At 32.5% G+C, this 72089-nt stretch overlaps 5 protein-coding genes across 9 annotated transcripts in view; 2 read left to right on the top strand and 3 right to left on the bottom strand.

Moving 5' to 3' along the window:
- The window catches only part of LOC148279551 (monocarboxylate transporter 12-like), a gene marked incomplete at its 5' end in the record, with an annotated part of 69718 nt that extends 57224 nt beyond the window's left edge, over positions 1–12494 (top strand). The window contains 5 exons of the mRNA XM_088229751.1: positions 1565–1702; positions 3751–3880; positions 7376–7494; positions 7942–8111; positions 11376–12494. Of these exons, the coding sequence (XP_088085877.1) occupies positions 1565–1702; positions 3751–3880; positions 7376–7494; positions 7942–8111; positions 11376–11648 (830 nt within the window). The remainder of the gene's footprint in view (positions 1–1564; positions 1703–3750; positions 3881–7375; positions 7495–7941; positions 8112–11375) is intronic.
- Positions 12495–21967: 9473 nt separating this feature from the next.
- LOC148279550 (DNA damage-regulated autophagy modulator protein 2) lies at positions 21968–37485 on the top strand. Of its 4 annotated transcripts, none has more exons than XM_088229758.1 (7): positions 21968–22261; positions 22388–22509; positions 26666–26814; positions 29015–29092; positions 30652–30790; positions 32625–32776; positions 33779–37485. In XM_088229758.1, the coding sequence occupies exons 1-7, from the start codon at positions 22191–22193 to the stop codon at positions 33878–33880; spliced, it is 813 nt and encodes a 270-aa protein (XP_088085884.1). In that variant the 5' UTR covers positions 21968–22190; the 3' UTR covers positions 33881–37485. The 4 variants fall into 4 exon arrangements, with proteins under 4 accessions (XP_088085884.1, XP_088085881.1, XP_088085883.1 ...); XM_088229755.1 differs by having other exon boundaries at positions 22236–22261; positions 22388–23548; XM_088229756.1 differs by lacking the exon at positions 21968–22261 and adding an exon at positions 22696–23548.
- A 7618-nt stretch (positions 37486–45103) lies between these two features.
- On the bottom strand, positions 45104–47697 carry LOC148279549 (uncharacterized). The gene has a single exon (XM_088229752.1). It carries the CDS (start codon positions 47547–47549, stop codon positions 45783–45785), a length of 1767 nt encoding a protein of 588 aa, XP_088085878.1. The 5' UTR covers positions 47550–47697; the 3' UTR covers positions 45104–45782.
- Positions 47698–50572: 2875 nt separating this feature from the next.
- On the bottom strand, positions 50573–57453 carry LOC148279548 (transmembrane protein 127-like). 2 transcript variants are annotated; one of them, XR_015822835.1, is made up of 5 exons: positions 57266–57453; positions 56580–56880; positions 54331–54633; positions 52688–53153; positions 50573–52423 (listed from the first exon to the last, which is right to left on the bottom strand). XR_015822835.1 is itself a non-coding variant. In XM_088229753.1 (4 exons), the coding sequence occupies exons 2-4, from the start codon at positions 56860–56862 to the stop codon at positions 52897–52899; spliced, it is 843 nt and encodes a 280-aa protein (XP_088085879.1). In that variant the 5' UTR covers positions 56863–56880; positions 57060–57146; the 3' UTR covers positions 52766–52896. The 2 variants fall into 2 exon arrangements, 1 of the variants encoding a protein (XP_088085879.1); XM_088229753.1 differs by lacking the exons at positions 50573–52423; positions 57266–57453 and adding an exon at positions 57060–57146 and having other exon boundaries at positions 52766–53153.
- Positions 57454–59160: 1707 nt separating this feature from the next.
- On the bottom strand, positions 59161–71408 carry LOC148279547 (ornithine aminotransferase, mitochondrial-like). The gene is made up of 7 exons (XM_088229759.1): positions 71219–71408; positions 66822–67046; positions 65622–65845; positions 63654–63797; positions 62613–62769; positions 61670–61873; positions 59161–59418 (listed from the first exon to the last, which is right to left on the bottom strand). The coding sequence occupies exons 1-7, from the start codon at positions 71370–71372 to the stop codon at positions 59255–59257; spliced, it is 1272 nt and encodes a 423-aa protein (XP_088085885.1). The 5' UTR covers positions 71373–71408; the 3' UTR covers positions 59161–59254.
- Between the last annotated feature and the right edge of the window lie 681 nt (positions 71409–72089).

Here is a 72089-nt window from a genome sequence, read left to right as displayed (position 1 = left end):
ATGCACATACATATACATACACATAAGCTTATACATTATTATAGAGATACATGAGAAAAAAAAATAGTAAATAAAAAACGATATTAAGAAATTTTATACAAATTAATTTATAACCTTTTGAATACTTAACCTATATTTATATAAAGACAGACAAAATATATCAACTTCACAATACTCGTTACCTAGCCGGCGTAGTCTAGGTATTGGTGAATTGTAATAATAATTATGACTGCCAGGAGATTCAAAAAATAACTTTAGCTGCTGAGTATTTCGAACAGGTACTTTTAGGCTGATAACACTAGTTAATTCCGGGACGTCCAATACGCCATTTGCTATTTTATATAAATTTAATAAATCATTTATGATTCTTCTTCTACAAAGAGTTAACATATTTAGTGTACATAATAAATAATGTTTAGAGGAAAAAATTATATGCGTATTCTGCTTTTCATAGAGAAAACTTAATTTTACTTTGTAGATAAAATTGAAGATAAATGTTAACTTTCCATGTAATCGGCCTGGTGTGCATACAATTATATTAGTCTATATGGTGTGTCTAATAATTCTATGCTGGTGTGTATAAATTTGACAACCATAGGTATTCTGCACCACATATCATTAAATTTTAAAGGAAAATAGAACTTTTATGAAGTTACGCAAAAACATAACCCCAATCTACATAATATAGATAGCTACCCCAATAAGTTATTACTATCTACAAGCAAACACTTTCATAATTTCATTTTTTAATCAACTTCCGGCAGCCATAAAAAACTCTACAAGTGCCAATGTATTTAAGAAAAATGTTTGCAATTGGTTGCTACGCATCGATAGGTACGAGGTTGTCAATTTTTTTAAAGTACGAAATTAGCAAAAATTTACAAATCTGCTTTCCTTCCATACTCTTTTACTTTTATTTGCTTTTTATATATATTGATAATTTTTATGTTTTTCTTATTATGTATTTTTGTATAATTTAATTTAGTACGTACTATTATTTGGCATATGATTTATTGCTCCTATTCCTTATATTTCTTACTATAATTGAGTGAATTTCTAGAAAACATAACTCAATTATCATTTCAATTATGCTTTTATATATATACATATATCTCTTCTTTTTCTGTTGATTTAAATCATGCTCTTACTTTGTGTTATTTTTTTTTTAATACTACTATATTTTACTATTATTTTGTTGATTTTAATGATACCACTATTTTGTATATTTGATTATGTGTGATTCTCAATTTGTATAATTTATATTTTAAAAATTATTTCTGATTATCTTTTTTGCATTGTATTCTTTGGAATTTGATAATTTATTGCATTTACCTTTTTTTCTAGATTGTGATTCTATGTCATTATAATTTGTTCTAATTAATTTTACTATGTATTTTTATTGTTATTTATTGTGGCTTGACACGGGCATAGCCTAAAAAGCCTTAATAAGTTCATAAATATTTAATTTTGTAATTTTGAATGAATAAATAAATAAATAAATCAATATGGATTTGTGAACTTACAAAAACAAATGAAGATTATTTAATGATAACTTTTGTTTTAGGCATTTTCTGTGGGGGATACCATTACTCGCTGAAAATGTATACATATGAAAGGGTCAGGTCCAGGAACTTTGCTCGAACGTGGGGCTTTGTACAATGCTCTCAAGCCATTCCTATTGCTATAGGAGTGCCAATATCAGGTTTGAAAAAAATATATTTTAGTCATTATTTTTAATCTCATAATTACCTTTATTTATTTAACGTATATTATATTAGAATTTTAGGGAAGGGAATATGGAAATCTAGTGGCAACACTAGACACTGTGTAAGTAATATAATAAAAACCAGTAACCATATTTCTTCAGTTCTTCAATCTGTTATTTTTTTATGAAATAAATTATTATTTACGCTGATGATGGAACCTACATGCAGGTTTCACCGTGGATTTCTCCCAAAAACAGCCCTTCCAATAGTGAAAACGTATATTTTTTTTTTCAAGAATTAACGGTACAAGTACCTTTTACATTACATACATACATAAGTATTTACAGTGGAGTATATACAGTAACAACTTTTTCAATGCTTACTTAGAAAGAACATAATTAAAATATTGATTCCACACTAAAATGTTTTACAAGTAATTGTTTATAAGCTGGAAATTTCAATAAAAATATGTCACCTAAATCCGAATGTTTATTACCCAGCGCATGTAGACGATTCAGTACTGAATTGCTAGAATATATTGAGACATGATTGTTGCAGTGATAAAGTTGAACTAGCCTAGTCACTCTAACTGGTGCTTTAAAACCAATGAGGGCCAAAATTTCAGGGCTGTCCAATACTGAATTAACGATTTTAAATAGAACTAATAAATCATTAATAGTTCTCCTGTCCCTTAATTTAATCAAATTTAATATATTTAATAAATAATCATAGTTACGAAATTCATTACGTATTCCTAATTTAAAATTAACATATCTCAAAAAACATTATTTTTGGTACGTGTACTTGTACACACACAAATCTGGATTTTCTCCCAAGGGGGAGTAGGTATATATTTTTATTTATATCCCTACAGAGAGGAGGTAGAATTTTTTTCAAATTCAGGATATGAATACATAGATGGCGCTCCAACTCGCTTGTGGATGGTTTCTCGATTCGTAACATATATACAAAAATCAAAAATGTTACCTGTGTGGATATTCGCTAATAAGCGGAATGGGGAATGTTGTAGTACCTACTTAAAGTGGCCACTTAACCCAGCCAATGACAGGTCATAAGCCCTGTAAACGCTCGAATATCCATAATCCTGAATTTGAAAAAAATTCTACCTCATCTCTGTAGGGATATAAATAAAAATATATCTCAAAAACTTATTCTGAATATCTACCGATTATAATTATAATATTTAAAAATGTACACACAGCAAATACTAATTTCAATGATAATTTAATAAAAACGAAACAGTATAAAACAATTAGGAAGTTCAGTGGTTTTTTCATACTTGTTTATTTGTTAATGAACTATAAAACCAAGGTATTTTTTGTTTTATTTATATTTTTATGTATCGTATTATTAGCACTGTGATTTTTTAACGTTTTTAAATTTTGAAATTACTCCACCCGTGACGTCACAAGCTGCGAGTTGGCTTCCCGGAAACCGGAAATCTATCATAATAGTCTATCATCGGTTGATCTTGATGATGATCGGTTGATCTGGGACATGTGACGTAGTTCAAAGTAGTTCATTTTCATTGAAAAAAAATTATCATACATTTTTGCGAATCTTCTCCATGCAATTAAATGATCTAATTTTTACCGCTTGTAAGAAATCATTTTTAATTTCCCGTTGGATTGAACTCCCTCATTGTATCTTTCTCTGATTTTTACATTATTTCATTCAATTTGCTCAACAATCGAACTTTTATAAAAATGCTTTTTTTAAATAAAAATAAATATTAGCGTTCTTATAAATTACCCGAATATTTCAATTTTGGTGACCATTTTCAACGAGTTGTATATATACAGTTATTGAGTTATAACTCAGTGAGCTTAAATTAAAAACATCACAAAAAAGTAAAAGAAAATTATTATGATAATAGTATATAGTACAACAATGGATAAGCTCTTTAAAGTATTATATTTAAATAAATGTATAACTGTGTAAACTTTGTAAAATTATAAGACAATATTTTATACTTACCAAATAACCACATATTTGAGAATTAAATCATATGATTTGATTACAGGATACATCAATGTTGGGTGTGGTGGCAAATCTGGGTATTACTTTAGCTCAACGTGTGTCATTGTCGGAAGCTTGGCTCTATTTTTCATTGATCTTCACCGAAGGAACATTTCACGGCATAAGCATACCAGGTAAGTACTGTCACAGAAAAAAGCACATTATATTCATATTGATAAAAACTGATAGTGAAAATAAATTCTTTAACTACATAATATGAACTTGAAAACAGAAACATTATTTTGATTTTGCACTATACCCAATAACTATACTCTTCAACTGACTTCAATTATTTTTGTGATATTTTTGACAAAAGAAAAATATCATTTTAGCTTTATCAAAGAATGCACTTCAAATTTAGATAAAATATTTTCACTGCTTTTAAATAGTACTACTGCTACCATCGTGCTATTTCCCAGTAGGCAGAGAAGACGGATTGCCACACACGTCTATATCTGCACACATTCTCAGCTTCTTCGACATTCATACATTTTCTCGTACATGCCCTTCGGTTTTGCCTGCTGTTTTCATGACCAGACTTGAGATTTTGGTTTATCTGATCATGCCACATCTTCCTCGGTCGTCCTCGTCCCGCGTTACTATTCATTCTCGCCATGTAATGAGTTAGAAACTAGTTTAAATATATCTTCTCTTCAAGACCGTCGAAATAAATCCGACCTTCTAGTCCTATTTAAAATTCTCAACTCACTCTTTGATGCGCCTGAACTACTGAGCTCAATAAAATTAAATATCCCAACTAGAAACCTCAGACAAAACTAACTCTTTCATACCGATAACCATAGAACTAACTATGGTATTCATTCCCCTATGACCTGAATTCTTAAGTCTGCCAACAAACATACCAGTCTTGATTTTTTTGATTACAAGTTGTCTTCTTTCTAACGATCACTGAATCAAATTAAATTATAAACACCTCTCTTCTGCTTCCACTCCCACAAAGTCTACTATATAGGTACCATTGTGTCTTTCTACTTTTCTTTGTAATATTTTTTAAAGTATAAATATGTCCTTTGAAATGCCCATTGGGCGTATGTATAAATAAATATATATTCCCGTTTTGCCATTATTTCGTCATCCATTTCTTATATATTAGCCCAGGAATATTAGACCAAAAATAACACAAAATGTTTCATCTGATTTTTCAGCTGTTTTTTTTCACATGTATTCTAGATGTGGTATTCAATTATTACTCAAAACTCCCCATCCTTTACCCGATTGCGCATTGAGATATTTCATTACACAGGTGTCCGGTTGTATATTATATACTTAAAAACTTATACACTTAATAACTTTTAAACGCAAATAGCTAGAATAATTTAGAATTTGGCGTTTTAGTAACAAAATTACGGTTTTGTTTATTAGAAAAAAACATCGATTGAAAAAGCGGCGTTGTTTCGCTATCGAGTCGTAATTAAAATATGATTTTTGCTCACTGCGACGGGGGCGCAACGCAAATTCAGTAAAAGTTACAATATTTGCGGGATAAGTTATGTGCCTTGAATAAAATAAATGCGGATTTGAGTTGACAGATAAAAGGTTTTAGAAACAGCAAACAGTCGTCGCCAACGACAAGCTTTTTCTGTATCGTCTGCGTCTGATAAAAAGGTCTAGCGCGGAAGTGATTCGGTGTTGAAAAATCCACAAATATCAACCGCCGATAGCAAAAGCATGCCGCTCTTTCATCCAAAGTATAATAATAATTGGAAAGCGGGGAAGAGGTGGGGAGTTTTTTGTTACAATTAAGTACCTCATCAACACATGTGCAAAAAATTTGCTGGTTATGAAACACTTTGCGTTCCCCAAGGATCAGTTCTAGGACCAATTTTATTTATAATATATATAAACGACATCACAAATATAATAAAACACTGCAAACTGCAATTATTTGCCGATGATACATTAATCTATATAGCGGGAGAAAATTACACAGAGACTTTACAAAAATTAAACGAGGACTTAAACAGAATATCTGAGTGGCTCAAAATTAATAAACTTCAGCTTAATGTTGGAAAAACAAAATACATGGAGTTAGGAAATAAAAAGCCAAACCCAAGGATGAATGTACTTATTGATAATGAAACCATAGAAAAGGTTAATGAAATGAAATATTTGGGGATAATACTTGATTCAAAATTGACATTAAATGCAAATTTTGAACACGTTAATAAAAAAATATCAAAAAAAATATTTTTCCTTAGTAGATTGAGAAATAAATTAAATAAAGATACTGCAGAACTAATTTACAAAACAATCATTCTTCCACATATAGATTACTGCTCAACAATATTATTTTTAGCAAACGAAGGAAATTTAAATAAACTAGAAATTTTACAAAATAAAGCGATGAGAATAGTTCTTAAGAAAAATAAATATAGCAATGTAAAAAAAATGAGAGATGAACTAAAATGGTTATCTGTAAGAAGGAGACTTAAATTTAATATGTTGATATTTATACATAAATTTTTTCACGATAAATTACCAAAATATTTTAAGGATAAAGTTGTCTTAAACAAAAATTGTCATGAATATGCTACTAGACAAAAGGATAAAATAAGACTACCATTATTGAAAAGAGCTGAGTCGCAAAATTGTTTGATGTATAAGGGTTTAAAAATGTATGATGAGATGCCTGAATGTATGAAGAATGAAAAGTGTCTGAAAGAATTTAAAAATAAATGTATAAGTTACTGTAAGGAAATGTAAATATATATAGATGATGTAAATGTACATAATAGTTTATATTAGTTTTAATATAAACTAACTTAAGAAATAAATTTTAAAAAAAATTAAAAAAAAAAAAAAAAATCCTGGGCTATATGGGGAAAATTAGAAAATTTTATTAGTCTTGTTCAGAATTTTAGTAAATACCTTTTAAATTCACAAAAATGATGCGAGATATACTTGAAGTCGATATAGCCATCTCCCTGAACATGATTTTTTCTTTGCTGAGCGGTTTTTTATAAATTCTTCTTCTGGCAGCCTTGATAGCTCCTGAAGTCAGCAGAGTTCGATGATATCCACTTATTTGACGATCTTCACTGAATATTCTTGAAGTGATCAATATGTCAATACACAAATTGGCGACTGATACGTTATAGGGTGTCATTTGTCCCCCGTGTCTTCCCTACTTTATATAACGCTTACAGCGATTCGGTTTTCTTTATCACCCCCCTCCATGTTTTCTTTGCAATGTCCAATGACTGACTAATTATAGCAATATCACATTAAAGGACATTTCCTGAAAATGGTTACAGGTTTACTTTTGCCGAATTCTAAACTCATGTAACAGTATTTATGGCAGAACTACGTAAATGAATAACATTTGTATGGATACCAAATATGATTTGACCAGCCAATTTTCAATTAATTTGCCTTCCTTAATCTTAGATTCCATTAGCACACATTTTATGTACCAGTCTAGAGTAACACGTTGTAAAAATCAAAAAAATGATATCAATAAAGTAGGTATACTGCGTCAAATTATATTTGAAACATAGATCGAAGTATGCAACTTGTTACGAGCAATTAAAATATTGCCATCTTTAATAGTATATTTTTATTATTATTTGTCCATTTTGTATTGGTCGTGATCAATTTATTTTACATAGGAGCAACGGCAGTCAGGCGCTATGTGACTCCAAGAGGTGCCCCCAGAGAAGGGCTTCTTTCTCCAAGGAACCAGAGAGGGAAGGATCTCTTACCAGATCTGCAGCTGCAGCTGCTCTTGGTAATGATGTTTTATCAATATATAAGCAAATACAGTCCATTCAAATATTTAGCAAACTTTTTTTTTGTTTAGGTGTGCACATATAATTAGAATAGTCCTAAAACCGTATACGTGCATCAAACTGAATCCAACTAAACTACCCACAAATTAGTAGTTTTACGCTTTGGCCAATAGGTACTCTTTAGACGTCACTTAGTACGCAACTGCCGATTTAAATTCAATTATCTTTCCTCTACCTCTAGACCATTTGTCTTTTTTACTTTACTACTTTACTTTACTTTACTTTTTTACTTTAACGCTCATTTTTTATAATATATTATCATTCTATGAAGCGTCATCTCTATTTAATTATACCTCAGTGACTGAAGGACGGGGCTATTGAAGGAGTGTATTAGCAATGACGTATGTTTATGTTTTTTTAATATGCAATTCATTACATTTCTGTAGTTCTAGGGGGTGATATGGGCAGTCCCACAGGTGGAGAAGCTCATTCTGCTCCAGAGATGAAAGCTGAGCTAACTTGTATATCCGAAGAAGGACTTGCAGACATGGACTTGCCGGATAATCTACTCGAAGACCTTGACTATATTGGAGACTGCATCACAAGCTGCAACAAGGTGACCTTGTGCATTTTTTATTATACCTCTCAACAAACTCAAAAAGTTAACATTTTCTTTAGAGTAAAATGGTACCTAATAAAAACTTGACAGGCGCCGTGGCGCAGTTGGTTAGATGGCCAACTGTGAAGCTGGCATCACGGGTTCCAAGAAAATCCCAGTTGCACGAAAAAATCTAAGATTTTTTTATCTAGGTGTTGTGGTGTATTTTTCATAACTTCTTATAGTACAACAAAAGGATGTGTTTGTATGTATTTGTATAAGAGTAAGTATAGAGGTGTATTTGTGTGGGAGTAAGTGTTCAGGTGTGTGTCAGTGTAAACATCATTAAAAAGCAAGTAGGAGCGTATCGCAGCCAGACAGAATGAGTATTTATTTATTGAAAAATAAATTAAGGAGCGTGTTAAATATATCACTAGATGAACAAAAAAATATAGTTTGAACAAGAACGGTAGAAGAAAGAGTGTTGAGCATAGTTAGTGCTACGAACTGGCAGATGGAATAAATATTTATTTCGCATAATATTTATTTCGAATAAATATTAATTTTATTATGCGTGTGTTGTTTGCGTTGGTGAAATCTGCGACAAAAGAGTCAAAGTGATGCTTTGAGTAGTAATCATTCAAGCATTTCTGAATAAAAAAATTCTTATTTCTTATTCACAATTTACCTAATTAATATTTGTTTAATTTTTCCTTTCATTCCTGCCAAAAATATATGGGTCGCGCTTTATTCGAGGCTGCGTTATAATAAGACCAATACAGTGTAAATATATTATGATACACATAAAAACTATACGTATTTCAATCTAAAACATCATTCGGAATTTTATTCAATTATGTAACCATATTTTTTATTCTTTTTTATCATCAATACCACTCCCTTATCCACACCAGATGGTGCATAGGGCACTGCTTTGGAACACTAAATGCAGGATATTCCTAGATGAGTACTTTCGACTCGATGGTAACTCTCAGCCGAAAATCTTGAAAAAGATCATTTCGTTCTTCAATTGGAGCGTTTCTTAATTATTTTTGTAACATTTAATGAGATCAGTGTTACGCTTTAGGTTCCGGCTCAGCAACAAAAAAACATTATCAGTAAAAGCACTCTCTCCACATATTTAAAAACCATTTTAATGCAAACCGTAGAACCACCTTAAAACTAATATTTTAATTGCACATTTCCAGGAATGAGGAATTTCGGCGGTTTTTTAATATATTTTTATTTGTTTATAGACTTTTGAAATAATCCAAAAAATATTTTACAATTTTTGTGTATTGTATTATCAGCGCTATGATTATTTCAAGTTTTGTATTTCTGAAATAACTCCGTATGTGACGTCAGAGGTTCTTCTCTGTCAGTTCTTGGTTTGTTTCTCTTCTTCTTCTTTTCCACATCCGCTCTTAAGTGGAGTATGAGGACATCACTAGTTGCCTTCAGGAGACCCTATCGCCAGCCAGCATTTTCGCCTCTTCCCACGTCAATCCAGCGCCTCTTAATTCCGCCGAAAAAATCGAAAGATCGTCATCGACGGCCTTCCGAGACGGCGTGAGCCCGCAGGTTTAAAGAAGAGGCAACTTGGGTTTAGGTTCGCCTGAGGAATGCGCAGCACGTGTCTAAGCCAGGTCCACCGCCGCATCTTCAAGACGCTCGTTATAGGAGGCTGCTGGGTCCGTTCTTGGACTTCAATGTTAGTTGTAAAATCGAACCACCTTATACCTAATATTCTTCTCAACCACTTACTCTCAAAACTCAGAAGTTGGTTTGTTTACGGTAAGCAAACCGGATATCCTTTACAGCTCTCATTTCAATTAGTTGTTTCATATGAACAAGTTACGTCGTTTAAAGTCGTGCGCTTTTATTAAAATATTATTTATTTTTTTGGTACATTTTCTAGAAACTTTGAAGTACAATTTAACTCTTTAATTTTTACCGCGCCCAAGAAAACATTTTTTTTAATCCAATTTCATAAAGAGCTGAAGTTCCTCATTGGGCCCATGACCTCAAGCATGGTTGGCGAACGCACTAACTACTCCACTACGAGGCATGCATATCCCCACTCCATTTTTTATAAAATTAACCTGAGAGTAACCATTAAGTCAAAAACGCTCGTCCAGGGTTTTGGTTCTATTTTATTTTATTTGGGATTTTTACAGCTTTACATAAAAAAATAAGTAGAAATATATTAACAATATTAGAGCCAATTAAAAAAAATCACTGTAAATCTAATAATATATAAGAAAAGAGTTTACGTAATTGTATGTGTGTGACGTTTGTATTCATGTGTGTGTATGTAAATGAAAGAGGGAGAGTGTGCATGTGCGTGTGTGAATGAATGAGGGAGAGGGTGCGTGTGTGTGGGTGCGTGAGTTTTAAAAAATAATAACTTTTAATTATATTGAAAAGGGTACAGGAAAGAGCTTGATAAGAAGTTAAATTATTTAAAAAAATATATATTTATATATACAGGGTGTTCTTTAAACCCCATCACATCCGAAACCACGATGATCAGTATGGGCAAGAAGACATGTTAGCATATTTAAAAAAATATTTAGAACGAAGAAAATTTAAAAAAATAAAATATTTAAAAAAAAAACAAATAGTTGCTTACTTCTGCAGGGGAGAAGCGAGGGGGCGCAGCCGTGCCGTTGACGGTGTATCAGACTCCCCCTCCCTCTTCCTCATTTCTCCCCTGCAGAAGTAAGCAACCATTTGTTTTTTTTTAAATTTTATTTTTTAAGATTTTAGTCGTTCTAAAAAAATATTTTAATGTGCCAATATGTCTTTTTGCTCATACCGATCATCGTGGTTTTGGATGTGAAAGGGTTTGAAGAACACCTGTATATAGTTTATACCTACTTTTGAAATATTTTTTTAAGTATTGTAGTCAAGAAATGTTATAATTGTATTTTTTTAAGGATCGTTAATTTCCAAGTCTTGTTCTGAAAAAAAAGCATTTTATTTTTAAATTTAATTGATACGATACACAATAATGAATAATGTGCAACGATTCCCATACAATACGGTAGGTAACCACAAAATACGATATAATATATATATCAACAATAAAACAAGGTACAAATACGTATTATTTGCACCTACATAATATATAAATAAGAATAACATATAAGTTTGATAGAAATGATTAGAATGATAATAATCAGAACTGTGTTCTGACACGGACTAACACATTAAATATTCATAATCTACAATATTATTGTTTTGTGCAAAATAAATTCTTAAAATATTCCATTTTTCCAGGTGGAAAACTATCTTATGCTCTCTGAATATGAAAACAACCTCATAGCGGAAATGCCAGTCATCCTCGATCGTAAAGGACGCAAGTGGTCTCTGGCTAAGGGCGCAACCAGAACGGTCGGGATCGGTGGGGTGACCCTGACCTCTGAACAGCCACCAGACCCTGACGAATGCCCTGTCTCCACGAACTGCAGCAGAGCAAACAAGTGGAAGGTCACACCACAACACGTCCCCAACAACAGACTCATCACAGTCATCGACGAAGCATCAGTATAAAGACAAGCAATCAAATGTTACGACTTGTCATTCCTTTCCAGGGGTTTAATTTTATTTTACTATAGGTACAAACTATTCCCCATCACAGGTAAAATTTAAGGAAACTCCTGTGGACATTTTTTTTTTCAAAATCAGGTTGTGTGTATCGTTGACTAACAGATCAGAGCTCTGAGGTTCGATCGCCAGTCTACCGCAACTTTTTTCTTATTTTTTCTATCACACTTATTTATTCAAAAATGTAACCTATCCTATGGGCTAATTTTACCATACAAAACAGACTATAAGGCCCGATCACTGTGGTGAATTACACCGCAGAATACTTGAGTTAGAGAAAAATCACATTTTATTTTTGAGTTCTCACTGAGAATCGAACCCGGAACCTTCTATGTGTTAACGGAGCATCTTAGCCACTACACCGCGAAGACTGCCAAATTATCTAAAACTATAGGATTTCGAATAATTTCTTTATTTATTTATTAAATGGGACTCTGAATTTATTATATCATATAATGCATGAAACCGTATTCTTCTTATTAAATAAACCACCTGTAAAATACTCTGCAGTCTGCAGATCACCCTACTTCCACAGGGCCACAACTTTAGAAATAGTATTTAGGACTTGAGTAAATTCTCGTTGTTTTATCATGAATTTTAATGTTTTATGTTTAAAATTAATAATCAATGCGTCATTGAAAGTATTGTCCATCGCTAGCAAGACTTCCTCCTATTTTTCTTACAGCATACGAAATCCATCTCGAAAAAACGACTCAGCTTCGACAGGGCATGGTCACCGAGGGTCTCCACCATATAGAATTGTATATGGTTCAGCTGCAGAATAAAAAAAAATGCATAATATTCCTCGCAAAAATGAATTTTTGGTACGAAATTCGTCATTTTTAATGTGATGAAAAAATATGTCGTTTACTCTTCGGAAGAATAACATACTGTCACTTTAAGCCTAATGGTGAATCTTCTCGATGAAGTTGGCTGAAGCACTGCTCGATGTAAAACGGCTAAGATAATAGCTTTTGTCAGGAAACAGTGAAAACTAATTCAAGGCCCTATTAATATTTTATGTAGATGATGAATCTAAACATTTTTAAGAGATTGAAATGGGGATAGAAATTCGAATGGGTGTTCAGATTTTTTTTATTCGTTATTCGAACGTTATTCTTTAAAAAAAACTTGTTATTTCACAATTTGGATATATAACGATGTATTGAAAATACCTCTTTAGATATAAATATGATTCGACGAGCTCACATATGCAATGCAGTATCTTAAGATATTAACTCTTTACGACCGCGCTGTTCTAATTAACAGATAGCTTTAAAAATATATTAGTCTAAAATTCTAGACTTACATTAGCTATACCTAGGTACTTATGATAAATAATAATTTTCATTGTACAATAAGTTGATTGTACAATACTTATCAATGTATAATTTTTAGAATGCATAATTAATACAAATAAAGATTATGTTTCAAGTCATATGAATGTTGATTTTAACATAGTACCTACATGTATTAGTTCTTTTAAGAATAACTTTAATATTTTTACTAATTTAATATATTTTCTAATGTTCCTACATAGAATAAAATACGATATTTACAAAATGGTATTATATTTTTCTCATTGACGCAACGGGAAAAACAGTGGCACGCAGTAGCAAATCTTATACATACATAAGTAGTATTCAAATAATTTGCTTTATATTGTAAATGCATAATATTATGTGCTGAATCTAATGGGTACCGAAACTAGTATGTCTTAGTTATTCCTACATTTTTGAATACGGCCTGAAATTCTCACTGCCATTTTCATGAATATTAATAATAAGGTAGTATTTAACGTTTTATGGGAATCCCGCGTATATATTTAAAAATACTGCCAAATGTTTATAAATAGTGCATAGGTTAGTACTTTTGCGAGTGAAGGATTTTTTACAGCCATAATTTTTGTCTTAATCCTCGCTTGCTATCAAATATTTATTTAAATTAAATAATATCTGAGTCAAAAGAACATACAAAATAGTGTCGTAGATTTTATTGGAGTATGTAATATAATGAATGACACAGTTTTCACCACTGACGTATAATAAATAGACACGTTATTCCCGTCCACGATACAACTTTAAATATTGCAAATAGGGCACTGCCCAAAGAGTGATAACAAATCACGATACACATGCAATTATTATTAAGGAAATGTGTACATTTCTTTTTTACAAAAGGAAATATACATATTTCCTTAGTTTATATTTATTTCTGTGTAACTCAATACCATGGATACAATACTAGCTGGCAGCAATTTTGAAAAATGTACTTAAAAATATGGAATTATCTGCTTGTTTCATAAATCAGATTGTATTTATGAGTGAAACTAATCGTATACATCTGTTCTATTTTTCACAGTTCCAGTGCAATAGGTTAATATCACATATTGATAAAAACGTGTGAAATAGATTTAGAAAAAACAATTGTATTTTCAAAATCAATTTGGAAATTGTAGAGAAATGTTTTTATAGATATATATTTTTTTTAATTCTTAAAAAATATGTCTACAAAAACGCAATTGACAATTGTGACGTCAAGATTCATGACGATGTTCTATTTAAATTTAAATGGTCACAAACAAAGTTCATAATTTAACGTGAATCGTGTCGTATTAGGGGCGTGGACAATGCAATGAACCCTATTCGCCAGAGTTCAAAATTATAAATTTTAAAATAAATAATCTTTTTTTTTTTACTCAACAGTATTTCATAGACCCTTATGATATTGTAAGAAAAAATATATATTTCCTTATTAAAGTATTTTTCTTCACACTCAACGGCATGTTTCTGTGTACCATTACTTCTGATAATTATGAAAGTCCAGTATAGAATTAAAGCAATTACCCACGAATTGAAATGCTATTTTCCTGGCACTTGTAACATGTAAATGTTAATTTTATTTTCTGAACAATTAAAAATTGTATTTTGTCTGAACGCTTTCATGGAGAAAAAAATGTTTGACTTCGCAGCTAAGGGTATATTTGTTCTTTTAAATTTATAAAAGCTCTGTGTGAATCAATGTTGAAGTTTCTAATAGCGTCAACTCGCTATATTATGTCATAGTAAATTAATACGTAATTATGTAGGTAATGCTTAAATTAAAGTTTGTTTACCTAGATGTAGAAAATCTCTGTGATTTTAATATTCATTGTAAAATATCTATCCTATAAATAAGGTAATATTTTTCAATCAGATTAAATAAGTAGGAATTATTTTATTTAAGTAAGTATGTTAAATATGTAAGATTTTCATATTGTTATAATAAAATAATTCAATTGTCTATTTATATCATGTATTTCGTAAAGCTTTTTTGTCACATAAAATGTGTCATGTTGAATTTTTCAACAAATTAAAGAATCATCTTTGTAAAATTGTATTTTTTAAAACAGTAATATTTATAATGAGTATTTTGTACGAAATGTTGCATATTTTACAATACCAAAAAGATATCTTTTAAAAATTTACCGAAACATTTTTTTATGGATTTTGTACATTTTATACAAGAGAAAATATTTTTCTTAAATGTAGTTGTCAGCTCTCAAAATTAAAGTTTTTACTACCTATGCATGTAATTTTCAAAATTCTTAAATGTTAAGATCCTACCTACTTGTTGTACTTTAAGATAGGTAATCAATAATGTTAAGAAAAGAAAAACAAAAAAAATATTACATTTAATAAGAAAAAATAATAGGTATTCTTTTATAAATTATATTTTTTTTATTGAAAATACTATAGCCTGAATTTCGTAAAAATATACAGATTTTATACTGTTTATTTTCTCCCTTGATTATGGCACTTGAGCAGTGATTTTTTTTACACTAATTATCTATCATTTTGGGTTTTTGGTAAATTGGTTATTATGGGAATCATTCAAAGAAAGGCAAAAGACCATTCAAAAACTTTTAAAAGCACCTAGTTTTTCAGTTCGTGTTTGTCCAACACAACAAAACACAAAAATGCAGAAATAGAGCTTTAAAGTTTTTTTTTACGAAATAGGCATAAGTAATGACAACAACTGAAAACAAAATTCATTAAAAAACCCCTTTAACAATTTTTTTTTTTTTTTTCAATTTAGTTTTATAAATAAAGGCTTTCTCAGAACTTTTGTACACTTAACTTAATTTATTTAAAAATGGTCTGTTGGACAAAAACGAACTAAAGCGACGGTATGGTATACAAATATGATAACAATTTTTCTTCAACCTCCAAAAAAATTTTTTTTTTGGTTATGATGTCATTCTATAGTTTATCAACTTTATTTTTATGAAAATCATGAGTTGAGTTGCAAATGTAGTTTAAAATCATACTTCTGATGGTTTGAAAATAGTGTTAAGCAAAAATAGCAATATCCATCAGCCATTTTGTTCGACCAATGACAGGCTTGAGGAAGTTCAGAGAAAATAATATTTCTAACATAAAGACTCTCTTTGGCATTAGTGTAGCAGTTTTTGTTATTTTTCTCGAAAACACCAAAACGGGAGTTTGCTATCTTTGCTTTCAATCCCCTTACTTTTTCTTTAAAAAAACAACCAAATCGGTTCAGTTTTGGGGTGCGGAAAACGGGACAACGAAAGGTTAATTTCATCGATTTTAGTTAGATATAAATTATCCGACGTGCTGTTGTCTTTTTCGCACAGTACGGGGGATGCATTTGCGAGAATATGACAAGAAAACAATGTTCAAATACCTATTTATCAAAATTCTCATCCATCGCGTTTCCTCTAAACTTTTTTCTATGCGTTTTCCTACTTAGTTCGGCTGTAACAACCTATTACTAAAAATAAATTAATTTTGGTGCTTATTCAGTAATTATATTGCGTACATTTAATGTTAAAATAGAGGAATTAGTAACTATGCTGAGGAATAAACAAATGAGTATTGATAAAATATTTTTATTACGATGCAAAATTTCAAAAAATTAAAACCTCCAATATTATGTTTATAGTTTTCAGTACCTACATTTTTTGTATGTTTTCAACAAAGTTGCATTCGTGTTTTTCCTTTTTAGATTAATATTCAGTCCAAAACATATTTTCAAAAAATTGTAATAGGGTATTTTCATAAACTGGGGATATGATTTTTAATGTATTCAGTATTTAAAGAATATTTTTACGATTCGAACCATATAACTATCAAAATCTGAAACGAATGTTTTCATTTATAATTTCCTATTTAAAGTTTGATAGAAATAAAACAGCCCGTAACTGGCCAAAAGGGTTGATGACGTCACGCGTGACTTATATATCCTACGTTCACCCAAATCCTATACTGAGATACTGCGACGCGGGCGTTTTGTGGCTTTTTATTTGTTTTTTCTAGTTAAATTTCGTCTTTTCCTTTGTTTTTTTTTTTGTTTTCATTTATAAACATCCATAGCATTATGACTAAAATGGTTTTTTTACAAGGAAAGTCCGATAACTTGCCCAAAATAGATATAATCATGATGGGTATTTTTTTCTCATCCAATACAAACTTTTTAAGTTCGAGTATAGAAATGTAAAGGCCGTAAGGTAAGCAAATATATAATGTTTGCTTCCAGAATGTATTCATTCAAATAGTTGTATTATTTGCATGTACTATAAATATATTGTTTAGCGTACATTTAATGCAAAAGGGAAGTAACGTGACTTTGACACAACATAATCCATAAAATACCATTGCTTGTAAACATCTCTGTTGCTCGAGTGCGTGTTAATGCCTTTTTTATTAAATGTGATTTACTTAATATATCAGCTAGGGTAAATTACGGAGACAGTGCTATAGATTACATTCAAGTAAAACGGACGGGTGATATTTGAATGGTAAAAGGTCGAGTCACCCCAGCAGAACTTAAAGTTAGAACCAAATCGTACTCGGTGACGTTGATTTGCGATGAAGTCTAGGAAATAATAGATTCCTGCAAGTGTGAAAACTGTCCAGCATCTCAAGGTCAGTTGCCATTTTGTAAATGCAATAAATTTCACAAATAAATAAGGTAGGTTTTCATACAGCAATTTTTTCGTAATTTTATTTTTTATTCATATAGAAAACCAACAGTTCCACAAATTAAACTAAGTAACATAAGTACAGAAATATAATACAAATATAAACAATAACGTTCAAAGAATAAACTATTTTAGTATTGTAGTATCTGTCAAGCTTTATAAGTGCTAATTTCAGTACCTACTGTTAGTAAATGTTTATAGTCTACAGTCTACACCATAAAATATAGTATTTCGTACTGAACAAGACCTACGGAAAAAAGAATAGTGGTTTGTTTTTTTTTAACATCTCGTTTCATAACGTTCAAATGCGTTAAACCACTTTTTCTGCATTTTTTCATTAGGTACTAGGAATGGCGAAAAAAGCTTTATTTTGCGTCTTCACCGTAGTGTTTGTGCACATCGGAATTAAACAGTACTTGTATCTTATAACTAAAAACATTTTATGCGCGTTAATTAGTTAAAACAACCAATTACAACAAAAACAACACGTAGGCTATACAAATTCGTATGAATTTGTTTGAACGGTCAGTCAAATTCGTAACGCGTGACGTCACAAGCCCATACGGCATCCGAATGTTCGTTTTGGCGCCAATTCAAAGTATACGTTTTTAAACCGCTCTGAAAAATTAACGCGTGGACATAAAAAAATAAAAACAGTACAGTTACCATCGTAATTTTTTTTTCAATTTTTTTGCAAAATAAAAAAAAAACGTGAAAATACCCTATTATTGGGATTTTGCTTTGGAAACAAATTAGAACATTTTGTTTAAATCTTATCTCAAATACTGACATGGATGAAATTCAGTGTGTTGCTATAAACTACAAAAATGCGTCTGTTTTTATAAATTTATTTTTCAACTATTTCAAACATATTTGCATCAGGCACTCAAAAACAATACTTTTTAACAAATTTTTAGTTTTATTTGTACTGTTTTTTTTGTTGCGTTATAAATGCATGAATTTAATATTTTTCTGGTACTGCAGATATAACTTTATGAACGGGAACTAAAAAATATATTCTAATAATTTTGAAATGAAATATCGATTAAACTCTTTGATTTTAGTTAAATTTTCACCTTCAAATAAGTAAAATCAGATGACTTTGATTGTTATATTTACATAAAACATTTTTGATAAATTATTTTTAATTAACTTTCTAATTAACTATTGTTAATATTATTGTAATAATTATATAAATACCTAGTCCATTTATTGATCTTCCATGTTAGAAAATAAAACCTAGGAAATGTGTTAGCGTATTAATTAAATTAATGTTTTTTACAAATTTATTACGATTTATTGTGTTACATTGCGTTTCAAATATTTTCTATTTGTTTTGTTTCAAAATATTTATTGAAACTTAATTTATTATGTACGTTTTGTACATCATTAATTTATTTTATAACTTATGATAGCATGTAGTTTTATCAAAGAAATAAAATGGTTTTAATTTGAAAGAGTTTTTATTTTTACTGTTTTTGTACAAAGACATCCAACCAAAAAAAAAATAGAACCATAAATTATGTATGCAACTTATATTTTAAGAGGCTCCAGCGGCTACAACCTACAACACACAGTACCATTTACATATAAATACATAACCATGTTCTGAACCCTAAAACATTATGACTCTCAACTCATGCTTAAACGCCCAGTCATGCCCAAAGCGTATTCAGTATTCAGTAGTTCTTCGACCGCCAGCCGGGCGTGACGTTTAGTGACGTGTCATGAAAACGTGTAAAAACCATTCAGACAAACATTGTAAAAAGGATTGTGTAACTTTTCATTGGTAAATATGTGTTCATGAGTCATTATCAAAGCTTAAAACAATTTATTGTTTTTTGTAAACGTCAAACTACGCCTAGCGGCGTAATTGCGAAGCTCTTTTTAGTTACAGTGATGCACTTATACGAATGTGTTAATAGAATACCTAAACGTGAATGAATATTATATTTTCCTTTCTAAAAATCCAGTGAAAAAAAATAAATGGGTCAAAATTATAAGGAATATGAGGAAAAAACCTGATTGGGATCCACCAAAAACGAATGTCAATTGTTAACGTTAAAATACAAACATTTTTATGTACCAAAAATGATTATCCTTTAATATTTGATAGCATATGCATGCTCGTTTAATGCAGCCCAGGGCTGGTATTCTGAGCGGAATTGCGCGCTTTACGCGAAGATATCGCTGTGTTAGCGTGTATTTAGTAGGTACGTAAATACGCGTTAAATGTGCGTTCTCTACGCGCGTTTTTGCGTTCAGAATACCACCCTTGGGGTAATATTCTGAATCTTCTCTATCCCCGAGAGAGTGATTAATTTTAGGGTTTTTTTATGCATGCACCTAAACTTTGCTTCATTTATAGCCATAATGATGATTAAACGTCAAATAAATACGGAGATGTGAAACCGTACATGAAGATTTTTATTTAGAACATTATTGCGACCTTAACCATTACCCAAAACACTTCATTAGGTTGAAATGACCAAACCGTCTTCGTATTTTTCAGTTTTTTAAACAGTTTTATACATCATTTGACGTATAATCATCAGGGTGACCATTATATAAAGCAAAGTGTAGTCTTTTTTTTAATCCCCAAATTAACCACTCTTTAGGAGGTAGAAAAGATTCAGAATACCACCCCTGGGCTAGTATTCGGAACGGACAATACATAATATTAAAATGAGTACTAACTACAGCACGTATTATGTATTTATTTTTTCTTTACATGGCTACCTATACTTTTTTTAACGCTTTATCAAGAAGTTAATTAACCAGAACTGGCCTTACGGATGGATTTATTTTATATTATCTTGAATTGGGGGTAGTGAGTAACCATCATTACCCAGATAGCAATGTAAACTTGACTCCGACTTGCATCAAGTTTGAAGTGTCAAAAGTGATAGTTTGATCCAAGTTTTACATGGCAACTGTGTAAACTTGAGCCAAGTTTAAAGAAACTTCCCAATCCACCAAACATGCATGAGATTTGTTTCTACAATGTTGCCACTACAAACTTGTAGCCTATTTATTAAGTTTGTCATGACAATATTGCCACAAGGAGTTAAAAATAAATACAACAACCTGCTACCATTACTCAACATATTTATTTTTAATAAATGTAAACTACAGCCCACACAGATTATTTCTGCCAATTCTTCTTAACATGTTTGTCAACATTAGACGGATCCGATTCCTCTAATAAATAAACCTTTTTTATATTAACAAGGTTTTGAGTATGTCCAAATATTTGTAGACAGGCTGGATTTCTTCCCTAGGAATTATTTAGATCCGAATTAGTTGCAACAGAGAGGGAAACATTTTTGAGACGTAAACACACAATGGCGCACTCGGATTCCAATCGCAGCGTAACAGTGTTTATTTGTAATTAATGTAGATAAATATGTAATTTTATTAATAAGTTTTGGACTTCAGGTATCAGTAAAGAGGCTCTGAAGAATCGCAATAAAAAACAATATATTTAATTCATGAATACACCATGTTGACCTTGCCGGTAATTGAACCAGCGTCGCTATTCTGAACGCTTTTATAGCGCGGTATAGCGCGTATTTGCGTATAAAATACCCGCTATAAAAAAATTCAGAATAGCAGCCCAGACATCTTTCATTTACTAACCAGTAAGCCACAAGACAGACTAATCTCTACTAGATTTCCTTTTTCAAAATGTCTACCTGAGACTTTATAATCATAAAATCGAAGACAGTCCAGGACTATTGTTCTATTTCACACCTAGAACGATATTCTTCATTTTGCCAAATGAATTACGATCATTGTAAACAATATGCAAAAAAACAATTTCTAGTATTTCATTCATATCACTAAACTTTTTGACTACGTTAAAAATAATTCATTATAAAAATAATAACATGGATGTTATAAAAAATTAAAATAAGGGACATGCTGAGGCTCCATAGTAGTATTGTGGATTCCGGATCAGAAGGTCCTAGGTTCTAATCCACACTACTCCAATTTTTTCTCCTTTTTCCATTACAAAATTATTTGCAACCAACAGAAAATTGATCAACAGAAAATTGATCAAAAATGTATTTATTCTAAAAAATTTTTTTTTTTTTTAAAAATACGATAAAAAAAACACAAAAATCTATTTCAAATAAACTACATATTATCAGATTAAAATCACTGAATACAAAAAAAAAATAGTATGCTGCTGAATCATTTTTTACAATCATTATATTGGTATTATCTCATAGACAATAAACAACAACGCAGACAACGTTTTCAACCAATAATCTCTGGCTTTCAACTATCAACCTGTATCAACCATGACAGTTTCAAAACGACTCCGTGGATATTGAAATTTTTAGGCTGCGAATCGCTTCATAATTATTTCTAGAGTTTCAATTACGTTTATTGATTTTAATATTATTTGTGATCGGGTGTTTAGATTCAATTGCTTAAATCCGGTCAAGTGTAATTAATTTAATGTTTTCGTTTTCCGTAAATGGAAACTCATTGTTATGGCATATGAAATTCTTCATTTTTTACCCTTGATTTGCTTCGTTCTTTTCCCGGCGACATTTCTGCTAACGTGAGTAAAAACTTAACTTTTACCAGGAACGGTATTCTCAATATTACTTTTTTTGTTTAGAAAAACGTCCTCGTTTCGCACGCCGCGCACATATTATATTTAGTCTGACAATTGAACTTTTTCCAGGTACATCTGGGCTGTGTTGTTGGAACACGTCGAACCAGATTTCCCGTACATCAGCGATGCGGCCGCATATTCTCCAGAAAGTTGCGTTTTCGCGCAGTTAATAAACATCGGATGCGTCATACGTACGTATTGAATGCCTTTCGGGAACAGTCTGATTCGCGATATTATTCGGATCGCTGTTAATTTCACGAATTGTTCGTATCGAAAATCGATAGAAACGTACTAAAATACATCGGTTTGTGTCAGAAGATTAAAGTTTCCATTTTTATTTTCGAACGACAATTATACGCAGGATATTTCCGTTGTAGGTGAATCCGATAAAAGCGCGAACCGGAAGGAAACATAACATGTCGCCGCGACGAGACCGAAACAAGAGTGGTAAGAGGGATCACGGGGGGCACGGAAGAAACGAGAGAGGCGAAAACGGATCCTACGGCTGCGGGGAGGTGTGGACGGAGCACGTCAGCTCTTCCGGGAAGAAGTACTATTACAACAGTCTGCTGGGGATCTCCCAGTGGGACCGGCCCGGCGAGTGGGCGGAGGCGGGGGGGCGGCGCCCCGAGCAGCGCGAGTCGGGGCGGCCGGCGCAGCACGCGCCCGAAGTGCAGGTGTTGCACGATACGGACACGTCCTCGGGCGGCAGCACGCCCGTGCAGGAGCCGGCGGGGCGCGTGCCCCCGCCGGACCCCGCGGGGCGCGCCAAGGCACCGCACGAGCTTCCCGTGGTGAGCGCCCTCCCTCGCAACCTCTCGCACCAGCTGGCCGGTCCCGGCTCGGCCTTAAACCACTGCGCCCCCTCCATACACGCCGACGCCGGCACCCGACACACCCCGCTCAACGTCCTGCTCTCCAAATCCAAGATCGAAGGCATACAGAACGCCGGCGCCTACGGAAACTTCACGCAATCCGAAAGCCCGATGCTCTCACCTTCCCTCTCCAAGTACGTCTCCAATGATCTAGTGAAGCACGTGACGGGCTGGCCGGCGGAGGTTCTGGAAAGGCAGGCGCAGAAGTACTCCGATGAGGCGTACACCCTGGGCGACCTTCAGTGCATGCGCGTCTGCACCGAGCTCAAGTGCGCACGCGCAGTCGTGCGACACATGGAAATCAAGGCCACGCTCCAGGACCAGAAGATCATGTACCTGCGCCAACAAATCGAAAGTATAAAAGAAGTCAAATCGCAGAATTCCATAATCTCCAATGATTTGTAAATACGGTGACGAATATGAACTGTGTGTAATAGATTGAATGTGTAAATGATCTTTAAGGTGTCGCAAACATTAGTTTTGTGTCTAATTATTTTGACCAATGAACTTTAATTACTATTTATGCATACCTATATTAATTTACATTTTTATGTTATCTAATTCCCACTGTTGAAATACTTATCACTTGGTGGTGAAATCAGATAAGCTACCATTTTTGAAAAATATTTCCGCAATATTAAGAATAATACAATTCGTAATATTCATATTTGAAACCTTATAGAAAATTATTTTTCAATTTTCACTAAGGGTAACTATAACTATCTAAATAATTATATGGGGATTTCTTATTTTAAAACATTCACCTCTGATGAAAATCAACAACCTCTCGGCTCTTAACAAAATGGAGGATAAACTACATTGCAGGAATGTAATAATGTGGTTTAGAAATGCAAGTAACGGAACAAATTACTATACCAACCGTAAAATCCTAAATTACTTATTAACATTTTTTAAAATTGATGAATAAACATTAAGGGTGTTACTTATAAACTTGGTATAAAATTACGCCTAGGCATAGCGGTAGAATAAGGATGGGAATACCATTCTTATTCCAGCTATGTCCATAAACTTTATAAGTCAAATGACTGACAGATCATTTCCAATAAAATATTCTTTTCTATTGTATGTATAAGAAGATTAATTATTTTTTAATTACGCTGATGAAATTTGGAGTAAAACTTTCGTATTAAAAATATAATGTATTAGTTTCGCACATAAAAACATTATTATTTATTTAACCCTTTTTAGGACACCTAGAATAAATTGGTACATAAATATACCTCCAGAATTGATGTACAGTCGAACTTAGTTATTACGAGGAAGATGGGACCGATTAAATTTGCTCGTTATACCAGAGAAATGTTTTTTTATACAATCGCTATTGCACATTGTCACTAAGTAAACAAGTAAATATGGTCCATTGACAGAAAATCCCACGTTTCTTCGGGTACAAAACCTTTGGAGCAATGCATCATCGACATAAGTACGATCGCACTTTCTAAATTTTTTGTGTCCGTGATATTCTTTTTAAATGCAGACAAATAAATATCCTTTTTTTTCACAATGTTGACACTGTGGATGAAGATAGAGAAAACTTTGTACACAATTCCACATTTTAATTGCCGCCTTTTCACGAATTGAGAGACACTTCCTCTTGTTAGTAGACATGTTTATAATTCAAGGGTTAAGTTTTAACTTATCTAGTCTAGAACTCATTTGACATCACCCACTTATAATGTTTATTGTGTATTGAAATAAGCATAGAACATTAAAAAATCTAAAAAACCCCCGAAACAAGCATGTCATTCATAAACTACAAAAGCGGTTGTAAATTGTAGCAATGTGCTGAACCAGCACTTACTAAGTTCACAAAGCTTGGATTTTTTAAAAACCATGTGTGTTCATTTTTCAATATTGTCGACAAAAAATCCAATTAGGTACTTAGACATAGCTATCATAAACATAACCCGATCCCAACGCCCGACATATTTATCCTTTACGTTAGCCGACCGTTTGGATTTTATCACTTAGGTTTTTATGTCGAGAATGATGTTTTTAACAATTGAAGATTTTGTGTAATTTTTGACAGTATTTTTGTTCGGTATGTCCGAGAAGTAGCTCATTATAACAGTGAATAATTGTATGGAGAAAACCATGAACTGAAATGTCAACTAATGTTTCCTCGTTACATCCGAGATCTCGCTATTTCCGTGATCGTTATAACCTAGTTTGACTGTATTTATTTTCTGATAATTTGTATTTATAATAAGCCTTATGTCACAAGTGTATCGCAAAAACATACACTGGTAGATTAGTCTTCCACTCAGCCTTTTCAAATGCAATAGATTTATTATCTTTTAAAAAAACATGTTTTTTATGCAAGACGTAAATCAACATAAAATATGTGTCCTATAAAGGGTTAAAGCATTCAATTTGTTCATTTTTATTGATATTGAAACTATTCATAGGCCAGTGTACTAATTTTCTTTCAAGTTTTTTTATCGTCACTTGAATCATTTTTTAATTAAATTAATTCTTTGTTATTATTAAATGCACTCTCTTTTTAAATTATTATCATGGTCCTTTAACATATACTATTGAATATTTTTTTAATAATCTGAATATTATTTTTTCCTATTCAAAAAACACTTTTCAGAACAAGAATATAAATTTCGAATAAAGTATTTTGAAATTTTTCAACAAGATAATTATATTTTAACAAATTTCATACCATTATTGATCTACATCAATTAGCTTTCAAACTGGAATTTACAATCTTAAAAATATATTTTACTTTTATGTTTACATAAAAAATGGTTGATATTCAAGTAAACTTTTGGATATCTAGTGGTTTCATATCTTTTGTGACATTTTTAATTTTTTAACTTAACATTTTTATAGATAAATTATTATTTCTATTTCAGAAAAATCCATGATTACATAAGCAAAAATCTATACGTGTGTGTTTTATAAGTGTCAATTTTTGATAAAACTTTAATAACTTGTTCAATAGATATTTCAAACCATTACTTCTTGCAACGGCTTTTCTGTTTAAACTGAATGTATTACTGTTCTACTAAAATGTGTTTTATAAAAATACTGTACTGTAATAGGCATGTCAATATATTTTTTAATATTCAGTTTTTTTTTAATATTTAATTAAATAATACAGGGTTAATGCTACAACTTAATTTTGAAACTTATATAGGAAATGATTTATTCTTGACTTTTCTAACAAATATAAATAAATGTATTCCTGAAACTATTCATATGATTAAATTGTAACTCTAACCCTGTGAACCACATTACAAAATCAGGATTTAAGTATAAGGACAGCTAGACGTTAGCGTGTAACTATGAAATACAGAGAATAATAATTGGGTATCTTATATTTGAGATTTACAAGTTACGATTATAAAATGGATTCTTTAATCTTCAGCATAGACAAACTATCGTTCACATAAACACAACGTTGACCGCAAGAAGATTTATAGCTTTATTTCTTTTTTAGTCGGGATCACGATGTACATAAGGCATCGTCAGATATTAGAAATGCGATGTATCTACCCGATCGCGTCGTCGGTCAAAAAAATGAACGACATATCGATTTGGTTCGGAACATCTTCCTGCCTGGGTCTTAGCATGGTAGCTAACTTTCAGGTGAGTGCATCAGCAGGTATATTACTTAACTAATCCATCATATACTCTGTAAATACTCAGATAACGATCCTTTTCATATTATATCTCTGTGTTCATACTTTATTAAGTTTACATGTCTCCGAGTTAAGTAGCTGCAATTTGATAGATTGTCCCTGACACAAAGACGCTAAATTTTTAAACCAGTAGAACAAATTTTAATATTTGCAAAAAATGTACTATAAAATTGCAAATATTCTTTGAAAATATTAATGTAATCTGTGCTTTGCAGTAAGATACACCGCCATTGTTTTACTAAGCTTTATTTTAATTAATACAATTTCAGAACCTCTCATTACAAACAGTAACAATCAAAACTTGTCAAAATTAAATGTTGATTTTCTACATTCTAAGAAAATATAACAATATGAAATGGAATGCGAAGTTCTTATTATTCTTCCTAAATAAATAGATCTTATTCACATCCACATACCAAATAGGTTAAAGGTTAAAACAGCACAAACTAGTTTGACCATCAATATTTTTTACGAAGATCTAGCAACTGAGTCAAAAATCAGCTGAAGAAGAGAGGAATTGGAAACACCCGAGGTGAAAGAGGAACAAAACATTTTGGAACCCTAAACCGGTCTCCATTCCATTGCACCAGCTAGGAGAACAACATGTTATGGTCAGCAAGAATACTATGTATATTATTTATGAAAGAGTTATTTCATCATTCAGGTAGAACACATCAGCACAGCAAATATGAACTACTGTCAAGAATATCAGCATCTTCTCGCGGGGGTAGAGAAGATTTCTACTGTATATAACGTAAGAATTTATAGTTTTTGTATGCGACTACATTTTCCTTCACACATGGCCACACTGATGATTAAATGTCCAAGTACGTAATTAAAAAACCAAACATGATTTTCATTAAGAACATTATTGCGACCTTAAGCGTTACCCAAAACAATTATGTAGAATTAGCAAAACTCCATTTGATTTTTTTTTTGTTTTTTTTAACAGGTTTTATAATAATTTATGTTATGTGCCGTGAGATGTTGAGTGGCACTTTGAATCGCCGTCCAGCCGTCAATAAAAGGCAGCGTCCAAGATGGTATTTGGTTCACTTTTGAAGATAACAGGATGTCTCCAACTACACTCGTTGGGTTTATTGTACTTATAATTAATAATATTCAAGTTTACATTTAATAACAAATTGTCTTAGTTCAGATCGAACTATGAAATGTCAATGAGGAACTTCAGCCCTACGGGAAATTGGATACAAAAAATGTTTTCTTACGCGGGGTAAAAATTAAAGCATTAAATTGTACTGCAAAGTTTCTTGAAAATGTACAGAAAAAATAATAAAAAATATTTTGATAAAAACGCACTACTTTAAATGACGTCACTGGTTCATGTTAATCAACCTATGATCTGAGAGCTATGGAAGATTTCCGGTCTGCTTGTCGCTTCTGGACCAATAGGAAGAACTGAATGGGAATAAGCGGAAATGAACCTCTGACGTCACACGCGGAGTTATTTCAGAAATACAAAACTTTGAAAAATCGTAGCGCCGATAATACGATATGTAAAAATTAAAAAAAAAAATTTTTGACTTAGTTTAACAGTCTATTAACGAATAAAACATTTGAAAAAAAACACTGAACTTCCTCATTATAAAACTATTTCATTTTTGTAATTTGGCGTTTAATCATCAGTGTGGCCATAAATGAAGCAATGTGTAGTCGCATGCAAAAAATTTAAATCCCCATGTATATATAGGTGAAATCTTCTCTGCCCCCGCGAGAAGATTCAGAATAACATCCCTGGGGGTTTATTTATTTACGTATAAACAGTTTTATTATACATCTTTTGAGACATAAGTCCCAACTCCACGGGACCAAAAGACCTGTGATGAGTTGAGACAATTAGAGAGAGAGACAACAGCACTTTTTGTTGTCATTGCAGTATCCATATGTACTACATTGCTGTCCGAAACATCGGCAAGAAGTACTGTTGTCATATCTTATAACAACCCAGGAATATGCTATCAGTATCAGAAAGACCATGAAAATCTTGAAGATTTCATGATTAAAATGATTTTAGCAGGAATCGCGTAAAGTGTGTTTGACAATATTTTTACAGAAAACCAATGTGTGTTGTCGACATTATCATAGCAAAAAATAAAGGTGGAGTATGTTTGACATTATTTTTGCAGGAAACCAATGTGAAGTATGTACATTACACAGGAGCTTTTATGTGCTTTGGATTTGGAACAGTCTATTTTTGGATTCAGGTAAGATGTATTGAAAAGTAGATCAATTTATATTTTTACAGCAAAGCAAAATAACAGTAGCTTTTCAATCCTAGTCAGCCAGTCAATAAACATTCAATTACATGCTTTAATATTTTGTATGGCATTAGGAACTTTCATAGAAAACGTTTGATTTTTGTATGTAGGGGCTTTTTTTTTTGTCCACATTCTGGAAACATAATTTTCATAATATTATACGTGCAGTATACACCGGAACTTCTTTTTACCCAGTGGATACGTTCCACGCAGTGCCGTGTAAAAAATATGTGCTAAAAAAGAACGATCTGGATAGGTTTCCTTTCAGGATTTTAGGATTTCAAAAATATTCATTGTTTACTTTGTATTAAGGCTTAGGTGCTAGGGCCTTTATCGTTTATATAAATGACATCGGTGAATCTCTAAAAGATTGTAGAATCCAACTTTTTTGCAGATGATGCACTAGTTTATATATCCGGAGATAATTATGATACAGTGATAAATAAGATTAATTATAAACTTATTATATAAGAAATAAAACACTGATTTGAGTCTACTGAACACTTTATTGAATTTTTAAAAACAAAAATTTTGTGACAATTGTTTCGCCTTGTTAGGGCATTTTCAAACAAATGTGAAGTGTTCAGTAGACTCAAATCAGTGTTTAATTTCTTATATTATAAGTTTAAATATGTAGTTCTACAAAATAAACACCAAGTCAATCAATGAATAAGATTAATTATAATAAAATAAATAAAAACAACTTTGTTTTTTTGTTTGATTTTATTAAGTGGTTATAAACAAAGTTGTTTTTATTTAATTTATTAAAATGAATAACCGCAAATTTAGTGCTTCAAATATAAAGTTTTAATTATAAGATTAATTATGATTTAGGAAATATATCAAAATGGTTAACAGTGAATAAATTTTAATTAAATATCTCAAAAACAAAATATATGAATATTGGGAGAAAAAATATACCCCGAGGGATACAATATTCATATTGATAATGTAAATATAAATTTTGTAGATAAAATAAAGTATCTCGAAGTTTAATTAGATAGATATTTAAATTTCAAAATACATTCTAAATATGTAACAAAAAAAAACATTTATTTGCGGGTTAAGAAATATAATAGGTATAAAGAGTGTGTTCTCATCATAAAACAATCATATTATGTCCAAATAAAAAAAACATTTTTGTATCCAATTTCTCATAGAGCTGAAGTTCCTTATTTTGAATGTCTTATACACATTTTGGCAAAAAGTAGATGTTTGCGATTTAAATCCTTTTGCGAGAACGACATGACATTCTGAATGAAATTGCTTTTTCCAGAATTATGGTTTAAAATATTTGACCTGAATACAGTATCCTATAGGATATATTGCCAAGAAAGGGGTTAAATTAATGTTTAAAAAAAAATTACGCATTGTTCTGAAACAAATATTTTGTCCTAGATATAACAAATATTACATTTACATTATGCTTCGATGTTATAAATTCCCTTTATGTTTTTTGTGTATCTGAACATCTTTTCTGAAGCAATTTTTATTACTTTTTTTAGGCACTTGTATCACACGCTCTGAGTCCAGTTCTTAAAAATTATCGCATAGTTTATTTGAGGATTGGACTTTCTGTGTTATGTACAGTATTTTTTGTAATTCTCTTCTCAACTGGAATACTCTCCCATGTTTACTTCCACGGTAAGTACTATGATCATTTAAACATTTCTATTGACAATAACATACATTTGTACCAGTGACGAGCGGTGATATTTTTAATCGGCAATTACAAAAAAAAATCATTCATTTATACCTACATATAAGTAATATAATTATAAATGGCTATTTTTTCTGTGGCTCTGCGGAAATCAACTCAAACAACAATTATTATTAACTTCGCGATATACATAGCTTTATTCTACACTTTTTTTTTCTTTGTTCTATACAATACTTATACAAAAGTTAATTAACCACTATGGCATTCAGCTGATATTTACATAATGACTGAAATGTCAACTTTGAGCACTGGTCGATTCCTTTTAAAATGAATAATGCCAAAAACGGCCACTTCGGACGCCACATGTCCTATGTGATACATAATACTATGTCAATGGTATCCTATTAAAGAAAAATAGTCCTTCGGAAATAATGTTTGAAATACTTGTTTCCAAAGAGAGAATCTTATAATAATATTTATAATCTGCAGCTTGTTTTAGTACTAAAAAAACCAGGACTGGGTTTAAGACGTAAATATAGTGTACTTTTTGGTACGGAGGAATAAGCTGAGGTAATCGGCTAGTTTCATAGTTTACTGAGAACAGGGCGCATATCGTGATCAGACGTGATACTACTCAGAAACATGCCATCGTGTGAGATGAAAAAATACTTTAAAAATTGCACTGCAACAGTGAAAAACAAAACGGATATACTTATCGTTTCATTCATACTCTTCTTTTCGCGGTGCCTTGTCAGGTCCCCCCGACGTTGGCAATCACTACAGCGAAAGCATCTCTGTCCTGCGCTACTCTTATATTCCGCAGCCAGGACAACTGCTTATTGGATATACTCGCCATAGTGATTCCTGGGAAAAGATGACCAGAGTGGTTTCCCATTGCCTTCTCTGGTGGATTTTTCTCTCGGGGTTACCTGCCCTTAGCTGGATAGTTCTGGTCTGGAGGCGCTAGAAACTCTCCTTTCATCCTCTTGTTATCTGCTGTGATCATATCGTTATGAGTGTGTTCCCATTGCCCGGGTTTCGCGACGTGAACGCTAACGAGTAGGACTAGTCAGTAGTGTTGCCGGTGGAATACAACTGGGCGTTTGCAGCATTTTATAGAATCACACCCTCCAGCAAGATGTGACTCACTGTGACCTACTGACAATTTGAACCCCTCATTCATAATTATGAACTGTAATTCCAATCCTATTTACAAAATAAGTAGATAATTAGCTATATTTTTCAAAATTTTGACAGCCGCCAGCTAGTATTGATTCTATGGTTACGAGTTACACAGAAATAAATATGAACATCTCTTCCTTATGAATCATTGCACGTGTATCGTGATTTGCTATCTCTTTCTTTTTCAAATTGTTGAGATCAATGCGATATTTGCTGTACCTAATGTGTAGTTAGTTTAGAAATAATGTGTCTGTATTTATTATACGTCCGTGATGAAAATATCATCATCATTCCCTTTTCCCACCTAACGGTGCATAGGGAACTGCATTGGTACACCAATCTCGGCGTATCTTTATAAGTTTTGTTACATGAAGGTAAGGTGATCAGTCTTACGCCTCAGCTACCAGTCTAGGGATTATGAAATATTCTAGTGTAAAATCACCCTTTTAAATAATATTTCATATCAACCATGTCGAGAATCGAACCCGAGACCGCTTGCATGGTAGAATACAGATTACAGACAGAAAGTAAAGGCCGATAAAAATACAGATTATTTAATTTTATTTTCTTTACAGTAATTTCCATCGAAATACAAATTATGTGCATTTGAAAATAACTTTTTACCAATTCGAACAGGAAATAACCCGAGAAAGTGGAATCCAGGCGATGGTGGCTGGCACTATCATGTCGCTTCCACTGCGTCAGAGTGGGTGGTTGCGCTATCTTTCTGTTTCTATATCCTGTCCTTTGCTGAGGACTTCAGGAATCTCAGTCTGGATCACCCAAATGTAAGTTTACTTGTGGAGATAATCTGTATCAAACTGCTATCGGAATAACTGAACCATGCTAGTATAATTAAAGATGTTTGTATATTTGTTTTGTGTTATAAATGAGAAAGACGGGTTCGAATTATTAATCCAGATTAATCAAAACATCATCTAGAGTGTTTATCTTAGGAAGTTGTATGACTATACATAATTAAATCCATACGAGTTAGGAGTAAAAACAAATTTGATTTGTAAAGTACCCGATTTATTATATGTATTTCTTGCTGTTCATTCTAATGATTTTTAAATCATGTAATACATACATTGTAACAAATTACAACAGGGATGGAGAATACCTTAAATAAAGTAATATGGAAGTCTAGGCATTTACAGGGCTTATGACCTGTCAAAGGCTGGATCCATATTACCTTCTTTAAGGTATTCTCCATCCCTGTTGTAATTTGTTGATCTTAACGACTCCCGAGGGGGTGAAATCCAGTCTTTTGTATACAAACATTTGGACAAACTCAAATATTATAACATACATTGTAAATTAGTGAAGTTAATCCATGTTAATCTGCCTACCTTCCATACTTTTAATATATTTAAAAGTTTTTGTTTAATTTCGTATAAACTGCTATTTGGTTACATTATTTATTACTTGAACAAATTTAAACTTTATTAACCATATTTAAATTATTATTTCAAATTTGTTTTTGTACTATTTTCTATTCATTTCAATAATTCTATTGTTTTGTATATTTGATTGTGTCTGTAACTAAATACATTATGTTGTAAAATTTATATTTGATTATTTTTTGGATTGTTATTCTTTATATCACTATTATATGTCATGCAGTTTTTATTTATTTTAGGTTACTGAATATGTTTATTTTTTCTTGTTAATTATTATGGCTTAAGACGGGCACAGCCTAAAAACCATAATAAGTTTGTGAATTTTTAAACAAGTGAATAATAAATAAAAAACAAATAAATAAATAATTTTTATCTTAATTTTTCCAGTTGTGCCTTCTCCAAGATTCCGAAATAGTACCACAAAGTGATCCTATGGAAGAAGAAGCATCCGGAGTGAATCCTGAAGATGTGGTCATTGTCGCCAAATGATTACAGGACGCACTCGCCAAAACTCACAAAATTTTAAGGCATTTACTCAAGTTTCGGCAGATAAACTCTCTTGTGAATACCAACCCTAGTGCCTACGTTGAATCTCCATCATCCCCTAGAAAAATAAAAGTGAATCGGAATTATGGCAGTTTCGACGATAACAACTCCTGCACTACTTTTATATCGTGCGACGGAAATAACGATCAATACAATGTGGCTGATTCGTTGAAAAATTTAAAAGACGACGTAGAGTCTAACGAATTTTGGAGCTATGTAAAAAATATGCCGGCTCCGCAAAATTCAGTCAATGTAAGAAATCTGGAAGTAGATGCGGATTCCATAAAAAAATCATACAGTAAAGTCCGGAAACTTTCTTCTTCGCGTAGTTTAAATTCTTTTAATAAATTTGATGTGACGGTTGACGTGCACCCGTTTCCCAGTAATTGTGATAGTAAAAATGGTGTGTCAAACGCGACGGGTCCAAATGTCTCCGCATGGAGAGCCATTCCTGGTGTTTGTGATATAGTTCTGAACGATGTGGGAACGGCTGTTTGTTATGGATCTGTTAATAAACGTACTGAGTCTGTGATAGATTCTAATCAGAATGAGAACTTAAATAATAATAATAATTCGTATTCTACGGGGTTCAATGAAACTGAATGTGCGGTATCTGATCAACTGACTGAGAACAGAGATATTCTGAACTTCAGTAGTTCTAGTGAAATGAAGAAACCTTATAATGCAATAAGTAATAGTCGAAACGCGATTGTCGCTACGCAAAATAACAAATTAGTAAGTCTTTCAATATCTCTATTGGTGGCTGCATTGCTTCAAGTGGTTCGGTGTCTAACGGTCATGTTGGATGACACACTGAGCTGTTTCCGACAAGATTTATTCTGATATTCACATTTTTAAATATGTACAGTAAAACCTCGTTTTTACGTTCCTCGATTTTACGTTTTCCCGCTTTTTACACCGAAATATTTAGGTCCCATTTTTTTCCATACATTCATATTCAAATTAACGGGTTTTTTTTTTTTGTAACCCCGGTATTACGTTGAATTTTCTTTTAACTCATTCGATCTGTCCAAAGACAACGAGCCGCGCACCGCCGCGTGAATGGAGAATAAAATCGAGGTAAATGTGTAAATTATTGTCTCAAACTAAATTCAAATTGACCATTTTGTTTAAGTGTCTAATTTTGACATTTTACTAAATAGTGACATGCAGTTGACGCATGTTTAGGAAGAACAAAGTCTTTACATCAACAAATTACGATGCAGAAAGTTTATAAATTTTGCAATAGAAATATTATTTTAAGTTATAAAAATAATGAAGATAGTTTAAACAGTTATTATAAAAGTGTGAAACAGTTTTGCCGCGATATAAATGACAGTTGAAATTTTGTGGTTCCATATTCAAAAAGGTGATACCATATAAATAAAATTTCCCAATATTAAGGGAAAAAATCGTTGTATTCATTTTATGCTAATTTTAATTTTTATTTTCGTGTTTTCAAGGTTGAGTACCTACCTAAAATTACATGTTTTTTTTTTAAATTCAATAAATAATAACACATTATAGAATTTCTTGATTTAACTAAATCATCGGTAAATATGAATAATCCCCAATTATGTCAGTTCTTACAATTTTTCTGCAGTATATTTAGTAATTTCATTTTTTCTGTACATTTTTAATTTCCTCACTTTTGATTTTTCCTCAGTTTTACACTTTTTTGTTGCTCTCTTGATAAACGTAAAACATGGGTTTTACTGTATACCTTCATAAATAATTAATTGCAATTCGAATTTCCCGTGTAAATAATTTACTTAACTCTTATTACTGTTAATAATATCGCTATTATTACAAATATAATAATTTCCATTTGCAATTACCCTCTCAAAAAAAAACATTCAATGATAAAGAAAAACTTTCCATATTCGAATGCAGCTTTGATCCTAAATCTCGCCTTCCACATTCAAACTGTAGATTTTTTAATTCAGAACATTATGTATTGAGTAATGTCTTTTGGTGGCATAAATGCATAGACGCGCCCTGAGCCCTCAATAATGATGACACTTAACGCTCAGTCATGCCCAACGTGTATTTAGTTGTACTTAAACCGCCAGCCGGGTGTGATGTTAGGCTTGATGTTTAGAATCGAAACCGAAATGCCTGCTTGTAAACAAAACTTAAAATAATTCATACTCAAATATAATTATAAATGATTAATTATGTTTTCTTGTAAATGTCAAACTACGCCTACTGGCACAATAGCGAAGCTCTTCTATCAGGAGTGCACTGGTAGGAATAAGTTTTTTTGTGAGTTAATATTATTTCAGCTTTCCCCAAAATCCAATAAAAATGAATAAATGGGTAGAAATTATAATTGGGATCTATAAAAAATTAATGCCGTTTGTAAACATATAATTACAAACTTTTTTACATACCAAAAATGGATATCCTCTAATTGTTGGTAGTATATGCAGTCTCCCCGAATGCCACCCTAGTAAACAAAATCGGTAACTATGGGTGCATTTTCGTGTCACTACCTTTTTAAATATTTTACTCAATAGGGCACGGCGCGTCTATGTGTATTAATAGGTCGATGCATAAATGTATTTATTTCTTTTTGTTTACATATTAGTGTATCTATCTTTATTTTGTTACATAAATGTAATCTAGTTTTTATGCTTATTGACCAAAAATTTTATATGTAATTGATTCATCGCTGAATACTATAAATTATTTTTATAATGCTCAGTAATTTTAAAAGTGTATGAAAAAGAAAAAAAACTTATTTAAAAGGCAAAATTTTCAGTATTACCTGATGGATACTTGTTTTGTATCCTTTGAACTTAGCAAAGTTAATGCATTTTTTAATATTATGCATCGTCAATTAAAAAAAGTTTACATAATATTTTAAGCGAGCATAATTTTTTACAAATAATGTACATATATTGAAATCTATGTGAAATTAACATGCACTTTTTATATCAATATTACACTATGTACCGTAGTGCCATAACAAACAAAAATAAAATATTAAACCATTACTCATAAATGGGAGTGTAATCAGCCTTTGTCAGTACGCCTATATCTCGTGCTGTTTTAGTTTTTTTAAAACTAAGCTGTTTTTAAATTGCTTGATCATAATAGATCAACAACCATGTTTGTCAAATTATTCCAGTCTGAAAGCACTCTTCTGGAGTTTTTTTGTGTCATGGTGGTAAAAAGCTATTTTCTATTATATTATAGAGCTTCCATTGATAACATTGAAAAAGTTTGAGTTGAGTTGATTATCTCTTACAAGGAGCAGTCATAGTGATCAATTAAGATCTGGTTTATCTATCCAGTCTTCTTCGTTGCTTTTCCAATTAGTTTAATGTTCTACTAATAAATTAGCAAGTGTAAGCATGTATTTGTCGCAATGTGTATTTTATTTATTGAGATAAATTGTTATTGAATTTATGTACGCGAAGGAAACTCGACAAATTGTGTATATAGATATAATACACAAATCAATCATAAAGTAATATCGATGCATAAAATGTTACTTTTAAAGTGCTTCCTAGAAATTTTAAATAAATAAATTTATATTATGATGTGTGACTTTTACTTATTGAAATTATTGCGTCGCCCTTTATCCAGCTTTTGGGGATATTGTCTGCTATGTCTGTAATGTGTTTATTGTGACCATTTTTTTATACATTCAAAAAACCATTTTTTTATACACTAGGCACTACTTATGTAACGGGCATATTTTTAACCTGCCACATATCGCACACCCCTCCTGTGTTTGTTTATTTGTGTTTCCTTCACGTCTCAACGGAGCAACCGATTGACATATTTTTTTTGCATAAGGCTATCCTTATGCTATCCTTATCCGGAGAGATTAGAAGTAAAATAGGATACTTATTTTTCATCTAAAATAAAAAAAAGTACAATGAAAAATTACATAATGTATCAATAATGAACAACATTATTTGCAACCGTACAGGCGGTAAGTTGGGAAAAGAATTGATTTGAAATTAATTCTTTAAATTTCTACAATTGACTTGCTTTATCTATGGTTAATTTGGTTTGCTTTTCGTTGTGGTTTTGTAGTAGGATTACGGATTTGTAAAAAGAATAACGATGCTACGTCGTCATAGACTAACGGATCATCATTTTCTTCATAGTGATAGTTAAGAGGATCGGCAATTGATACAAGCTACTTTCTATCTCGAAAAAGTTCATTATTTTATTGGGAATATTCTTATTGATAAATGAAAAAAATAATTAATTTCTGATATATAGGTATATAAATACCATGGACGAACCGTGTATAGAAGCGATTATGCGCAGCTTACCATTATTCTTTATTTTATTATTTTAATCTTCATTCATGTTTTAAATTTCATACTGTTGACATTTTCAGTTTCAATAGGTAGTAAATTGTAACAATTACTTTTGAAGTGTTTTTTTCTTTGTTATATGATTTTATAGTAACATAGCATTTAATTATGTGAGAATATGGAGAGGATTAAATCACATCGTTAGGAACTTCCCAACATCCCCTCTCCATCTTTATCAAACACTTTTCGATCCTCTCCCCCAATTTTACATTTAAATAAAGTGAGAAAATTACCAAAAATATTCCGTCGGATAAAACCTCAAACATCTTAAAGCCTCTTTCTCAGTTACTTATAACATCAAACCAACCTTTATCCTCAGCTTTATCTTCATTTTACCTTATCCTCAAATATATACTTTCACAATAATTTAATCGTTTTTTTTTCAGAAACCCCATTAGTAAACCGAAGTTTTTTTACAGAAGACAAAAAAAAGGACTTTTTTTACATGAAAATGTACTTTTTTTTTACAATTCATTAAACATGCATGAGCGTTAAATTTTAACATAAATTTAGACAGTCGAGCAGGGGTGGACTGCAGGGGGCTCGGAGGGACTCGCGCAAGCCCCTTGTTAAATTTAACTTGGGCCGGCGAGCCCCTTATTAAATTGAGAGAAATCAATATTCTCAGATCAAATCAGTACATAAATACAATTTTAGTGGATGGTTTAAATGTATTATAAAAAATAAAATTTTGTTCCCTTTTGAAATTTCTCGAGAAATCTATTTATTAGGAATGCGCAATAAAAGAGACCTATCCGTTTTTTGTCTATACAGGGTGTTCTTTAAACCTTGTCACATCCAAAACCACAATGATCAGTATGAGCAAGAAGACATATTGGCAAATTGAAATATTTTTTTTATAACAAATAAAATTTAAAAAAATAAAATGTAAAAGAAAACAAATGGTTGCTTACTTCTGCAGGAGAGAATGAGGAGAGGGGAGTCTAACACACTGCCAACGCGTGGCCGTGCCCCCTTCACTTCTTTCCTGCAGAAATAAGCAACCATTTGTTTTTTAAATATTTTATTTTGAAAAAATTTCTTCGTTCCAAATAATTTTTTAAATATGCTAATATGTCTTCTCGCCCATACTGATCATCGTGGTTTCGGATGTGACAGGGTTTAAAGAACACCGTGTATAGTGTAACAATTGCCTGCATTCGCCTAACAATGCTTCAAAACGCCGATGTTTGATAATACACTATATTGCTTCCATATGTTCTTAGATGTTCAACGCAATATTTTTGCGATTCTTTGAACGATTATCCGTCTTGCTTCACACATGCACATTTTTCTTACCTTTGCCTTGATTGGGCACAAACTATTACACATATAAATAGCATTTAAGTTAATACTGAACAAAATTATACACCTCCCCTTCCCCCTCAGCCCATTCTACGAACCCCCCTCCCAACCACCTCCCCCCGCGAGCCCCTTTTTAAAAAATTGGCAGCCCACCCCTGCAGTCGAGTCTTGTATATTTAAACTAATCATTATAAAATGTCTTGACTTGAAGTCACCAATGTAATGACGATTTGTCCGATTATTTTTCTTTTCATGTATTTATAAAAAATGTTGTATTAGTGTAATCTATAATTGATTGATGGGCCCCCTTTGGTAAGCTCTCATTTATCCTAAAATCTCCGAAGTATTCACATTACTTAAAGAAGAAACTTTTTGATGCTTGTGTTCTCCCTGTACTGACATATGGCTGTGAAACTTTTGTGTTCACGAAAAAAAATTTACACAAATTATCAGTGACACAGAGAGCCATGGAAAGGAGAATGCTGGGTATTTCGTTGAGAGACAGAAAAACCAATACATGGATTAGAGCGAGAACAAAGATCACCGATGTGGTCCATAAAAGTCCTGGAATGGCGACCCAGAACGGGTAGAAGAAGTGTCGGCAGGCCTCAGACAAGGTGGTCTGATGACATAAGACGAGTTGCAGGAAGTGGTTGGATGCGGTTGGCTCAGGATAGGGAAATATGGAGACTAAAGGGGGAGGCCTATGTTCAACATTGGACAAGAGACGGCTGATGATGATGATGATGATAATTGATTAAATTTTAAAAACACATAAGACTCACCCGCTCACTCACTCAAATACCGCTTATCCTCTTGGACCGCGTAAGTTCAAATATTCTCTTATGGTTTAGAAAAAATTTCTTCGATTTCTCTACATGAGGGAGTGCAGCCGCACTCTGTGGGGTAGCCACCCCACAGAGTTTCTCCAGGACCCCGATTACAATGGGAAGTAAAATGTATCTTCAAAGTAAAATTAAGTTTTCTGTATGAAAATAACAATATGCATACATTTTTTCTTCTAAACATATTCAATTATAGGTTACCAACGAAGATACTTTAAATGTTCATGCAAATATACTAATTTTTGTACACAAATATCGGTTTTTCTTTATAGACTGTCAAAGATAACTCTGTTAACTTCCCATTGCAATCGGGGCCCTGAACTCCATACAATGGAAAATTGTGTATCTTTTAGAATATAACATCTAATTTTAAGGAATCAGTTTTAGATAGTAAAAATAAAGTGATTATATAATTAAATGGCACATAATTTGTTGTATACTAAACCACATTCAATTATTTATTGGTGTTTAAAAAAACTAAATGAATTTGTTTGAAATAAGAAAACATGCATTTACTAATCCAGAAGAACAACTTTTTATAAAGATATTGATGGCCATAAATAAAAACAAACACAAGTCATCAATTTGTAAAGATTAATTGCACAATTCAAAAACAAAAAAGTCAGTAACTGCTACTCAAATTGTTGTGTTATATTATGTACATGAGTAAATGAATTTATCTCAACTGCAAAAAGAAAAATATTTTGGTGATAAAACACATATTTTGTTGCATTTACTGAAATTCAGCATTTATTTTTTACAGTAGTCGAAAGAGGTACGTAATAGTAATGTTAAATTGAGTGTAATTCATCCAAATCAGTTTTTTAGGCCTTGTACATTCTTATCAAACAAATTAAAGTTTCGATTAGTAATTAAAATAGTGTTTGAAATCCATGTTAATTAACCAGATAAATTATACATTTTTTATTTAGGATATTTGATTTATTTTGAACAGATGCACAGGTTAAATGTTTATACTTAAGATTACTAAAAAAAATCTAATAAATAGTAGGGCCTACCATATAGAATTTGTGTTACGACTTCCCAGCAGAATTTGGCAATGTTTACGTGAAATCCAATGGAGTTTTTGCGCCGATTCATAGCCTTGGATGAAACATGAATACATTTCTACGCACCAGAGTCCATGCAACAGTCAAAACAATGGGTTCTTCCGGGTGAAAATGCCCTGAAGCATCCAAAAACGCAACAATGGACTGGAAAGGTTATGGCCTCCATATTTTGGGATGCGCATAGAGTAATTCATTGACTATGTGAATGAGATGCTTTACATCATAAAAGGAGCCTCATCCTCGGGGGACCACTGGTTAAACCTGAGGATGTTAAAGAGCTCGCCCTCTACCTAATAGCCCGATACTTTACGGATCTGGGCTTGGAAGGGGAGATTTAGCAAAATGTTAGCTCTCGCCTTCCACACAGTAGCCAGGCTCTTTATAGACCTGGGCTTGGAGGGCGAGAACTATTCACGGGGACTCGTCACAATAGATCTTCACAGGTCGCAGTGATGTCAGGAGCTTGCATAGCACTGACCCCCACCACTAAGAATAAGAATCATAAATCCCAACACGTAACAAGTAAAAAACTTTTATTAAATTAAATCTATGGTGTTTTTATGAAAACCTTTTATGTTGAGAAATAAGGAAACACATTAAATATCGGAACAACAAATTTATCACATATAATTTCTTTTTTTACATAAATTCTAACTTAATAATAATATTAACACTTATGGACAGAAAACAAAACAGTTTTGTTCTATGTATTAAAAAAAATAACAAGTATGCAGAATAATTAATAACAAATAATTAAGGGCAACATTTTTTTGAAAACAAACAAAACTCATGTTTTACCCAGTTTTGTGCATAAAAAAATACTGAAACAATAAAATAGAGAGCCAGGATGATCTTATTTTATTTCAATAAAACCTTATTTCTTTTGATGTGCTATACATATTACAAAAGTACATTGATATTTTAGAAAAATAGACTGTTTTAGACTAAATCTAACATTTAAATTACATCCTTCTATAAGACACAACTACAATGTATTATTATTATTCAATTAGTGAATCGTTTGATGATAATTATATTACGTATTATGCTCTCGGGATATGGATACATAGTATGTTATCTGCATAATATATATTGATAACTAAGTTTAGAAGTACATTGCACGCTGCTTACGAAGATGCCCCCTGGAGTATTTATTATTTGCATAATTTCATTAATGATAAATTAACTTGTATTATCTAGGGAGTGTTATATGTAAAATGTGAGAAAAAAATATGCAAAGCAAACATGTACAGAGTGCGTGTGTGTGTATATGTACGTATTAAATGTATGTTTGTAATGTATATGTTATATTTAAATAAATTAATTGAATTGAATTAAATAATTTATCATTTAGTGAAAGATTTTGAAGAAAGTTACTGCGTAGCAGATAAGCACAAGCCTGAAGATCAGCGGAAAACATTGCTGCTGTCCTAGAAAGTGTTCAAAACAATGCATTAACCTCAATTCGACATCGTGCTCCATTAATTGGACTTAAGACAACAATTTTGTGGGAAATTATGCATAACGATTTGCATGTGTATCCACATCTAAGAGTAAGACTGATCATCTCACCTTCACGTAACAAAAATGATCAAGATACACTACGATCGGTGTACCAATGCAGTGTCCTATGCACCATTAGGTGCGGAAAGGGAATGATGATGATCCATTTAGAATTCAGTTGACACAAGAGATTCTTCCACAAGACCATATACATTTACTTTACAGCTTGCCAATGATAATCATAATTTTCATGAAAACATCATGAGTGATGAGGCGCATTTCCATTTAAATGGATACGTTAATAAACAAAATAGTCTGTTCAGGTCAACAGAAAATCCTCAAATTATTCATCAGCCGCCTCTGCATCCATTAAAAGTGACAGTATGGTGTGCTATGTGGTCTGGAGGAATTATTAGCCCTTACTTTTTTGAAGATGAACAGGCTAACAGAAATGGACAATTAGCTGACATTTCTATATTTTTATTTAAATGTACAATACAGCACTATTGCCAATTACAATGTACATAAATTATATTATTAGGTAATTACAAAAACACGTTTAAAAAAAAAAGCACAATAGATTATTAAGGTCCAACATATAGTTCATAAAAACAATAGTAAACAAAGACTAATAAGTCACTAATACACATTATGACACATAGTTAGAGAGGAAGAGTCTAAAACTGGTAATCCCAGCATGGAAAAGATCCACCTCTCTCGGTAGGCTGTTCAACAGACCATATTCACATGTCTTCTATATGTGATTCCCAACATTCAATAAAACATTTATCCATTTTGTTTTCATTTTCCATAAAGTAGTAAACCTTCCCGGTGAACAACCTGTATAAGGACAACTTTTATACAGCAAATCAAAAAAGTATGAACTGGACTGGGGTCTAGTGGTTAGGTCACAGATCCCATTCTGCTACAACTTTGTATCATCGAGTTTGTCCATCTCATAGTCTAGTGTACTTGCCCGCTATCACGAGTTCCCGGGTTCAACTCCTGGTAAAGTCGACATGAATAAACAATTTACCTCGCTGGTTGCCGGGGGAATTTTGTAAATGGGTGATCGGCACACGCACACTCCCATCATCGAGCGCTAGTGAGTGTTCAGCAGTCAAGCTGTTGTGAATCGGTTTGAACAATTTACTCTTCACACATAGTTTTATAAATAATAATGGTACGATATCGCGGGGTAATTACACATAGTTGTAGCTAGTGTAGCTAGTTGTAACTAGTGTTAACTAGTGTTGTTAACTTCAAAATCAGCTTTTGTGAGTTACTCACTAAAAACACATTTTTTATTCTCCTCCACAAATGCTACAAATAGACAAGTCTTGCATTCAAATCATCATGATACGATTTTTACTAATCACAACTTGCCTATTTGTAGCATTTATGAAGGAAGTGAATATCTGATTTTAGTGGGTAACTCAAAAATGCTGATTTTAATGTTACCGAGTTGTAATATTTATAGTAGTTTCTATCATTTATGATGGTAAAACTTATTTCCCAACTTTCATTGATTTTTTAACAATATTTCAATTTTCAGTTTCTAAAGTATAAATTTTAAATTAGATTTTTTTAATAAACATATGAAGAGACAAAAAAACTATATGAAAAGACTACGGGCACGCACTCACGGTGCATTTTTACCGCTAACAACACCGCGTAAAGCACACCGGAACTGCTCGACGTCGACACAATCGAAACTCAACAGAATCGCCGTGTCCCGTGTCGGCTTTAGTTCAGTTAGCTTTTTGCTCTCTCTCTCTATAAGACTTTCAAATACCTACATAATATAAATTCGTGTCACGGTTATTTCATTCAGTGTTGTATTTAATTCAATCACTATTTGTGCAAATCTTGTATTCATCATATTATCTATTAAATCTCAGAATAATGTAAGTGAATCTTTCATTCAATTTCACGCAACCTTACAACAAAACCACGGTCAAACTAACCATTTAATTCCAACAAAAGAGTTCACTACAAGACTAAATTTGAAAAATCATAAAGTACTCAATTTTCAAATTTCAAATCGTAAATTTGAATATTGATTTTTTTTTAAACTAAAAACAATTAAAAAAATTGTGATAATTGAATAATAATCATTGAATTGTAATAATAATCATGTAAACATACATAAGAAATGCAATGTAGTATTACGTAACTTTTCAAATCCTCACAGATGTTTGCAAAATATTTTGATTGTCAGATTCCAAATCATGAAATGAAATTTTAAAATGCTACCCGTTAAAATTATTTTAAAAAACATACTTGGGTGCAAAAGAAAAATCATAGCTCAAAAAAAATGTGTGCAAAATTACAAAGTAAAATAAAATCAATTTATGGAAAAAAAACGAGTTGCAGTCAGAAATATTGTAAAACATCTGAATTTTATAAAATATGACTGATTGACTCGCATTTTATTTTTGCTTAAAATATATTCGATATATACTCAAAACAACACAGAAATCCTCTCAATATTAATTCCACTCACAAATTTTACAATGCTACATTTACAATACTTTTTAAATAAAAACTCGTGTTTGTGATTTTTAGAACATGTGCTTTTGCATATTAGAATAAGTAATTTATATCCTGTTTAAATCTAACACAATTGTTAATTTTTCTACATTGCTAGAAAGAAATATTAAGATATCATGAAAGTTTAAAGAAGAAAAAAAAGTGTATGTATATTATAGAGAAAAAAAAAGAAACATATTAATCTGGGATTTTATAGTAACATGGAATTACTTTTTTCTTTCCATATTGTTCAATCTGAAATAATCTCACAGTCACCTTCTTCATCGAATCCGAAACATGTATTTATGTTACTTTCTGTGTTTAATCTTATATAATTTTTATCTCTCTCTTTTTCCGTATCTTCATCGTCTTTCTCTTGTTCATCAGTCTCTTTGATGGCTCGTATACCCCGCTCGAAGGAATAGCTACCTTCAGTGTCGTTATTTTCACCCGGAACATGGAAAACTTCGACTAGTATATAATCATTCGGAGAGTGCACAAAAGAACGGGGAATTACTTTTACTTGCTGTCCACCGAGTATATAGAGTTTCTTTTGTCTCGCTAGCTTCAGGGCCAGACTGTTCTTGTGGACGACGGAGAGAGGGTCGTGCGTGGCCGCATGACGGGTCAGGTTCCCCTTGTGAAAGAACTGCCTCTTGCACTCCTGGCATTTGTGACTCTTCTCACGGGGACTTGAAGGGACATAGTTTGGGTTGTGGTGCAAATTCTGGTGGCGTTTTAGCAGCTGCTTATGCCTAAATGCCCGTTCACATATTCCGCAAGTAAAAGGTTTCTCATCTGTGTGTATTAACATGTGAGAGTTCAGATGACGCTGTGAAGTCGATGCGTACTGACAAATATCACATTTAAAACATTTCTCGCCCCCGTGGGTCTTGTTGTGAATGTTATAACTAAATCGATCAGAGAAGGACTTTCCGCATCTTTTGCACTTCTGGGGTTTAACAGAGGTGTGAAGATTTTGTATGTGGATACGAAGGTCAGTTTTACGTCCGCAAGTTGTCGGGCATAGTTCACATGAGTAGATAGGTTTTACACCAATGTTATGGATAAATTTGTGAGCCTTGAGCGAGTTGGATTGTGTGAATCGCAATTTGCAGAACTCACATTCATACGGTTTATCACGAGTGTGTGTCCTCATGTGACGCTTTAGTTTAAAGTTATCCGGCGATGCATATGTGCAATGCGCACACTGATAAGGACGTTCCCCCGTGTGGCAGCGTACATGTCTCTTCAGCTTGGACAACTCCACGGAGGCGTAGTTGCACTCGCTGCACTTGTGCGGCTTCTCGTGGGTGTGTCTATACCTCACGTGCCTTACCAGCTCACCCGAGGTGGTAAATGCGCTTTCACAAAAACGACAACGATGTGGTTTGGTGCCGGTATGCGTGTTCACATGGTTATGCAAGGAATATATAGTCTTGAAGCCACGTTCACAAACTGCGCACTTGTGCGGTCGTTCTTCTGAATGTGACTTCATGTGTCGTGATAGCAAATATCTTTTGGAAGTCGTGTAGTTGCAATAATTACACATATGAGCAGGTGCATCTGGCTGTGATTTCTTCCGAGTAATTGTGACAATCTTAGATTTATCATCCTCTTCATCGGAGTTAGTCAAATTATCGGGAGGTTGCACAACTTCGCAGTTATTGTCATCCTGTACTTTTTCATTTCCTTGTTGCACCAATATTACATAGCTGATGTCACCGCTGGGAGCTTCGGAAGGTACAATAGTCACAATTTGGTAAACTTGGCCAGGTATCTGTATTGGGTTACCGGATTCATCGTTTATAATTATTTCTTTCTCATGTGAAACCGCATCAACCAAAGAGACATTTTCATCACCTTCAATTCCTCTCTCTTCTATCATTGTCTCATGTTCTATTAAGGTGGCTTGCGACTCTGACGATGCCTGATAATAGTAATGCCCCTGTCGATCCATGTAGTAAGTGCCGGTTTCACTCACTTCCTCGACAATGTCACCCTCTTCATTAGCCATTATTTGTATGCTGACTTTATTACTAGATAAACCTTTTTGATAATTTACTAAATAGCACTGTAGATTATTATTTTCTATAGCAATTGAATTGTCTTCTAAATTGATGGTGAATGTGATTATTGGTAAACTAGCCAGTTTCTTAAAGTGATGTACCGTCTGCTGATGTTATTGAGCAGTTTCTAAAACATGAAATATTTATTAATTACTGTTATATTTCATAGTCCCTGGACTGGCGTCTGAAGCATAAGACTGATAATATTATCTATGATTTGTGAACTAATTCAGTGCTAATGCACTAATAGGTACAAATAATAAAATTACAATTTTAAGTAAGTTACAATTACATAGTATGTGGTCTCAAAATTTTAATATTTACGTAAGATATATTTTATATTATTTAATCATAAGAAGAGTATTTCTACAACAACAAAAAAACACTGATTAGTGACTGACTGACACACATTCAATTGAACGTAGTTATGCAGAAAGCAGCCAGCCATAGAAAATAAAAAACTGAGATAATAGCACTTTTGTGAAAAGAGTGAGTAATCAAATCTTCATAACAGCTGGAATGCTTTTTACTTTGGTAAATGATAAATAATGCATGCATTTGTTTTATTACAAAACAAAAAAGAATTTAATTATATATTTGACCAGATTTAATGATTTTAATGACAGCCAGATCAAATATTGAATGAAACCTTATACAAACTCTGAATGTAATAAGTGACATTCATTTTCATGTCATTTTGACATCACAAAATTTTTAGAAGTTTTTTGTATAAAAGCGGCCTGGCTGTTTTTAACAGAACATAGATTTAAACTTTTTGAATTTGATAACACTAATATCTAATTTTTTCAAAATTGTAGACTGGCTGCTTTCTGCATAACTATGTTTAATTGTTGTTCAAAATAATAATAGTTTAGAGTGGATTGTTTGTATTAATACACCAATAAGGCATCTCTATAAGTAGCACACAATTATCTCTACGGTTTAATCTCAAATATGATTTGCTTGGAAAATTAATATCTTTCTAGTAAAATATGTTAATGACTCTTACATCACCTGTCTGGGCATTGACTGTTAAACACTGGAAACATGTATGTGAGAAATAATGTTAAGTAATATTTATTTTTGTGTTATTTTATACATTTAACACCAATTTTGACTTTTGGACATCAAAATTTCAAAACTAAACCAGAAGTAATTTTTCAAGGTAACTTTAGAGATGATTGATTATTTAAAATTACACTTATTATATTCCCTCCGTATAGAATATATTTTTAAGGATTGAAACAGCTTTTTCTGCAAGTTTTAGTTTTAAAATGTCAATTTTTTAGTGATGTTAAAATTCTATAACTGTCACTATAATGTCATTGTTACAATTTCAAAATTCATAGAAATCTAAATATTTTATTTTATGGCTAACAATTTTATTTGTTTAAGAACTATAAATTTTAATACAAAAGGGCAAAAAAAAAAGGACATTCACATTGGCAACACTAAATTTATATCTATTATTGCTTTACACATCAAATTACAATCGATATTTTGGAATGTTCTAATTTAAAACACATAATATTCATAATCTAGTTATTTTTTTAAAGTAGGTATCAGATCACGATAATTTCATACAAGTAGATTCATTTAATCATAAGAAGTTAGTTAGCAGAACGAGCAAATAATATTACATACTGATATAAGAAAGAAACATTTTAACACTTTTATGATAAAAATAATGTAATGCTTTTACTGCAATAATATTAGGGACCTGAATAATTTCTCCTTGTTTCCTGACCGTTTGTGTTATCTTAATATTTTTACATTGAACAATACTACAGTCAACTTCATCATAAAGCTCCACCATTAAACTTGAAATTATATTATTCCGCCGATGTACAAGCAACATATTTTTTCATAGCATTAAACATGTTGAATTTTGTGCCAAAAACGGAGTATTTGCGGGGAATTTTACTGCATTACTTTTTAAAAAAATAATTTGCAGCTGATGCACATAGAATTCTTTTGGAGACTTAAGGTGACCATACTCTATCGGAAATAACATGCAGAGATTGGTTTCGACGTTTTAAAAATAATGATTTTGATGTTGAAGATAAAGAACATTCTGGCGCACGGATAAAGTTTGAAGACAAAGAATTAGAAGCATTACTCGATAAAGTCCCAGGTCAGACGCAAAATAAACTTGCAGAATCATTAGGAATTGATCACACAACAGTTGCCTAGCGTTTGAAATAGAATGATTCAAAAGCAAGGAAATTGGGTGCTGTATGAATCGAAGCCAAAATGTAATTTTTTTTTTCATGTGTGAACAGCTGCTCCAATGGCAGAAAAGGAAAGGTTTTTTGCATCGTATCATGAATGATGAATGATGAAAAGTGGATACACTACGATAACCCAAAACTAGAAAATCGTGGGGTCAACCTGGCCATGCATCAACATCGACGACAAAGCCGAATACCCATAGTTCCAAACTCATGCTCTGTATTTGGTGGGGTCAGCTGGGTGTAGTGTATTATGAACTCTTTAAACCCAACGAAACTATCACGGAAGATCGCTATCAACTTCAAAGGATACTTGGAAACGCTCAAATGGAAAGTCCTACCTTACCCGCCGTCTTCACCAACCATTGCTCCTTCCAATCACCACTTGTCCCGATCAATGTCTCATGGTCTAGCTGAGCAGCACTTATATTCTTAAGAAGTTGCCGAAAAATTGCTCGATTCGTGGATAACCTCAAAAGATGAGTCGTTCATTCGAGATAGTATTAGTATGCTGCCAGACAGATGGGAGAAAGTAGTTGCTAGAGATGAACAATACTTTCAATGACATGTTCTTTGCTACTTTAAAAAAATAAAGCATTAATTTTCACACAAAAACAGCGAGAACTCATTAAAACTCCCAATATATATAACATTGCACAGATAAGTAATAATTTAATTGCTAACTGCAATCACAGGAGGTAGAAAAATAGCTACATAAAAAAATACTTTAGTTTTCTTCATTTTTGTTTTGTTTTATCAAAAGTAAATATTGTTATGCATTCCTATTGTGTTGTATGCGTTGCACTATTTTATAGTGGAAGTAAGGAAATGTACAAGATAATGTTTTTTCATTAACATTTTTTCTTCTTTATAATAATTTAAGTATTGTTTTTCTATTTCAGACTCTTACTGATTTCAAAGTGGGCACATTATATCAATTTTATGTTGTGATTTTTGTGCTGTTTTCCAACCACTTCCAACATTGAAGGGTGCAAACCATTTCATTTATTACAAGACTATCTTTTAGTTGGTGTAAAACAAATACGACCTTTACTATTAGAGAGGTAACAGAGGAAGTTGGTGTCTCATATGGAACACGGGAATCAATTATGACAGACATGTTAGGCATGTCTCGAGTGGCCCGCGCCCGCTCAAGCCTTGCAGCTTGTTTGCGACTTTTTGACAAAAAAACAGACCACATTGATCCCAGCCACCGTATTCACCGGACTTGGCCCCCTGAGACTTTTTCCTGTTTCCAAAGATTTTCTTTTGAGCTTGGTAGATTTGAATTTTTTTTTGTTGATTGAGTCAGGGTCTTTGAAGCAGGCAAAAAATAATGTGAAAAGGTTTTTCTGTACGAACAGTTACAGAATAGCCTGTGGAGGGGTGGTGACGGCTCTGGTTCTCCCGATCAGAATTGTTTCTCCCAGTTTACTAACAAACTAATGAACTAACATAGGGGCATTGAAAACGGTAAATTTAAATTCTAAAAATTTTTAAAATAACAATTAACCGTTCATTAAATCGAAATAAAATTGTTTTTGTAATGTGCAGATCAGAAAAGAGGCCACAAAACCTCTAAAACGGATACGGGGTATCAAGGCTTTTAATCTTCCCAAAGATAAAGAGGAGTATGAAAGGAAGACGTTTTGCGACCATAGAGATAAAGATCGAATCGCTGAGGAAACTGAAGGCCATTCCAAAAAGAGAGTTCCAGAAATGTTTTGAGAATTGGAAAAAACACTGGCATAAGTGTATAATATCCGATGGTGATTACTCTGAAGAAAACAATAATCAAATTGAGGAGTAAATAAAGATCTTTTAAATTTACACAAATTCCATGTATTCTTTTATCAAACCTCGTACACATACATTCCGTGCATGCTTTCTCTGTGCATATGTAGAATACAGTCCCGTATGTGTAATAAAACCAGAATCTCAGACAAATGTTTTCGACTCAATGGCTACGCTCAGATAAATATCCAGAAGGAAGAAATTGAGTGAAGTTTGATCTGCCTCGTCGTGAAGTAGTTGGAATGTTTGCCAACCATGCTTGAGGGCCCAGGTTGGATTCCTGGTAAGGTCAAAACTAAGCATTAGTTTTAAAGATGGTTATAATACTCAATTGTCCCTGAACTGGTTCCTGAAGAGTAAGACTGATACACTGCAGTTGGTGTTGGTAAAAACATGAAAACCGAATGATGTCTTTAACACAATAAGTGCAATTATTACTACCAGCCCATAACAGGTTGTAAGCCATGTAAATGTCTAGACCTCCATGTACACTTTTCTCTCTATCAGGATAGAAATCTTGAGGAGTTAAGATCCGAACACTTTTCAAGTGGATCGGAAGGTCTGTTGGCGAACGAAAACAGTCCGCCTACTCCTGGCGAGTTGTCTGAGGCTTCCTCATCACTAGAACAAAAGCGAAGAAAATCCTAAAAACAGGCCACAGCCGAAACATCTCACCCAATCCTTACTTAATATCAACAAAACAACTTTTAATAGGTTTTCTTTGAAGTAAAATTAGAAGCATATTTTTTTTTAAGTAAACACATAAATAACTATCACTATGAAGTAAATATCTGTACCTCAGAGGCAGACGGATGCAAATCCAGAATTTGATGAAATGACATTTCGATTTTCGTATCCAGTTTATGATCATGTCCATTGATTTTGAAAAAATATAAGTCTTATAATGAAAGTATCAATGTATTAAGATACTGAACATACAAATTGATATTCTGAATTATTAGAAATCACTTAGAGAAAGTAGATTCTTTAGGCTATTGTTGAACATTCGACGTTTAGATTTGCATCCGTCTGCCTCTAAGGTACAGATATAACCCTTGTACATTATACTAAGTAAAAAATAATGCAACTCCCATATAAAAAAAAAAGATCCTGCACTGGTCTATGAAAATTTAGAGGCATTTTTGATGAAATTCACGCTGTTCTGCAGCATTGAAACATGAAACAAAGTAACTACAAATTAATAATTAATACTATAAACTAAAATTAAATTTGGTAAGTGTGTATCAATTTTTTCTCGCTTCGGCGAGTTTTATGGGGTATATGGTGGCGGGGGGGGCATCATATTGAGGTCCCCATCGACCAGCATGTCCGGGGGGGGGCGTATCCGACTCGTGTCGCAGACGCTGGGTGTGGAACGCGAGCGGCGAGACGGGGCCCGCTGGGAAGGGGAGATGCTGAAGCTCTCCAAGCCGTCCCAGTCTTCCATCAGGTGACGCCGCTGTATGCTCTGGTCGGATATCGTCAGACTCAGCAAGTTTGTCGCGGCTCCCAAAACAGAAATCACGCCTGCAATTTTTGTACATAATTGAGAAATATAAAGCAACGTTTTTATGATACATCACCTCAGAGGTCCTCTATTAGTCACATCGTTAAGATTGTTACTTTCTGTGTCTGGGCAGATGAAAAATATATTTCTGCGAGTAAAAAAGAAATTTAGAGTTACAGCTTGTGCAGAACAAAATCAGCTATTTTTCACCACAACAGGCCAGAAGGTAAATTACAGCACAGAAAACCCAGGCTCAAGAAAAGCCACTTTTGATTTTTGTTGGGAATCCAACCCGGAGCCTTCTAAATGTGAGTCAAGTGTCTTAGCCATTACACATTAGCGACTACCACTTAAGACGTTCTCATTTACAAATGAGAGTAAAAAGAAGAATTAAAATCTTATGTGTGGGATACTGGATTCATATATTTATTGAAATATGTTTTCAATTAATGTAAAATATATTTTTACATACAATCACAGAAAAAACAAACTAAAACATCCATTTTTTTTTTTTAAACAGTTCCTTGGACAGACAAAAACAAGTTTATTGAAGCAAACGTCGCATTTTGACTGGGTTTTTGCCACCCGTCACTCCATATTTTGTTAGTTTGAATATCCCATTTTATTGAACTCTTCAGGAGAAAAAAATGGCATTATGGAAATTGACAATATTTTTTTTTACCTGTTTTTAATGATTTTTACCTGCTTTGAATTTAGGTCAGGACAATAAGTTATCCTTTATTAGTTGTTTACCTGTTTTTATTCTTCATTCGCGTGGCACACACGGCGGCACGCGGGGCCACGACATCATTATTACGACATAATTTGGGCTTTTTTAACACATCAAATGAATTCCGAAAAATTTTAACCGTAAAACCGGTGTGATGAAAAATGTAAAAAACCTTAATTGGGGGGAATATTTGTATGAGAACTCTTCATCCATATTAAGAAAAATAGGTCCTGAACATTTCAGTGCAAAAGCGGGAAAACGTAAAATTTTGGAACATAAAAACGAGATTTTACTGTATTTGTGTTTTTATATTTACATAACTTAATCCATTATGCTGACGATATTGTATAGTCCACTTCCAGATGTAGATTACAAACGATAGCGGATACACCGCGATTGGAGTGAGAAGAATGTAAAATAAGGTGTGGGTTAAGGAATGGTGACGATAATTAATGTTGATTACTCACCGGCTGCTGTTATAGTATAAAATCCATATTCATAGGAGACATCAACATTCTTGTTTGCCCCACCGCCGCTGGTTTCCTCTTCTATGACAAGGGTCACGTAGTAACACACCCCCACGATGGCGATAATCCACAGCACAGAAAACACACTCAACACTCCGTTCCTCTGGATTATTCTAACATTCTCATTCTTAATGTTAGACACATTGAGAAATATCCCGAGTATGGAGAAAAGTATCACCATGAAACAGAGCAGGAGAATTATGCGCATCAGATTCACAAGTCTCGGAGATACGCAAGCCAGAGCTGAAAACAAAAAAAAAGTAGAATTAAGGTAAAGATTACGCACTTAAAATAAAAAATTAAGATTTACCCAAATATTTTTATTTTATTTTTGAAACGTACCCTATTAAAAAATTGACAATTTTTTAATCACTGTTATCGTGAGGGGAGCTTAACATTTAAATAAAAATTGTATCTACTTATATACTAGCCGTAGATTGACCAATGATGTAAAGTATTGACACATTCGCAGCTGTGCCGGCTTTAACCGTCAAAATAGTTTCTCTTGTTTAGGAAATGACAACTAAAGCCTTCAATCTAAAAGAAATTGGTAGTGAAAAAATGGCTTGTCTAGGCCTAGGCGAAACTGAAGTAATTACAGTAAAACTCCAATTAAACTAATTAATAAGTGCTAGATTTTATTGCTTTTGAAATAATACAGCGAATAGCAATCACATTTAAAACTGAATTAAACATGCCCAGCAATGTTAAATGCACAATTAAATTAAAATTTAAAACTTCTGCTTTATCTTTTATTTCTTGATAACGGTCTAGATATTTGTCAATCCGTATAAAGTAGGAAGAGATACTGTATATAGTAGGAAGAGATATTGTGCCCCTATAAAAAACAATCTCCAACAAAAGTGTCACAATACAATTTTCCAAATTTTTAAGTCCTTTGACTTGTTATTCAGTATAGCGCTTTTCCACGATTCTGACATACTCAAATATTATTATGTATTATTTTTAAAGGACATACTCTGGGATTCACATTATTTATTTTATTTATTTATATTTTTTCTCTTTTAAACTATAATTAATAATAAAAATAAATGTGACCTCACTGGGGTTACCTGTGCCGAGAACACTTAAGGCTGTAGTCGGTAAATTGGATCGTACGGTTTGCTGCCGAATGCATAAAATATACCGCTTCAAGACAAAGCAATTAAAAAAAAATCCTGTTAGATTGTATGTTTGTCAATTTCTTACGTACTCTTCATACTTTATTTGACAAAATGAGAAAGACAGAGATAGATAGTGTTTATGCGTGATTATTTAATAGGTAAAATCTATAAATAGCACTCCTGACTAGTAGTAGAATTATCTGTTGATTTCTGGCTTCTGGGTTATTATGCATATACTTTTTTTGTATTTTCGAAGTTGACAGTTAACACTGTTGTGTTTTATACTCTTATACTCTTTTTTTTTAAATATTTTTACATTTGAGAATAAACAAAGAAGACTGACTTAATAAACGGAGATAATTAACAAAATATTCAGACAGTTTTAAACACTATGTATTTATGTTTATAATTAATTTATGTATTAATTTATATTACTTATATTACAAAACGCACAATGAAAGAACAAAAACTTAACATAAGCTATACACTTGTGGAGCAGTTGATTCAATATTGGTTTGGGCGAATGAGACTATCCATTTTTTTAGTCTTTTTGAACATTTTCTCGTTACTAATTGTTTTAATAGATAGTGGAAGTAGGTTATAGATTTTAATTGAATAATACTCAAAATCTCTTTGTCCGAAAGTGGTATTAGTTTGTATTTGTTTAAGTTGTCTTTGTGTTGAGGATCTAGTGATTATATTACTAGTGTGTGATAGGCGTTGTCTTTCATTTGAGTAAGAATAGTTTTTAATCTGTAAGTGAGTATTGTTTTAGCGTATAATTGTTTTGGTGTCATAAGTTGTGATTTGTGGAATATTTCTTCAGTAGATGTCTGTATTAGGACTCTGAGTATTATTGTAACTATGGATTTTTTTTTTTGATTAGAAATAAAAAAGTGTGCATTAATGTAGATATTTATACGTAATATTCTGTAAAAAAGGCAGCCCAGTCAATTGATTACGCTAATAATTGACATTTTTTTTCATGTTAAACAAAAATATTTTAATTTAAGTACTTAAAAATTAGCCTTCATTACGGGGTGTTAAAAAATAAATGATACTCACTATCGCTAGAAGTGTAGAGGAAAGAAACAGTAACGGGAGCTGGCATCTCCACATCGATATCTCCATTCCTCGTCTGGTGGTGCACTAGAGAAGGGGACACGGCCTGCATACTAAAGTCTCCGAACCCGAAGAAGGGAGTCAGACCCAAGTGGGGCGCGCACTGGAGCCCCCGAATCCGGAACCAGCCGGACTGAGCCATGGCCGTACATGTCAGGAGGAAGGCAGCGAAATGGAAGAATGAAGTTATCCGGTTAATCTCATGGTCCTTGAATGAACACGGCATCTTGCTAGAATATCCAACCTAAAATAAAATGCGAGATTTTTATCAGAGTGAAGTCAAAATTATTTAATCAGAAGCATTTTATAAGCATTATAATGTTTCTAATCCAAAATTTGGTTTGTATAATCTTGAAATCGGTAAAACTCTTTGGGTAAAATGTTATATCAATGCAATATTTTCACATCTCAAAATATGCTCACAATTGATTCCAAATCGGGAAAAAATATATCGCTAACTTTTCTAATATTAAAATAAATTTGATTGATTAATAAGTGTTACAATGTTTTCATTCTAACAATAAACAATTTTGTATTATTGTGAATTTACAATGACATCGATAGTAGAGATGTCACGACTCATAATAATTTATGGTTGGATTCAAATCAATAAAACAAATTTGACATACCTTAGATAATAACTGAAATTAAAACAAAATTATTATAAACCATTAAAATACAGAATCAAAATAGGCAATGTTTAGATGCACATTTTGTAAATATAGGGATATTACTTTTGTGGTATTATGACGTTTTACGAATAAACAGCTGAGAGGTTTTTTTTTATTGAAGGCTACTCAGTGTGACCAACGTGATCGATATTAGAAGAGGTGGTGCTGCCAATATTCAGACCGTAAACAAAATGGTTCCATAAAGTAGGAACGTGATATATCTTGCAATATAATTGTAGAAATATTTGATTTTATGTATCGAAAGAGTTGTTTTCATGCATAATTCATTATCTCAGCGTCGTAGCTAAGGTCGTGAGCGCCCCTGGGAAGTTTACGTCCTTGAAGGCTTATTTTCTAGGAAGAGTAAGAAAAAAGAAGGCTGTGGATAGGACAGTTTTAGGCCATGCAGTGGCCCTTGAACTCACAGAGTTTAGGACCCTTTAAAAACGTTAACTTTCGTCGTGACATTTCGAGGCCCCAATCAGGACGGGGGCCCTGGGCTCGCGCCCCACATGCCCTTTTGAAAAAAACGGGCCTAGCTGCGGGTCTGCAAAGTGCGCCCTCCTGAGGGTTGTGCTCCTAGCAGCCGCCCGACTCGCCAGCCCCTAACTACGACGCTTCATTATCTTCTTTAGTTTTAAAAATCATATACCAGCTTTTCCCATCAGCTTCGCTCGCGTGGTATTAGGGAGAGATTTTGTCATTTAGCAATAAGAATTTTCGCGGTGAAATGATATATTTTAAAGTAGCTTGGTTTTTCAACTATCGCTGTAAAAGAAATACGATAACCCATTAGTCTTTGGTGACATAGCATCGTTATTTTGTTCACGAAATCAAAATCCTCCTACAAAACAAGTCAATTGTAGAAATTTGAGATTATTTTTGACATTTCACCTTACCGCCTACTCATTTTCAAATAATGTTGCTCCATTTCATTCTTCTTCAATCTTAAATTCTTGTTATAGGTCATTCTAGTCAGTAATTCAGTGGTGGTATTCTGAATCTTCTCTATCCCCTAGAGAGCGATTAATTTGAAGATTTTTTTTTGTGAAATCATAAAAGTTTATATTAAATGAGATAAAATATTTTCAAATACACTGTATTTTTACCGATATTGATCTTAATAGCCTGAAATAGGCCTTTTCCGCGAATTTCCTTCACAATTTTCTTCGGTAGCCCTTCAAATCGCTTCCTCATAATGCCGCCCAGTGGTGATATTCTGGATCTTCTCTACCCCCTAGAGAGTGATTAATTTGAAGATTTTTTTTTATGCGACGACACTTTGCTTCATATAATGGCCACACTGATGATTAGAAGTCAAATGATGTATAAAACTGATTCAAAAACGGAAATGGAACTAATACGCACCAATACGCACTAATACGCACAGAATACGATTTGGTCAATTCAACCTAATAAAGTGTTTTGGGTAATGCTTAAGGTCGCAATAATGTTCTAAATGAAAATCATTATCAATGTGTAGATCGAGTATGTCCAAATGCTTGCAGACTGCCTGGATTTCCTCCCAAGGGAGTTATTCATATTTAAATTTGTTGCAACAGAGAGGGAAAACATTTTTGAGAAGGGAATATGGAAGAGGTCATAAACTCTTTAAATGTCTAGATTTCTTGCAACAAATTTGAAAATCATCATGTTTGATTTCGCATGTTCATATTTTTTGACGTTCAATCATCAGTGTGGCCATATATGAAGCAAAAATTGACAAATGGCGTAAAACCTATACCATTTTGTTATACTTCGGTGCTCATATTTAAATTTAAAAAAAAACGTCATTAGTTAAATATCATACGTTTCTTGTACTTAATGTTAAATGATTTGAAATAAAAAACTAATTAAAATATAAACGGGTTTATTGTATGGTATAATTATTTTTTTTGTGTGTAAAATATTTTTCTTCCTAATTAATTATTTTGTGATTTGTATTTCTCAAACTGCCTTGATCGCAGTTTCCATGGCATCCATAGCTTCGTTCATTTCCGTTCTTGTGATGATTAAGGGTGGAGATAATCTTAGAGCCTTTCCATGAGCCACCTTGGTCAGGAGACCAGCCTTCATCAGGCGAAGGCTCAACTCCCACGGATCAATAGCATCTGGAAAAAAAAACACTTTTTAAATCTAAAACTTATATTTTAACCTAGTGTTCAAATAATAATCACAAATTTAGTGATTTGTGATTATTATTTATTTATACACTATATTTGTTGTTACTACATATTATTTATTTAATTACTGACCGGTTTCTGATATACAACGCGTTCCTTCATCGAGGTATAATTAAAGGAATAAATATAATCCGATTTTATAAACAGTATCAAAGTACAGTAACTACCCAATGAATTACAAAAATGGAAAATTAATCGTTTTTTACAAATTCGATAAAAAAAATATTTTTTTTCTAAAATTTTGTGTTTGCAATGCTTTGCAATCTTGTTTTTGTACCTGGTTACATGTAAAATATTTTAATTGCCTCTCTGTATGGGGTAAAAAGGGTAATGATTGCCCGGTACCACTTTGATCGTTTTTTCTTTTCAAAACAGCAACTACAGGGTGGCCGGCGAAGAGACATCCAAAGGTAAAATGTAGCTGCCTCATATAGAGGGGTATCCGAATCACCCCCATGTGTGTTCCGCGACTTCGCATGTTTTTGAGTTATGATTTTTTAACGGGTCTTTGAAAATTTTCGATCGGATCGCTTTGAATTTTTTTTTTTCTAATTTGTATAAGGTTTTTTCGGGATTTTTTTGTAATTCATTTATTGTTCATTTTGATTTCTCACATAAAATAACCAGTTTCGTAAGAGTAATGATAGCTCCAAAATATTTTGACCTAAAATGGAAAAATTACGTTCGAGCGAGTCAGAATTGGATTTTCAACTTAAAATGAACAACTTTGAACTACGTCACAAGTTCTTAATAATCAACCAATGATAGTGTGTTGTGATGGATTTTCGGTTTCCGGGAAGCCAAATCACCAATCAGCAGAACTCTCCCACTCCAACTTGTGACGTCACAGACGGAATAATTTTAAAAATCCGAAACTTTGAAAATCGTAGAACTGATAATACGATAGGTACATGTAAAAAAATCTTCATAATATTTTAACAAATAAAAAACCACTAAACTCCCGCAATGTACCTCGATCATATTTTATTTCATGAAGGCAGGATGATCAGTCTTACGATTTTGGCACCATTATTTTGAGTCGAATCTGAGACCTTGTGCATGAGCGGTAAATGCGATAACCACTTGACCACACGGCTTTTTAATTTAATATTTCAAAACTTTTAATATTAAAAATGTTTTTTTCATTTATAACCAATATTTAAATAGTTTATTTCGAAAACTTATTTGATTTTATTTGCTTAATTTGATAACATTTTTATAACCGACAATATTTATGGCGGATATTTTGCAAACCGATAACAGTTATTTAAGTTACCGATTAAATGCATTTTTAAAACCCCATTAGGCTTATATAAGAAACATATTATTATAAAGTCTATTGTTATGTTTCGTCTGGTAAGTAAAGTCATCATGTGCTTTTTCAGGTTCATTTTACATTTGTCTCCAGTGAAATTTTTCAAGTGGTCAGGTACCTAAGTCATTATTGTGTTTCAGGCCATTGTATAGTATTTTTGGCTGTCCTACGTTTGCCTTTGCTTTTTTAAATTTAGTAGTCTTGTTATCTGGTATTATATTTGTGTATGTCAGCATTTTTTATTAATGTTACTTGTATCTTGTATATCATTTTTAAGCCCGATTATGTTAGAAACGGTTTAATCACCAACCGATTATTTTGCAACAAATATTTTTAATAACAGTTTTTTTTTATCTAAGTATTTAAAATGGTTACTTTTATAACCGTTTATTTGATAAATTCTTCCGTTATTGTCATAATGAGGAACTTCAACCCTACGGGAAATTGGATACAATAAATGTTTTCTTGCGCGCGGCAAACATTGGAGCATTAAATTGTAGGAAAAAGTTTCCTGAAAATGTAGGAAAAAAAAAAAACATTATGATTTAACCTATGATATGAGATTTATGGAAGATTTCCGGTTTGCTTGCCGTAGATGGAAGCCAAACCTCTGACGTCATACGCGAAGTTATTTCATAAATAAAAAACTTTAAAAAACCGTAGCGCTGATAATAAGATTTATAAAAAATGAAAAAAAATGTTTTTGGCTTAGTTTAATAGTATATTAACAAATAAAAAAATATAAAAAAACACTGAACTTTATCATTGAATATTTCCTACCCTTATGGTGATTTTACAAAAAATGGCTTTGTATACATTATCCATAATAATAACCTATAATTTGTATCTGTAGCTGCCACGTACCTGTGTTGACATCAATGGCGTTCATGAGCCCCTTTCCTCTGACTTCAGTAACAACGCTCCCCATCATCCCCCTCAGCCTCTCCCTCATCAGCTCGCCCATGGCGAAGGAGTTGGAGGACAGATTCTCGTCTTCCAGGACTTGGAGACCAGCCATAGCCACTCTGGATCCGAGGGGGTTTCCTCCAAATGTAGACCCATGGGTTCCTAAAAGTACATACATATAAATATTTCAAATCTAAATCTACGATTATCTGAAATTAAAATTACCTAGCGACGTGCCTACTCCAAATCAAAATCCATGGGTGTCTACCATTAACATATCTATACATAGACATGCCCTGAGCCCTAAAAACTGGGAACAGTTAACTTATTCCAAAACGCTCAGTCATGCCCAACACGTATTTAGTTGTTCTCCGACCGCCAGCTAGGCGTGATGCTCAGAATCGAAACCTATAGTCCTTAAAATATACTATACTATAATACCGCCGAAAATACCGTCTTGGAAAATGTCTTATAAAAATCATGTTTAAGCGAGCACTTTTTTGCTTTAATTACAATTTAAAATTGTTTTGAAGTGACCACTTTTTATTACGGAAGCCTATTTAAAATTCGAAAGATAAATATTTTGGTTTTTAATTTATCATTGAACGCGGAGTAAATAAGTTTCAGCGCCGCCTATTAGTTACATTTGATCATATGACTTCTGGGATGACGAAATGAAAACACGTATCGACATGTTAATATATCAAAATTCGCCATACCGAGGAAGGAAGATATAGTAGAAAAGTTTAGTATACCGTCTCGATATGTACCGATGAAGATAGCGTTTGTAATCGCGGCCCTGGGCTTGGAGGTCGAGAGACTAATTTACAGAGACCCGTCACAATAGATCTACGCGGATCAATTACTAAAAGAGAATCACATGTGATGTTTTTTTCAATACCTGGAGTGATAACGTTCATGACAGGGTCATCAGCCAAAACTGTGGATACGGGGTACAGGCCTCCAGCTAAGGACTTGCCCAGTACAAGGAGATCAGGGCGCACCCCTTCATAGTCCACACACAACCTCTTCCCGGTTCTTCCTAAACCAGTTTGAACCTGAGGAAGAAGCATTTATTAAACAAGTTAGTAAGCAACTCAAAATTACAATGATCATTATTATGATAATGTGTATGAAGTATGTGATATTTCCCTAGTGGGAAATATCACATACTTCAAATACAGATAAAAATTTATGAAATGGATTTAGAATAATTCATTGTATTTTCAAAATCAATATGGATATTGTGGAAAAAAAAATAAAAAAATACGTCGCTAGAAAAACGCAACATGTTTGGCCTTGACAGTTGTGACGTCAAGATTCGTGATAATGTTCTAAACAAATTTGAATGGGCAGAAACAAATAGACATGAGTCGTGACGTATTAGAGGCGTGGCCAATGAAATGACCATTTCTGCGGAAATTCCAAATTACAGCTTTAAAAGTATTTTTTACGTTACTAATAATTAGCCAAAAATATTTTTTTACTGGACAGTATTTCATAGACCTTTAAATATATAAAATACTAATAAATTATTAATATACTAACTAAAATGCGGTTTCTTTTTATCTCTGATTATGTTAAATATTTTTTATTTGTAAAAATAAATGCCACGTTTTTTTAATGTTTTGCATTATAATTTGATAAAAAAATTATGTTTTAAAATATATTAATGTGTGTTTTAATTTAAACTGCTTATACTCAAAAGAAGTAATTTGAAAATTTGCCTAGTGAATTGTAATTCTATCAAACTTTGAGAATATCATATTTCGTAACGAGAACTGAGTCTCCATACAAATTTATATTGAGGTCATTGCCATATTGCCATGTCACATTGCCATAATAACAAAATATTTTTTTTAATCCAGTTCAGAGAAATACTTTGAGCTGGATCAATAAAAAAGATTCGTTTTGTATAAAATGTGTATAAATATAAACTTACTTCGTCGGCTATCCAAAGAACATTGTTTTTAGTACAAAGGTCCCTCACTCCCTTCAAGTATCCATCATCAGGGACCAGAACACCAGCTTCTCCTTGGATCGGCTCAACCATGAAGGCACATACGTTGGGATTCTTCAGTGCTTTCTAAACAACAAATTAATTTTTAAAACCATTTTTATCATTTTATAAATTGCCCACTATTCAAAGAATCCGTAAAATGGCAATTTAAATTGAAAACTTTGTTTCAGTTGGTAAGTATACCTGCACAGATCTTGGACATATTATGTAGTTTCTAAATCATTGACGCGAAATATTTTTGGCATAGAAAAAGAGGAAACAGTGTCTAAAGGCTCATTGTACCTACAAGGGTTTAAAACTATTGGATAAAAGTGGTATTTACAAATTAAAATGTGTGGAATGTGATGCCATTTATATCGGTCAATCAGACAGATCTTTCAATATTATATTCACAAAACATAAAAGTGCGTCCATTAAACAAAGACCAGAAAAAATACAATTTGCAAAACACCTCATTGATATTTATTTATGCATCAACGGTTCGAAGAATCCTTTACAAAAAAATAATAATTTTCAGAAATAATCACAGCAGTGCACAATAATAATATAGTACATAGTATGAAATAGTATAATAATTAAAACTAAACAATTTAGTAAACAAAAAGTTAAAAAGAAACATAACATTTCTAAATAAAGATAGCAATAACCATGATAAAATCTATAGCACAGTAAAGTTGAGAATAACTAGATAATTATAATAAAAAAAATTAATACATCATTAGTACTTAAAAAATAAAAGTTTTTTGAGCAATAAAACAAAAATAAAAAAGTTAAATTACTAAATAATAAAACCTCTATTTAGTGAAATCATCATCATCAGTTGGTTGGAAGAAGTTGCCATTTGGCAATAAATCTACCAATGTACAATTTAAAATTATGTCTAACATGTTAAATAAAGAAATAAAAAATCACGTATTCCAGGAAACTAAGTTAAATTTAATAATATATTTTAAAATAAATCCATTATTTTTCTAAAAAATAACGAGTGAGAATTCGTTTTAATTCATAAACAGAATTTGTATTGAAGATATAGAATATTTGTTCTAAATCATTTCCATATCAAACATAATTTGGTAAACAACAATAAGCCCAAACATTACACATAGGAAATATGCTTAATTTGTTAGAACAATCAATATAAAACAGTACTTAAATGATAAAAAACGACAATAGGGAAATATCACATACTACGAATACCGATAAAAAAATATATTAAATGGATTTAGAATAATTGATTGTACTGTCAAAATCCAAATGGATATTGTGGAGAAATGTTTTCATATATAAATGTAAAAAGAAAATTTAATAAAAATACGTCGCTAGAAAAACGCAACATGTTTAGCCTTGACAGTTGTGACGTCAAGATTAGTGACAATGTTCTAAACAAACTTGAATGGGCAGGAGCAAATAAACATGGATCGTGACGCATTAGGGGCGTGGCCAATGGAATGACCATTTTTGCGGGAATCCAAAATCACAAATCAAAAAATAATTTTTACGCTACTAATAATTAGAAAAAAAAAATTTTTTCACCAGACAGTATGTCATAGATATTTATTACTTTAAAAATGTTTAAAAAGTGATATTTCCGCGAATATACTCATAAATGAACAGTTAAACGAAGTTAATTCGTATTTTAAAAAAATAAAAACAACATTATTCGTAATTTTGTATTATGTAAAATAATATTATTAGAAACCTACTTGATGTATAAAAATGAAAAAAACAACATACACAATTAAACTATATTATGTTACTGGAAAAAAATATGATAGTTTAAACAAAAACCATTTCCCTACCTCGATAAATATTAAACTCACAATTACCACACAGGATCCTCCTAAAATTTACAGTAAATACAAGTCTTGTAAATAAGAAACAACTCCTCACCTCTAGTGATTTGAGATCATTATACGGGACCAGGTCAAAACCTGGCATAAGGGGCTGATATCCTTCGTAGCTCTCAGGGTCTGTAGACGAGGAGACTGCCGCCAAAGATCTTCCCCAGAAGTTACCCTCGGCAAATACAATAACTGCTTTTCCATTTTCGATCTTCTTGACGTTGTAAGCCCATTTCCTGGCTATCTTACACGCAGACTCACAAGCCTCCACACCTTTAAAATTAAAACAATAAAAATAAAATTATAAGCACGTCAATTTGCGGCCTCAGTGGTATGGAAGGCTCCGGTTTCGATTCCCGGTGAGAACACAAAAATAAAATGTGATTTTCCTCCAGCTTGGATGTTCTGTGCTATAATCATTTATCACTGTAATTGGGCAGCCTGGGCTTCGATTATGATTGAAAGTTAAAATTTATCTTCAATTTTATCTACAAAGTAAAATTAAGTTTTCTTTATGAAAAATATAATATGTTTGCAATAGTTTTTTTCTAAACGTGTTTAATTACCGGTTACCGACAAAGATACTTTAAATTTTCATACAAATATACACACTTTCGTACATAAATATCGATGTTTTTTTATACCGTCTCAGTATATACCGATGAAGATAGCGGCTCATAATCGTGGCCCTAGCCTTTTGCGGTGCAAAAATAATTAGTGATATTACTATTTATGAAGTGTTTTTAAGTTAGTACAGCATTGCTCCATATCAGAAAACCCGTCAAAAGGGAAAAATCACATACTACGAATATCAATAAAATTTGTAAAATGGATTTAGAAAAATTAATTGTATTTCCAAAATCAGTATGGATATTGTGAAGAAATGTTTGTATACATAACTTTTAAAATCAAATTGTTAAAAAATGAGTCTCTACCAAAACGCGACATGTTTGGCCTTGAAAATAGTGACGCCAAGATTCTTGACGATGTTCTATAATTCTAAATTTAAACGGTCACAAACAAAGTTCAAAATTTAACCGAATCGTGGCGAATTAGGGAGTGGCCAATGCAATACACCGTTTTTACGGGAATTAAAAAATAAATTAGTAAAAAAAATTTTTGAGCTACTCATAAATACAATAAAATATTTTTTTACTCTATTTCATAAAACCTTATTAATGTGATATTTCCCTATCGTATTCCCTACTTTGTTCAAAAAAGTTTTTAAAAATAAATAGGATTTACTCACCCGAGTTCATGGGCAGCATCTTCTGGTATCCGAAGAGTTTGCAAATCATCTCGGCGAACTCCCCGAGCACGTCCGTGTGAAAGGCCCTCGAGGTGTGATGGAGGACCTGCATCTGTTGCACCATGGCTTCCATGATGCGAGGATGGCAGTGCCCGTGGTTGGTGGCGGAGTACCCGCTTAGAAAATCCCAATACTTCTTTCCTTCGACGTCCCAAGCGTAAACCCCTATTGAAAAATAACAAATAACTTATAAATGTGCGTAGATTTAAATATTTGTTTTTCGAAAATTTAATCAAACATTTGTAAACCGAGTGTTTTGTAGAAAAAAATACGTGTTTCTGTATTAGTAATTTGTACCGTGTCGCAGTTCTCAGTAGGCATATTCCGTGTGTAATTTACGTAGAATGTAGTGCCGGAAACCATGTTGAGTTTAATTTCAGCCCGTCGTCTTTGTTCATCTTATTTGGGTATTTGTGTATTTATTTATTTAATTATTTATTTATTTTACAGAAACAAACAGTCGACAATGATATGATTACAGAAACCAACTGGTCCAAGAAGAAGTTTTAAAATTGAAAAATTGTTTTCAGGCATTGCCTAGAATGCGAAATAATTCAGTCAAATGAATCTCTTCACAACAATAAAGGTTTTAGCTCTTTAACTTCACTAAAATCAACAAATGAAAGAATTTAAGAAATATGGATGTTCAAACATAGGCAAAATGGTGAATGTTACACAGTGTGTAAAGTAGCCAATTAAACCAGCCAATGCCAGGTCATAAGCCCTGTAAATGCCTAGACTTCCATATTCTCTTATTTAAGGTATTCTTCATCCCTGTTGTAATTTGTTAAAAAAATACGATTTAAAGACAGACCAGCGAAGTTTCTTAATAAAAATCATACTTATTTAATTTTGGTACAACAAATGAATGACAGGTCATTAGTTCTGTAAATGCCTAGACCTCCATATTTCATTCTCAAAAATAATTTTAACTAAATTTACATACTTATGTTTCCCTGCTGCACTTGAATGTAATTTCTAATATGTGTAAAAGCCCGTAGGGCGTGTAAATTAATAAATAAATAAAAAGTCAAATTGAAAAGAAAAAATCCGCAAAATTTGTATGTATGTAAAAACAATTCATTCATCTGAAAGTGTACGTCAATGTAAATGATGCAATAAAAATATAAAAAATCAACATTAAAACAATTTATAGAAAATAATTGACAACGCTTAATTACCAGATAACGATAAAAAATACGTGAATAATCTTAGGTATTTGAAATTTATAAAAAGTATTGCCAGGTGGTAGGCAGCAATTATCACTCAAAATATTATGATTATTACATAGGTATCTACGTCATCGTCTAATAATCTTTACTGTGTTCTAATATAAAATGTGTAATCGTACGTAGTTGTGTCGTAATATAAATATTTTGTTAATCTTTTATTCCGGTCCGGATAAGATAGCCATCAGCGAGAAAAACAATAGTATTTCTTCAAAACCCATTAAATAATCATAGTCACATACGAATGGAAGAGTTGAGGAAATATGGATGCCTAAACTTAGACAGTATGGTCAATGTGGTAAAAACCAAGATTGCGACATTGTGTCATGTTTTTACATGGCCGAAATAAATAAAGAACGACCAAGGAAGACGTGGCATGATCAGATAAACCAAAATCTTTTTTGTTTTTTTTTATTTATTTACAATTTTAAAAAACCCGTTAGAAATTTAATATTGTCTAGTCATTTAATGTCTCGTCTAGTCTAGTTAGTTCAGTCATCATGTGCTTTTTCAGAGTGATTTTAAATTTGTCTCCAGTAAAAGTTTTCAAGTAGTAAGGTAAGCCGTTGTAGTGTTTAAGTCCATTATGTAGTATTTTTGACTGTCCTGTGTTTGTTTTTGCTTTTTCAATATGATAGTGTTGTTGTTGTCTGGTGTTATATTTGTGTATGTCAGCATTTTTGACTAATATTATGTCGTCGTCTTATATGTTTCCCAGTGTTATTTTGTGCACAATTTTTAAGGTCTCAATTTTAGTCAAGTAATTTATGTCAAACTGGTGTGTTTTTTTGTACAGTTCAGTCGTAGAGGTTAGGTAGGGTAGGTTGTATGTTAGTTTAAGAATTTTATTTTGTTGTCTTTGTATTATTGTTATGTCTGTCTTGTTACCAGTTCCCCAGAAGGCGATCATGTAACAATTAAGTCTGGTCATGTCAAAAGCAGACAGAACCGAAGGGCATGTATGACAAGATGTATGAATGTGGAAGAAGCTAGGAATGTATGCCAGGATAGACGTGTGTGGCGGTCCATTCTCTCTACCTGCCCCTACGGGGAAATGGCGTGATGGTAGTAGTAGTAGTGGATTGTTGTAATAAAGCATAAAAGCAAATTTGAAAAAGATCGACTTAATAAACAATGTCTAGTAAATAAATTCAACAAAAATAACATGCAGCAGCTTTTTAATTTCACAAATGTCAACAGATGGAAGAATCGAAGGAATATAAATGTTCAAATATAGGCAGAATGGTGAATGCTACACACTGTGCAAAGTGGCCACTTAAACCACCCAATGACAGGTCATTAGTTCTGTAAATGCCTAGACCTCCATATTTCATTCTCAAAAATATTTTTCCTCTCTGTTGCAACAAATTTCAATAAAATAATTCCCTAAAGAATTTAGTTTATAGAAATTCAAGAAGTTTTCAGTACAGAAGTTCAAATTTGGCCGAAGTATATTTTACGAACAAAAAATTAAATTTTATAACTGAGAGAAAAAAATATCACTGTACAATCCTCCTTAGAACAGGTTTATCTTAATTATGTATTCAATGATTCATCCGTGTGATATACAATTTTTTTAAAACAAGATGGATAACATGTTAGAGAAGGGAATTAGATAGTATAGGCATTTGCAAGACTTATGACCAGTCATCAGCAGGTTTAAATGGCCGCTTTGAACACTGTGTAACATTAACTATTCGGTATGTTTAAATTATTTTTAAAAAGCTAAAACTTTTTTTGTCATTTTATTATAAATAGAGATAACATTCCATACAAATTCGAGCTAAAAAGTCGTCCCCAAAGGAAAGAGATTGACCAGCGGAGGAAGCAAGTATCGTTACGTCATATCAGGTCGACATTGACAAGCAAAACAAGTAGTACAGTAAAATACGGACTGTTTACATCGGTCTGCTGTAAGTTATATTCAGTATGTCACTCCCTTTCGTATACGCGTCACTTTTGCTTGTCGTTTTGCTTTACGTCAGACTAACTGAGCAGGACAGAGACAGGAGATAACTCACGAATTGGTAACATATTAATAAGACGTTTTTTGAAATTAAAATAGCTATTTTAAACAAGTATTGATTAAGATAAAAATATTACTTGCCGGTGAAAGGTTATACCATCGCTTTCCAAATCGATTTGTGCAGTATCTTAGTGTACATATAGACATTTTAGTAATTGGGAGGAGAAAAGTAGCCGGGGAATGCTTGCAACAGACTTAAGTCCGTTATATCAAACATATGTCAATTGGCCGCAGGTTGAGGGAACATATTTTGAATTCTTATGTTTACTCTAGTTATTTACTTCAATGTTTTATAAACATTTCTCTTATTACAATATAATTATGTTCACATTTCGTATATAGGAATTCATCATCACCAAACCCTTATCCGCATCTAATAGTCCATAGGGCACTGTTGCATAAAGGTAAAGTGATATGTCTTACGCTTCAGATACCAGTCCAGGGACAGTAAAATATTGTAGTGTAAAACAATATTATAAACAAATATTTCATGTTGATCTTCCAAGGAATCGAACCCGGAGTCTCAAGCACGGTAGGCAAACGCACCGACCATTACCCTATGGACTTTTCTCCACTCGATTTTCTTTTTTGGGATATAAATATCGAGTCGGAAAAACTCGTACAGAATTTTTGGTTCTATTTCTCACAGAGACCTGTATTCTTCAGCGCCCCGGACACAGACAGAAATTCAGATAAGAAAAGGAATATTATTTTTGACTCTTTTCTGTTTCCGGGCAAATTGAGAATACAGTTCTGTGGAAGTAGAGCCAGAATCCTTGACGAGTCCTTGCGACTCGAAGGCTTCTCTCAGATAAAAATCCTGAATAAGGAAATTGAATGGAGATTATAGTGGTTGATGCGTCCCGGGTTCAATTCCTGGGATGGTCTACATAAAACATTGATGAAAAAGGTGGTTTGTATATTGAAATATTTCATGCTCGGACTGGCACCTGAAGCGTAAGGTTGCTCACATTACTGTTATCTTACAGATAATCGATATCCGCTAAATTTAATGTGCTAATGTAGTGCCCTTTGCATCATCGGGTGCGGACAGGGGTATGATGATTTTCTACGGTAGTCACCTTTTCCTCGGCATAACGCCACGGGTAGTGGGTGGTAATTGTGGCAACTGTACTTTTCCTCCTTGCTGATGACTGCTGAGGATGTGGTGCTACCAGCTCTGGTGGAAGGAGTCTTCAGGAGCTGACCTGCCCTGCATGTAGCGCGCGATAGCATCTTTAAAGGTCAGTCGAGGAACTCTGAAAAAAACCATATAGGTCAATAAACGTTACATTAAAATGAATGAAGTTCATAAAACACGCAACAACCGAACATACCACCCAATCCTCACATATTAAAAACAAAATTCAGTCAGATGGATCTCTTCACAACAATAAAGATTTCAGCTCTTTAACTTCACTAAAATCAACAAATGGAAGAATTGAAGAAATTTGGATATTCAAATATAGGCAAAATGGTGAATGTTACACAGTGTGTAAAGTGGCCACTTAAACCACCCAATAACAGGTCATTAGTTCTGTAAATGCCTAGACTTCCATGTGCTCTTATTTAAGGTATTCTCCATCCCTGTTGTAATTTGTTAATCTTAATGACTCCCGAGGGGGTGAAATCCAGTCTTTTGTCTACGAACATTTGGACAAACTCAAATATTCTAATGAAACCAACTGGTCCAAGAAGAAGTTTAAAAATTGAAAAATTGTTTTCAGGCGTTGCCTAGTATGTGAAATAATTCAGTCAGATGAATCTCTTCACAACAATTAAGGTTTCAGCTCTTTAACTTCACTGAAATCAACAAATGGAAGAATTGAAGAAATTTGGACGTTCAAACGTAGGCAAAATGGTGAATGTTACACAGTGTGTAAAGTGGCCACTTAAACCAGCCAATGACAGGTCATAAGCCCTGGAAATGCCTAGACTTCCATATTATCTTAT

This window comes from Micrasema longulum, unplaced genomic scaffold, assembly GCF_059751315.1.
Source record: "Micrasema longulum isolate JH-2025_06_02 unplaced genomic scaffold, ASM5975131v1 h1tg000704l, whole genome shotgun sequence".
NCBI classification, from domain to species: domain Eukaryota; kingdom Metazoa; phylum Arthropoda; class Insecta; order Trichoptera; family Brachycentridae; genus Micrasema; species Micrasema longulum.
This window is presented reverse-complemented; position numbering and strand designations above follow the sequence as displayed.

What these genes read in the sequence shown, in the direction of transcription:
- LOC148279550 (XM_088229755.1), top strand. Translation starts at nt 22,735, where the DNA reads ATGTCGCCGCGACGAGACCGAAACAAGAGTGGTAAGAGGGATCACGGG. An exon ending in GCATGGTAGCTAACTTTCAG is followed by an intron (nt 26,815 to 29,014) that starts GTGAGTGCATCA and finishes TTATTTTTGCAG; the next exon opens with GAAACCAATGTGAAGTATGT. An exon ending in TCAGTCTGGATCACCCAAAT is followed by an intron (nt 32,777 to 33,778) that starts GTAAGTTTACTT and finishes TAATTTTTCCAG; the next exon opens with TTGTGCCTTCTCCAAGATTC.
- LOC148279549 (XM_088229752.1), bottom strand. Translation starts at nt 47,549, where the DNA reads ATGGCTAATGAAGAGGGTGACATTGTCGAGGAAGTGAGTGAAACCGGC.
- LOC148279548 (XM_088229753.1), bottom strand. Translation starts at nt 56,862, where the DNA reads ATGCCGTGTTCATTCAAGGACCATGAGATTAACCGGATAACTTCATTC. An exon ending in CCTCTACACTTCTAGCGATA is followed by an intron (nt 54,634 to 56,579) that starts GTGAGTATCATT and finishes TTTTGTTTTCAG; the next exon opens with CTCTGGCTTGCGTATCTCCG. An exon ending in TTATACTATAACAGCAGCCG is followed by an intron (nt 53,154 to 54,330) that starts GTGAGTAATCAA and finishes CAAAAATTGCAG; the next exon opens with GCGTGATTTCTGTTTTGGGA.
- LOC148279547 (XM_088229759.1), bottom strand. Translation starts at nt 71,372, where the DNA reads ATGCTATCGCGCGCTACATGCAGGGCAGGTCAGCTCCTGAAGACTCCT. An exon ending in GGCGTTATGCCGAGGAAAAG is followed by an intron (nt 67,047 to 71,218) that starts GTGACTACCGTA and finishes ATTTTTCAATAG; the next exon opens with GGGTTTACGCTTGGGACGTC. An exon ending in TTCTTTGGATAGCCGACGAA is followed by an intron (nt 62,770 to 63,653) that starts GTAAGTTTATAT and finishes CTTCTTCCTCAG; the next exon opens with GTTCAAACTGGTTTAGGAAG.